Source organism: Cucumis melo, chromosome 5 (assembly GCF_025177605.1).
Source record: "Cucumis melo cultivar AY chromosome 5, USDA_Cmelo_AY_1.0, whole genome shotgun sequence".
Lineage (NCBI taxonomy): Eukaryota > Viridiplantae > Streptophyta > Magnoliopsida > Cucurbitales > Cucurbitaceae > Cucumis > Cucumis melo.
This window is the reverse complement of record NC_066861.1, coordinates 10,610,550-10,667,493: the sequence shown is the minus strand read 5'-3', so window position 1 is coordinate 10,667,493 and position 56,944 is coordinate 10,610,550. Positions and strand designations below refer to the sequence as shown.

General features: G+C 31.0%; 1 long non-coding RNA gene and 1 pseudogene across 1 annotated transcript; one reads left to right on the top strand and one right to left on the bottom strand.

Moving 5' to 3' along the window:
• Nucleotides 1-3,165: 3,165 nt before the first annotated feature.
• On the top strand, nt 3,166-26,268 carry LOC103496994 (peptidyl-prolyl cis-trans isomerase FKBP65-like; annotated as a pseudogene).
• Nucleotides 26,269-28,382: 2,114 nt separating this feature from the next.
• Nucleotides 28,383-29,844, bottom strand: LOC103496921 (uncharacterized). Its single transcript, XR_539278.2, has 2 exons — nt 29,081-29,844; nt 28,383-28,951 (listed from the first exon to the last, which is right to left on the bottom strand). It is a non-coding gene; the product is annotated as an uncharacterized LOC103496921 (long non-coding RNA).
• Between the last annotated feature and the right edge of the window lie 27,100 nt (nt 29,845-56,944).

The following is a 56,944-nucleotide window of genomic DNA, read 5'->3' as shown; positions in this document are numbered from 1 at the left end:
GTTTGTTGCACTTACACACTTGGTTGTCATTTTGGGTCTTGAAGTGCTTTTTTAACTCTTATTATAATTTTGGGTAGGTTATGAGTTACGAACTTATACTTAAGCAACTTAGGTCGTTTTGAAAGTTCAAGTGATAACTACACACATTTTGAACACTTTTTAGATTTGTTTGAAACTAAATTTATTGCACTTATACACCTTGTTGCCACTTTAGGTCATAAAGTACTTTTTCCACACTTTTTTTAACTATTTAGTAGGTTATTAGGTCGTTTGAAAGCTTAGACATGTTATGATTACTTTTTAAGTTTGTTTGAAGCCAAGTTTGTTGTACTTACACAATTGGTTGCCATTATGGATCTTCAAGTACTTTTTCGCACTTTTTTTATAGAAAAACTTTTTTTAGGTTACGAGTTGCGAACATACACTTAAGCTTTGCTAAATTTTTTTCAAAGTACAAATGCTACTTAGACTCAATTTCAACACTTTTTAGGTTGGTTTCAGACTAAGTTTGTTGCACTTACATACTTTGTTGCCATTTTGAGTCTTTAAGTGCTTTTTTCACACTTTTTAAATCTTTTGGTAGGTTATGAGTTACAAACTTATACTTAAGCATTGTTAGGTCGTTTTAAACACTTTTTAGGTTTGTTTGCAACTAAGTTTGTTGCACTTACACACATGGTTGACATGTTGGGTCTTCAAGTCCTTTTTTCACTCTTTTATATAAATTTAGGTAGGTTGTGAGTTACAACTTACACGTAAACATTGTTTGGTAGTTCGAATACATAGACGTGTTTTGATCAATTTTTTAGTTGGTTTGAGACTACATTTGGCGCACTTACACACTTGGTTGGCGGTATAGGTCTTGAAGTGCTTTTTTCAGCACTTTTTGAACTTTTTAGTAGGTTATAAGTTAAAAACTTACATACTTTGTTGTCATTTTGGGTCTTGAAGTAGTTGTTTTTCATACTTTTTAAACTTTTTGGTAGGTTATGAGTTACAAACTTATACTTAAGCATGGTTGGGTCTTTTTAAACAGTTTTTAGGTTTGTTTGAAACTAAATTTGTTGCTTTTACACTCTTGGTTGACATTTTTGGTCTTCAAGTGCTTTTTTCACACTTGTTTAAATTTTGGTAGGTTGTGAATTACAACTTACACGTAAGTATTGTTTGGTCGTTAAAGCTTAGACATGTTTTGATTGATTTTTTGGTTTGTTTGAAACTACGTTTGTCGTACTTATACACTTGTTTGAACGTTTTGGTAGATATTAAATCATTAAAGTTATTATAAATTTTAAAAAAATCATTATTAATAATTAAATATATAAAGTAAGTTATTTGTCATAAGTAAGAGTAACTTACCACTTTTATATTTGGTTGTATTTTTTAAATCTAAAACATTACAAAATAAATAGTTTATTATTTAGAGAAATGAGATTGAATGATTAAATAAAAACGATATATTTTAACTAATACAAAACACAAAAGAGAAGGATTACGTGGTCTTGAAGAAAGTGACATTTCTATAATTAATTAAAAATGAAAACAATAAAATTGTCAAAAAAAAAAAAAAAAAAAAAAAAACAAACATCCTAGCTCTTTAATTTGAATGAAAATTGTTTACTATAACTATTATTTTAATTACGATTCAAATTTTAGTTTCTTCAATATTTTAATAACTATTGTATAAGATATCTATATTGTATGTGTGTGTGTTTTTTTTTTTTCAATTTACTTCTTATTTTTGTAAAAAATTGTTTCGATTTAGTTCTTGAATTTTAAATATTTCTCAATCTAGCATCTCTTATAGTGAATGTCAAAAATATCTCATATCAAATTTACGTGACATATTATTTAATACATGAATGATAGAACATTACCTTTTTTTATCAATATTGTAAAAATAATAATAGAGAAAAAATTTAAAATTCTACGAATTTCAAACTTCTTATAAAAGAAGGATGTAAATATATAACAATACATTTTGTTGGAATTGTATTTTTTTTAATCATCGATACACAGTATTTTAATATTTAAAAAAGTTTATTCTAAAATGTATACACAGTATTTTAATATGTAAAAAAGTTTATTCTAAAATGTTGATGTGACTGCTAAGAAGAAAAAAAGTTGTGTAAAATGTTATTTAACCTAACGATTTGTTTATTAACAAATTTTTTTACAATTAAATTCAACCTATTTTTTATATTTTTTTAGTTGTTTCTGTTTAGTTAATTAAAGTTTACGTTTTTTTATATTTCATTTTTTGAATTAATTCTTGCTCTAGGTTATACATGTTCATCTTCAACTTTGTCTATTATTGTTTTTTATCTTTCTTTGATTCTTTTTTTTTTTTTCACCCTCGATTGCCTTCTTCATTTTCAGACTTTACTTCAAAATCGTCAACTTTGCAAAAATTTCTTTAGATTAGTTTATATAATATAGACTAGCTTATTAATTTAAGTTTATAGTATAGTCATATAATAAGGAAATAATCTTTAACTTATAGTAGAAAGAAAGGATACATTTTGCTTTTGTTTTAATTCTTCATAATTAGTTTCACTTGTGGATTGAAATTGTTTGGTCAATGATAAAAAAATTGCTAGAAAATTCCATTCCCACTTTAATTGATTGAGTGAACTATTTTATCTTTTGTATACTAAAATTCATAAAATCCTCATAAATATTTAATTTCTTTATTCCTCATCTAAATTTCCTTGGGATTCGACATCCTTACTTTACTTTACTATTTTTTTTGTTAGCATATTGAATGATAAAGTTTGGGTTACAAGTTATCTTTTGTTGGTTGTGATTCGAGAGATCTTTATTCCTTTTGATTCAAGCTCGTAGGAAAGATCCTTATGGTGGTCCTAAGTGAATTCATGATCAATTACAACAACTGATTTAAGATGAATTTGAGCTATATATAAGGTGTTTGTACAAAACTATGTTTTTTACACCTTGTTAAAGCATATTTAATCCTTCAATTTGATGTTATTAGAATAATATCTTATCCAATTGCTTTCGCTACGTGATCGTACACTATATATTTCAGAAGAATCAACCTTTGTCTTTCTTATGTTAGATAAATCTACGAGTTCGATGCAAAATTATCTACAACTTCTTGAAAGCGTTGCCAAATTAACTGCTCAAGGAATACCTTGATTTGTCATGACTTCTAAAAGATTGACACTCGTCAAATATCATTTTCATGTAGGAATCAAGTTGATGTTGTCTCCTAGCCATGCTAAATTGGATTTGTTGAAGGCAACAAAATCATTTCGTGGAGAAGTTTGTGCTACAATGCCTAACATTCTATCAGGTTGGGTTGTAGATTAATCTATAGACGACAATTCTACCAAGAATTTGTACGGTTGTGTTGTAGAAATAAGTGGTGGTTTCTTGTTTTCCACCTAGTGAATGGGGAAAAGGGTGAGAGAGTTATTAGTTTGAAAAGTTTGGTTGCCTTTATCCTCACCTGGGACATGAGTAAATAGAGGCTGGGACGAGCATTGATTCAGTCATTTCCTTGGTACAATTGTCTCTAGCTTCACATAGTCTGGTCAACCTGTGTAATAAATAAGCTAGTTAGAAAATTTCATTGTTGAGTGAAAAAACTCTTTGTTTACAAATAAGGCTCCCAATATATTGAGACCAACCACGTAACAAATAACAACCAAACCAACTATCGAATAGCCAAATGCAAAACAAAATTGTTTACTTAGAGGTTAATTGATCTGTTCACATTTAGTGTGTCTGGAGTAACTTAGGCAAAAAATGCTTTTAAAATAAAATTGATTTTCTTGGAGTACCTTTGACAAATTTAATAATTTAAAGTGTATAATATTTCTTTGTTTTCACGAATTGCAAAAGAAAATTGCTTTGTGCACAATATCTAAAAACAACAGTGATTTTTGTTTGTTTGATATTGATCTAATCTCAAATTACAATTTATTCCATTTAAAAAAAATCAGTTTTTTTTTAATTTCAAATTTCAAAATTTTAAAGCCCTAGAAAAAAAAGCAACAAAAACGCATCTCAAATTTTTACTTTCTTAAACATCATTATCGAGAGCTCGATTTTGAAGGTTAGTGAAGAGAAGGAGATTGGGAAGAATGGGTTGAAGAAGAAACTTGTTAAAGAAGGTGAAGGATGGGAAACTCTCGACACTAGTGATGAGGTTGAAGGTAAACTCATTGTTTTTAGATTTATTTCTTGTAGGTCTTTGAACTTATGGGGATTTTTGTGTTGAACGTCACTGATTCAAGATATTTGTTTGTTTTTGTGTAGTGGACCAGATGGGAACCCTTCTTGATGGCACTCAATTCGATTCGAGCCATGATCAAGGAACATCTTTCAAGTTCAAGCTCGTGGAAGGTAATTTCGTTTGTAATTTGATGTTATCTGATGATTGTAAATGTATCGTAATTTTCTTTCTACGTCACAATCATGTGTTGGAGTATTAGTTTTACATTATGGTTAGTTGAACTCAGATACAAAGATTGATCCAACGTTATATTTATTGGACTTTTGTTGATCTTCCGTAGTCCATGGTCCATTTCTAGTTGTTCTTCCATTTTGCATTTTTTTTATATGTACCGGTCTTTTAGCTAGTAATTTAGTGGTCATTTAGCTCATATCATGTTACCTATTTCCATCAATGCAGGTGATGAAAAGGATGGGATGAAGGTATCAAAACAATGAAAAAGGGTGAAAATGCAGTTTTCACGATACGCCCAGAATTGGCATATGGAGAGTTCAACCCTCCTTCAACAATTCCACTGAATGTTACTCTTCAATTTGACGTTGAGCTACTTTCATGGCATAACGTCAAAGACATCTATCAATATGGAGGAATCTTGAAAAACATCCTTGTTAAAGGAGATGGTTGGGAAAAACCAAAGGATCTAAACGAAGTTCTGGGTGGGTTATCCATTTCAGTATAATTTTTGTGCCTTCTAGTATGGATAGAACTTTTTAAGTATTTTCAAACTAACTATGTGATCTTTATAGTCTATTATGAGGCTCGTCGTGAAAATGGTACACTAATCTCAAAGTTTGATGGGTCGAATTTATTGTTGAAAAGGGTAGGTTATCCAGTTCACTTGAAATATTGTTGTCTTAAATTCGAGGGGCATATGAATTTCTTACTCGACTTGTGTCGGGTACTTTTGTCCAGCCTTGACAATAGCTGCAAAGACGATTAAAAAGTGGGAGAAAGCTTTGTTGGCCATGAGACCACAATATGAGTGAAGCTTCACATTCTCTTCTCTCAAGTTCTTTTGTGCCCTGAATCCCATGGATGTGCTGATTCTTAGTTATTATTTTATCATTTAATAGATGGATTTGGGGAATCTAGTAGGCCTGTAGCTAGAGAATAAGGTGTTGTGCCTCTAAATGGTACACTTCAAATAACCCTTCAATTGGATTCTTGGAAAATTGTTACAGAGATCACTAGGGATAAGAAGGTGTTGAAGAAGACCCAGAACGAGGGAGAAGGATATGGACAGCTAAACGATGGAGCAGTGGTGCAAGATGATGTAATCATACTTCAGTTGTTCGATAACTACTAATGATTTAAATTGTAATCTGACTTAGTAGCTAACTACATTGAGCTTCTATTCTTGCCAATGAAACTTATCAGTAAACTGGCTTATGAGAAAATTTTTACTAAGAAGGGTGATGATGAGAGACTGTTTGAGTTCAAAATTGATGAAGGTATGTTGATCTTGGTGATGTTCCTTGACCATGGAAGCATTCATATCATTATGATTTTACTAACTGAGCTGTAATTCAGAATATGGAATAAAACAAGTCATTAAAGGACTCGATTTGCTGTGAGAAAGATGGAGAAGGGAGAAATTAACTTGGTGACGATCCATCCACAATATCTTTTGGATCTTTTGATTCATCACAAGATCTAGTTGTGGTTCCTGCAAACTCAATTCCATATTACGAAGTTGAGCTGGTTTCATTTGTCAAGGTATGTTTGAAATATCCATTTGTTGCCAGGTTTCTCACAAGAGAACATTCCATTAAACTAATACCAACTTTTGTAGTTACATGAAAAAAAAACTTGGACCTGAACAAAGTAGAAGAGAAAATAGAAGTAGCAAGAAAAGAAGGAAGAAGGAAACGTTTTGGAGGGAAGATTGTTAAAGGAGGGAAGATTGTAACACCCAAAAAATCAAGATAATGTTGTGGTTAATTATCTTAGATTTATATAATTATATTTAATTTATTGAACGTTATTTTAAATTCATTTAATGAGAATTTTTTGATTTTATGAAAATTTGTAATTAATTAAATATTGGGGTCTTTCCCAAAATATAAAAAAGCGGCAAAATATTTACACTCTATAGAACAATTCCAAAAACGGAAACAGCCCAGAGGACCACCGTGTAAAATACCAAAAGTGCCTCGTCAACCATGCCGTCAATAATGCGCACGTAATATATTTGCGATCGTTTAAATATGGCTACAATTTATACGTGTTTGTTTAAATATGGCTACAATTTATCTTTTCAATTCCATCGTTTAATTTTGTTACACGATCGTTTAATTTTATTACACGATCGTTTAGATTTTTGATCGTTTTAGGGACCTAAATCTAAATGATTTTTTTTTTTCAAATTTTGATACACGATTTTTTTAATTCTTTTGGTACCCGATTGTTTAGATCTCTTTACACGATCGTTTACTTTTTTTACACGATTGTTTACTTTTTTTTACACGATCGTTTACATTTGGCTACTCCAATCCAAATGATTTATTTTTCAAAATTCTTTATACACGATCTTTTATTTTTTTTACACGATCATTTACTTTTGGCTACTCCAATCTAAATGATTTTTTTTTTCAAAATTCTTTATACACAATCTTTTATTTTTTTTACACGATCGTTTACTTTTTTTACACGATCGTTTATATTTGCTACTCTAATCTAAATGATTTTTTTTCAAGATTCTTTATACACGATCTTTTATTTTATTTTTACACGATTGTTTACTTTTTTACATGATAGTTTACATCTGCCTACTTCAATCTAAATGATCTTTTTTCAAAATTCTTTATACATGATCATTTAGATTTTGCTATTTTTTGTACACGACGTAAAAGAAAAAAAAAAGAAAAAAGAAAATGGAAAGAAACTGCAGCGAAAAAATAAGAGGAAAAGTAAAAAGACGATGGAAAAGTGAAAAAAAAAAAAAACGATGGAAAGATTAAACGACATAAATAAAGAATTGAAAAATAAGAAAGATGATGGAAAGAAATTACAGAAAAAAATAGGAAAAAAGAAAGACGAAATCGCAGGAGGAAGACGATGAAAGAAATAGCTGGAGGAAGACGAATCGCAAAAGAAAGATGGTAGCGCAAACCAGGAATATTTAAAAAATGGCTAACTTTATGAGCTTTGTTATACGAGTTGTAAATAGTTTGATGTTTTGTTACATTTATGTAAGTTTCCTTTAAATATTTGTTGGATGAATATTTAATTAATTAGAGGTTTTGGCTTGTGATGTTTGTTGAGAATTTAATTAAATTGTATGTTAAGAGGTTTAAGTAAAGTTGTAGATTTTTTTATATTGTTGAAATTGAATTAAAGTAAATAATTTTTTATGTTATTAAATCCTAGAGTGGAATTTTTTCTGAAGATTTGATATATATATATACATATATATATATATATATATAATTATTTAAGGAAAAGATAATTGTATTTTGGAGAAAAAATATTTATTAATAGAGAAAAAAAAGAAAATAATTATACTGTGGAAAAATATAATTATTTGTAAAAGAATAATTATTTTGAGAAAAGAATAAAGGTTAATTATTGTGGAAGATAATTCATGTTGGAATTTATGATATTTTAAAATAACTGATTTGGTTGATTAAAAGAATTAAGAATTTAAGTTAATTTGGGATCTTGAAGGGAAAAGTTAGCTTTGGTAGAACTGGATTTAATTGACTATATATATATAGATATATATTTAATTAATAATTTGGATGTTTGGTGGAATATGATATTAATTATTTGGTTTTGTATAAATAATTAGTATGAAAAAGTAAAGTTAATTATATGATAAAATATAATTATAATTTGTCCTTCCATCTTTCTTCTCTTCCTCGCGATGAAATCGTCTCTCCTGCGATTTCTTTCATCGTCTTTTTTCTTTTTTTTTTTGTGATTTCTTTTCATAATATTTCTTATTTTTCAATTGTTTTCTAACATCGTTAAATATTTTCATCGTCTTTCTTCCTTTCCTCTTTTTTTCTTCCTATGATTTCTTTGTATCGTCTTTCTGCTTTTCTAATTTTGCGATTTCTTTTAATCATTTTTCTTCTTTTTTGATTCTTTTTCACGTCGTTTAATATTTTCATCGTCTTTCTTCTTTTCCTTTTTTATGTGATTTCTTTCTATTACCTTTCTTCTTTTCCTCTTCTTTTTTTACGTCATTTAAATTTATTTAACCAAATCTAAACAAACGTGTACAAAAAAATAGCAAAATTTCGCGTATAAAAAATCTTGAAAAAAATCATTTAGATTGGAGTAGCCAAATGTAAACGATTGTGTAAAAAAAATAAATCATTGGTTAACAAATCTAAATGATCATGTAGCAAAAGAATTAAAAAAAATCGTTTAGCCAAATCTAAACGATCGTGTAGCAAAAGAATTTAAAACAATCGTTTAGCCAAATCTAAATGATCATGTACCAAGTTTTGATTGGAGTAGCCAAATGTAAATGATCGTGTAAAAAAATTAATCATCTGTAGACAAATCTAAACGATCATATAAAAAAATAAACGATCGTGTAGCAAAAGAATTTAAAAAAATCGTTTAGCCAAATCTAAATAATCATGTACCAAGTTTTGAAAAAAAAAAATCATTTAGAATCTAAACGATCGTGTAACCAAATTTAGACGTAAACAAATTAAACGATCGTGTAACAAAATTAAATTATAGAACTAAAAAAATTAAATTATAGTCATATCTAAACGATCGTGTACCAAACAATAGCCGAATTTAAACGATCGTGTACCAACAATAGCCAAATCTAAACGTTTTATATCAATTAAACTATATTTTATAGTTTTATTTAATATATTTTGTTGCCGATCGTAATAAAATAAGTAATAATTCTTTGCAATTTTTCTTTTTATAAATTACTTATTGCAATTAGTAACATAATTAGCCGTTAAAAGCATGTAATACTTACTCTCTACTAGATGATATAAATTGTTAGAAGATGGGTTGCCACAATATGATTTGTAGTTTTACATTTTTGAATATATATAAAAGAAACTTGTAAAACACTGTCATAGCTTTATTCAATTATAATCTTCCTTTATAAATAGTTGTAAATTTGAATGTTTATTGTTACGAATGATAAAATATTATTTTTGAAAAATAAAATAAACTTGAAACACTTATTGAAGTATTATTAACCTGCCTTACTTTAGATATCCTAATTGGGCCACTTTATTATATCTACTTGAGCTTCGGTAAGTCATGGGCCTGACGAGAAAGCCCAGGGAGCAAGGTTCCAAGGAATCTTTTGAAAGAGGGAGACAGGAGAAAAAAATAAATTATGTTATTTTGTAGAAAAAGAGGATGAATATATGATTCAACTTTTTATTTATTTACGTATTTTAAACACCTATATTATTTCGATACTAATGTCTTTCAAATTATATTACTTGTTCAACTATGTTAATAAAATAATTCTATAACTCACACAATTAACTTCTATAATTCTATAATTCGTCTAACATATTTATAATGTATTTGTTCTGATGTCACTTATTTAAACCATTGCTTTGAAAACAAATTATGCATGGTCATGGTGCGAATCGTTCTTGCTAATTGCTCTCCAAGGTTAACATAACACCTACTTTCAAACGTACACTCGTTAGACAATGGGTTGAAATCAAAACCAAAGAAAATAGCTCAAAATCACGACAAAAAAAGTAAGTGTGATGAAGAAGATGAAAGATCAAATAGGTTTTGAAATTAAATTCAGATTTGGAAAAATAATATTGCATTAAAACCTAAAACATTTTTTTTATAAAGCAATTGTGTTTCAACATTCAAGATTTTGCAAAAAAAAGAACATTAAAGCAAAAAAAAAATGAAACGATTATTTTTGCATGAGTGTAGTTACTCGAGCCTAAGCCTACCTACCTATCTGACGCACATATGGAAAAATTCCCTCTACTACCCCTCTATCCACTTTTACAAGTCCTTAGAAGCGGTCTCATATGTTTACTCTCTATCCACTCCTTAAATTTTCAATGCGTGACAAATGGAAAGCATCAACTGCATGTATCAAGAAAAAAAACTACAAAAGGAAGGAAGAGATTTTGAGCAATGAAATGTTAGTAAACTTAAGCACCAATGTCCTGCGATTAAAAGTGAGTTATCTCTTGAACTTTTGTAAATTCTAGTTAAGACCTCCACAACACGTTTCAATCCTTTTGATTTCTCTCTACATTCCATGGTAAATTCATGCATCAAATGCTATTTGAGCTATTCACACACGTGAAAGTTCTAGAGAGAAACCCTCAAACTCTCTCATGGAAGGTAACCCACACTCTTCCTTTCACATTAGATGCTTCATCAAGTTTATCGCAATAGACCATTCAAACTGAGTTATGAAGACTTTACAAGTTATCTATCAAGTCTATCACAATAGACCATCCAAAATAAAGAGTTATGGATCACTCACAAATTATCCATCAAGCCTATCATCACAATAGACCACCCAAAATAAAAGGGTTATGAATCACATTAAGGGTTTAAGTCCCATATTAGTTAAAGATTCTAGGATTACACTCCTTGTTAGGCCATTAGTGAGAGGATTTGTTAAAGTCCTCTCAGACATCACATATTTCAAGGAGATAATTGCTTCATTCTACAATTTTTTAAAAGCTCTATGCCTTGGTTGAACTATGCCTCCTTTTTCCATTATACACACTTTTCTTGGTAATACCTACGACATCTTGTGAATCACAATATAAGAATAATGGTACAAAAGCCCCACACAGTGGCACGTCTCTTAGTAAACTCTTTAGCCACTCTGCTTGGTGTCCAGCTAGCTCTAATGCAATAAACTCTAACTCCATGGTAGATCGTGCTCTACAGGTTAGTTTCGTTGATTTCATAAAATAGCTTTTCCCCTAATGTTTCGTTGAACTTAATTTTTCACTATCTATTCCCCAATTTGCATCACAATATATTCCTTCCAACATTGTAGGAAAATTGTTGAAATTTTGACAAAAATCCATTAAACCACATCCTACTAGAGAGGTTCCTCTGTGATACCATTTGTAAAGCCTCAAGCTCAAAATTTGGAATCCAATCTAGTAGCTAATGACCTTGGCACTCCCCTGCATCCTGACAACGTCATCATTACTTATTTTGAATGCTTCTAAGAGTAAAAGTTGTCTCTACAAATCAACATAAGTCCTTTCACTCAACACAAAATTGCTCTAAATTAAGCTTATTTCACCATGAAATGTCTATGATTGAGTCATCGAAAAGGAAGGTGCAACTTGTTAATATAAGTATTGACTTTCAATTTTTTTAAGTCTTTATTAACCATACTTCTATGTCTTCATGATCCTTCTCGTTCAAATCTGATCTTAGTTCTGTAAAGATGAAAAACCCTCTAATACATGGAAAGAAAACAAGACCAATTTCAAAATTAATTAAGCATTTTGAAATACCAATGGTTGCACTGGTAAATTATTCATAATAAATTTTAATTCTAAAATTACCTAATTCAACCTCCTGTATAAAATTAGCCTAAGTATGCTTTAAAAATTTGCCCAGTTACTTACACTTGTTGACGACTCTTAATCTACACAACTTTTTTAGAATGGAATTATGAACACAACACATTGCTACCTTTCTATTATGTAAGAAATGAGGTTGTGGTATGGGGAGAAACTAATATCAAGAGAGAAATTAATTTTCTTTTCTTTAGAGAGAATTTTTCACTAAAGGAACACATACTGATATGAACGAGAACGCTCTTGTATTATTTTGCGACCAATCACTCATTACAGAGTCAAGAAACTACAGTTAGCATTGAATTTTCACATTTAAGAAGAAGTGCATTCAATTGAGGATATTCGAGCAACAATAATTCATCGAAAGATTTATAATTAGAGTCAGTTGACGCTGCATGATGGAACCAATTGGGCTTTGTAATTTATTTTATTTTGCAAAACCGTACCTTGTTTTTGGGTTTTTATTATTGGACCCATATATGTTTTTCTGAATTTTAGTTCTTTTGAGTTAGGGGTAGAGATTAGAGTACCTTTTATGTCCTTTTTAGTGCAATAGCTAGGGTGAGTTTTGAAATAGGGAAACCAAATACCATTTGTATTAGTTTGATAATCACTTACAATACGAATATCGATCACATGGTGAGAGCCCTCCGTAACAATATTTACACAAAATTTTTCCTAATATTGTGGATGCATGAATGTTTTCATTTGATTAAAAGAACAAAGTTACAAATGGATTGAATAGGATTTATTTTGCTTGTAACCACTAAATCCAAGGAATATAATAGGTTTGAAAATTGAATAGGTGTGTTTTATTAGCATCTACTAATTATATGTGAGCTAGGAATACGTACCAATATAACTAACAACAACAAGGGTTATAATAGTCATTTTGTTAAAAATGAGGTGCAAAATAGGAAGTTAAGATTCTTCCCCATTTAGCCTCTTTTATTATATACTAGAAATTTTTAACGAGCGTTGCACGTGAGTACCTTGTTAATATATATTTTTTGTTTAGATGAATGAATAGTATGTAGTGGTAAATTTTAAAAATAACAATGTTAAAGACATATAATAAAGCTTACATTTCCAACATTTGAATTTTTTTAAAATATTTTCCTTTCTCTATAATATTATAGAACTTTTTGATCAAGACTAATTTGAACTTTTGTTACCTAAAAAAGAAAACATATTACATTTTATATATTAAGTAAATTGTTGTAGAAATATAATTTTAAATAATAAATGTGAGGATAAGACAATGTGAGAAGAAAATAAATAGTTAATATTTATTTTATTTTATTTTTATATTGATCAAATAATAAATCATTTTAACATTTATGTGCAATAAGTATTTTAAAAAAAAGTTTCATTGAGTACGTGGGTGGTGGGTTCTTTTTTTCTTCTTCTAATTATCAACACATAAAAAAAAAAAACTTTATTATTTAGGTCTAAAACCAAATGATAATAGTAAAGTTTAAGATTTTAACGAATGGATAAAATAGTTTTTAAAAAATGATTTTCTCCTCTTAACAAATTTCATAGATAAAATTGTGTATTTTTTCCGAAGAAATGAGCAAATATAATCATGTAGAACAAATTAAAATCTAAAATTACAAAATTCAAAACTTTATGGACCGGACTTCACAATTGACAATATATTGTTTTCTTACTCTCTTACATACAAAAATCAATGGTTGTAATCATGTACTACAAATAAAAAATAATAAATAAATAAATAAAAGAGAATTAAAAGTATTATTTGACTTGATTTCACAAAATTGATATTGCATCTTTTTTTTTTTTTTTTTTGCTCCACTACATGCATATCTTTGTGTCTTCCCTAACATTAAAAACATTAACAATACTGCAACATAAATGCAAGGTTAGAATGATGTTAATTTACACAATCACAGACGTTATAAGGCTAAGTGTGAGTAATAAGAAGAAAATTAAAGAAAGCCTAACAGAAATGAATAATAAAATGTTTACAAGAAAAATGGTCAAAGAGAACTGTTTATATTGTTGACAAAAATAGAAGTTATAAAATCTTCTAAACTTATATCAATTATTCTAGAAATTTGATAATAAATAGATAGATTTTTCATGTTTTAACCTCTTTATCTCTTAAAATCTTTATAGGTCAAGAAAAGTTGCGAGAATGTAATTAAAAGATAATAAATAGTTAATATTTTTATTTTATTTTTAATAATAATAGTAATTAAATTATTTTAACTTTAATGTGTTTTAATTTAACGATTAATAATAATTAAATCATTTTAACCTTAAATATCTATATATATATATATATATATCATGAGTAATGTTTTTTTATTTGTTTAAAAACAAGACTCATTCCATTGTGTCCGTAAGTGATTTGTTATTTTAAATTACTAACCTACTTTGAAATGCTCAATAACAACAATTTTTATGTTTAAAAACAAATGCTACTATTGTAAATTTAAGACTATATGTTTTAAGAAATATATTATTAATTAATTCTAAAACTTCTTATTCAATAAGAATATAAAATATTAACATAGACAAGAATAAAGTAAAGAACATAATTGAAATTAGAGAATTATCATTTGGACAAAATGGTTTAAAAATGATTCTTCATGTGAAACAGTAAGATAGAATAGGATAAGATAAGATAAATTGGTATAGAAATAATACTAAAATGCACGTATTTTGTAATAATTTCCTTTACAAATAAAAACTTTTTTACAAAACCCCTCTTTGTAGAATTGGATCAGATTTGTATATTGGGCTTTTTCCAATTTCTATCATAACTCCAATACTTTGGTTATTAATTTAACAATATATCAAATGAAAAATAAATTAATATTTTCTCTTTTTATTATAACTATTTAAAATAAATTTCCAAATATAAAATACTTCACTTCACTTTAATAATTTGTTGATTTTAAAATCACTTTTAAATTGATTTTATACTGAATTTTTTTTTCTAAAATTACTACCCAACTATCATTTCAAAAAAATACATGCATTGAATACTTTAAACACATGCAAAATATTCTACTATTAATTAAAATAATAATCTAACAAGCATTTTAAAGGTTTTTTTAAGAATAACTTAAAAAACTACTAAATATTAATTTACTCACCTTTTTTTTTTTTTTTTTTGTTTTACCATTGACACATTTAAATTAAAGTTTAAGCAGACCAGATAGACAGATAGGAAATAGATACAAATAGGAACGTGGTCAAGTTTTTTCCTAATTCATAATTGAAATTTGAATAAGAGTGAAAATGGTAAAACATAAGGGATCAAAATATTTTTAAAATTATTTAATAGAGGAGTGAAGCCTTTTGAAATTTCACACTCCTTCGCTCACCCTTTTGTTGTGTTTTCTGATGGGGTTCTTTGTTGCATTGGTTGTTGTAAATAAATCAACGCCTAAACCTAATCCTAAACCTAAACCTACAAATAAAAATGTGCATTACTTTTGTTCCTTTGAATCACCAAAAAGTTTCATCATTCAATGTCTTTTTCTCTTTTTTCTTTTTTCTTTTTTTGGAACAGAAAAACACACATAGAAGACGGAAAGTTGCAAAATAGATCCTGAGATCATCCATACACTTTTTTAAAAAGATACGGTTACACCATTTACCCTTTTACACATATTTGATTTTTTTTTTTTTAATTTTATTTAAAAAAAATAATGCCAAAAATAGGATAAACAAAAAACTATCGATAAAAATAGGGTAACTAAGTTGTATCCCCAGTCCAACTTTGTTAAGTCGTGAACCAGGTACACGTCTCTATTCCGGAGTCGTGGACCAGGTCCACGACTCGACATTGAAGTCATACACGTGTTATACGACTCGACTCTTGTGTCTGTCCTGTGTGACAGTCAATGTTACCATGTCTAGAATGTGCAGGTAGTCGTGGACTGAGTACACAATTCCGTCCATCTTACACCCCTAATCATAGTCCATTCCACCTCCATTCTTGTTTCAAAGAAATAAAACTCCTCTCCCTCTCCTTGTTTGCGACTTCCGTCGTCCCCCTTTCGTCGCCGCCATCGCTCCATTGTTCATCATCCATTGAGTATTAGAAGTTCTAAGGTAGGTTTATTTTCTCTTCTTTACATATATTTATGTGAATATAATTGTATGATTTTGTTAAATTTATAGAATTTGGTTTTTACAGTGGGAATAATTTTCTCTTTTTTATTTATATTTTTGTTTAAATAGCGTGAATATATATATTTGTATGATTTTGTTGAACTTAACCTAGTTACTCAAACTCTAATTCTTGAAATCATAGTCTATTGATACCTAAATTTTAGGGTTTCATGTATTGATTTCAATTTTATATATTTTTAAAACAAAAATAGAATTTACGCATATTTTAGAATGAAAAATTAGATTTTTTTAAATTTGGAGTTTTTAATGTAGAAGTATTTTAAATGTAATTGGAGATTATACACTACAAGAAAATGGGGATCCCCCTATGCACAAAAGCGCTTGGAGATATACAAAAGCGCGTCGAGAAAGGATCTCCTAACGCATAAATTCCCGTCGGGATCGGCATCGAGTCAAATGTGTCGGGAGAGGATCTCCCAATGCACAACAATGTAGCATCGGGAGATCATAGACAATATTGTAATCTCTCCAACACCAATCATAAGGTATCGAGAGTTCTCTATGATCTCCCAACGCTACGATGTTGTGCGTCGGGAGATCTTTATTAAAAAAAATACCTGTCATTATTAAATGGAAGGTTTATATATCCACTTGATACTTTACATGGAAATATATATATATCAATACTAGGTTTTAATTCAGCAAACTACTAATAAACATAGAATAAGAAAAGAAAATAGTCCTTTACATAGCTTACTTAAATTGCATACATAACCATAGAATAATTTGGTGGAGTTGAAAGGAAAGTATCTTTTAGAGTTTATGAATTCTCATTGAAATAAAACATACCTTTGTAGTCTTCTAGGTTAAAGATGACATAAAACTCATTGTTTTGGCTTTGAAAATTAATGATGGAAAACTAATTACTAATTCAAAATCAAGTATATATGACATAAAGCAAGTATAAGAAAACATGGGCCAAAGAAGGTCACAAAAAGGAGACGACCTATAAGAATTGGCTCTAGTGAAACCAAACGAATAGTAACAAAAAAAAATTAAACAATGGAATGTGGACGTAGCTACATATAGGTTCCACCACACATAATTTTTTTATGTTATTGTATTGTTACTACATATAAAAAAAAAAAAAAAAAGATACAAAATTTATAACCATAGAGGAACTTCAAGGTGGTAGTTCCAAACTTTAAAACAATGAAACGCTTTGATGAAAAGCATTGTGTAACCCAATTTAGGGGCTAAAACGGCATTTTTTGGGACGAAGGGATGGACAAGTTGCCTTCGAGCAAGTTGCCAGAAAGATACTTAGAATAAAAAAAAATTCGCACAATTCGAACACCTATGCTCGAAGTTATGGTTTTCCAAAGTTTCAACATATAGTTTTATGTAATTTTGAAGGGAATTCAATGTCAAGATACGTTAATAAAAATTCTTAGTTTAATGACAATGATGCAAAAATCATGAAAAACGTATAAAATCAAGTGGTCATATGCATAAAATGAGTTAGTATTGAAGGAGATATGAAGCTTGAAAGATAAATGATATGCAGAAACGAAAAGCGAGATAACCTTTGACAAGAGTTTAGGGTCCAAATATAGATAAGAACACAAAAACAACTAAAAAGCTTATAACTTGGGAAGTTTATTACTAAACAAAACTAATAACTTAGGAAGTTTATAATATTCTTTGATCTACAAATATTGATAAAAGAGATGATCGATTTTTCATATTGCCAAGCAACATGTGATAACTTGACTGAGAAACAATAATTGTGCATTGCAACTCAACAATTTATAGCCTTCATAGTAAGAGGTAAGGTGCCCCTAGTAATTCCTACCAAATACATGCAAAGACAAGTTCAAATAATGCATACCTTCGAAGACAGATAATGCATACCAACTATTTTATTCTCCACGAAGCATTGCAATGCAATTACTAATCAATAGTCAAATTGAAGAAGTTTCAACAGGGCACATCAAAACATGTTATTTCAAAGACAAAGATCCCAGTACCTTAACGCCATTCTTAGTTTTTGATTAACCTTAAACCCTAAAAACCACACCAAAAATAATTATATAAACTGCTCCAATTACATTCGTTGAAAAGAAGGCATTACAAAACAAAGTAAAAATTATACACTACACCAAGAAGTTCAAAAATTAAAAGTAGTAAAAGTAGTAAAAAATACTAAAAAATTTAGGGATGAAAGCACTTTGAACCAATAGCATAAGCATCCAACAAATGATATTGCTTTTATATCCTTCAAGGAGCACTTTGAACCACGAAGCTATATTATTTTCACAATGTTTGAACCAACAAATGATATTGCTTTTATATTTTTACCATCACAAATGTCAAATGTTTTGCTTAGTTTTCATCCTTCAAGTTCTTAACAGCAAATTCGAAGTTCTTAACAACTTATGGCAAAATTATAACTAGGATTTAGGATTTTAGGCAAAAATCTAACTTAAATAATTACTTACTAGAAGAGTTAGGGGCAACGACAATGGTGGCATCGGAAGAGACGAGGAAGGCGATAAAGAAGGCGGCGGCGCCAGAAGAGACGATGGCATGGTGAGTGAACTTCCTTCGTACTCTTCATCTCTTCATCTCTGTAGATCTGTGAAATGAAGATTGCGGGAGATTTTAAAGGCTAACTCCCGACATAGCCCGACATGCATCAAGAGTTCCCCTTCACTACCGACACTGAAAATAAGGCGTCAGTAGTTACACACCAACTCCCGATGTCATGCTAGTATCATCGGGAGTTTGAGGACATCTCTTGATGCCTTGTTGTTAGACGTCAAGAGAAGGTAGAAAATTGTCGACGCAACAATTTCAGCGTTGGGAGATGTCTTATCTCTCGACGCCATTTCTTCTGACATAGTAAAGTGCATTGGGGGATCCATAATTTCTTGTAGTGATATTTGGATTTTGACTAATTAGGCTTTATAGAGTTTAAATGTAATTTGAGCATATGTAGAGTTTGCATTTGAGTATTGAACTACTAGGGTTTGTTTAATTAGAATAATGTTGATCTCTTATGGTTGTTCTGATATTTTTCAAAATTTAATAATTGATTAAATATGTCGATGCGATATGAAGATCTAGCTATTCTTGAACCTAGTAATGATGGGAAATAGTGATATAGAAGTAGAAGTTGATGAATTATTTGGAAACAATGAAAATATAGAACCTAAAAACGAAATGGTATACCATCTGAGATATTTACATAAATAGATTGGGACATTACTGATTCTGTTTATGAACAAAGTGATAGAGATTAAACGAGCAGGATGGAAGAAATACCAAAATTCTACCCTAATTGCAATTAATTAACAAAAAAAACCTAAACCGAAAAAAGGTTAAAAATAGGGATTTTTTAGGAAAAACTTACGTTTGAAGCTCCGATTGATGCTTGAACCACCACTATGGTTGACCTACTATCCTCAGAACTCAGAATCGGGTTGTGGGACCCGTTGGATGAAGGAAATCGAGAGAGAGAAAGAAGATGGAAAATAAAAATGGATAAATAAGGGTTGGGTTTTTATTTTTTTTTTTAATTTTTACAAAAATAGCAACAGCCCAATCTTTTCTTTAGAAAAAATGCCAAGCCCCAACCTTAAGACCCCAAGATCCCATTTTATAGAGAATTCACATGCAAGGTTGCATGTGTATGCAATTACATGGGCCAACAACACATAACCCACTAACCATTAGTGGGCTTAATGTATTCATAGTTTGCTAACACCTAGCCCACTATAGTTAGTGGGTTTATCCAACAAAATGTTGGATTTTTCCACTAACTTTGGTCAAAGGGTAAAATTATCATTTGGCCAAAGTCAAACTTTGACTTTTCAAACCAAAAAGTCAACATTTTGACTTTTAACAATTTTGTCTGTCTTGATTAATTTTGACCTTCCGAGCATGAATCCACATTTATTTTCTCAAGATTCAAATTACATTTGAATATATTGTCGGTCAAAGTTTAACTTTTCAAAGTCAAAAGTCAACATTTTGACTTTTTACAACTTTGACTATTTCCATCTTTTTTGAGCTTCTGAGTATGAATCCTCATTGATATCTTTAATATTTAAATCTCATTTAAGCATAAAGCTCTATTAGTAATCTAAAAACCGAAAGTTATATCACATATACTTGTTGGTTTCTCTCTCCTCTCCAAAATCGAATAATTCAACTCATTCCATCATGTTGTTCTAAGTTTATTCCATATGAGCTAGTAGGGGAACCTAATGGACCTATATATCATGGGCTCCAACATCCGAGATTAACTAGCTAAACTCTTTTATATCGAGCTAATCAACATTCGTTAATTAACATATCATTTCACTAAAGTCCCGTAGTTGCACTCCTCTCACTATAGATATATTTGTGTCCATTTGATATAATCATGATTAGTAAGTTAATCCTTCACAAGTTGTTCGTAAGCTTAGCTGGGTCGAAAAGTACTGTTTTACCCCTAAGACTACATCTTTCTCCTTAAGTCCCACTGATCCACTATTGAACAACTGGTTTTAAGAATCAACCTACAACTGAATCCCTCTCGAGCCAATGAGAGGGTAGGCCCCTTTGTTCAAAACTTGGATTCAGTCCTTAAGAGAACAACCTATCTACTAACCATAAAACAGGAATGAGTGAATTTCGTCTTGCACCCTATGTTCCCAACTATCCACCTGATCTTACTCTTGAAAAGCGAGGCTTATTGGACAAATGCTAATGAGTTGTCCTCACCTATACAGATTTAAGAATAATCTCGTGTGAACAAGAGTTCACAGTTAGCTCAAGATTAAGATTAAGTTATCTAGGTCATCAATAATTGAGATAGTCAATTTTAAATAGTAAAAGGCGTTATAACGTAAAAGTGACTATTTCATGGTTCTGTCTTATGTAAACCTTTTACATAGGATGCCCCCACTTTCATGGCTATACATGAACGATTTAGGATTACATCATTTATATTAACTACAAAGCGGGCCGCATCCATAGTATCTCTAAATAAGGCGTTCAACCTTATAGACTATTTAGGCTATTTACTCAAACTTAATCCATATTTATGTCTCTACATAAAGTTCAAGTTTACTTAAAATAGCCTTGGGATCTTAGTTTATTGGATTTAAGATTATAGTATTCAATTTCTCAATAACGACTTTATTAAATAGAATACGATTACAAACTACGAGTTTTAGGACATAAATTTCAACACAAAGGTCAACATTGCGAGATAAGAATATACCTGTAGACAATTATTGTTTAATTCAAAAGGAAATATTATTTTGTTGTAAAGAATATCTTCAATTGGTCATTAAAAAGTATTGTGTAACGGAACACTATAAGATTGTTGTAGTAGAATCAAACCAAAATATTTGGTATTTCAAGTATAAACTGGTATGGCAAGCAAAGAGAAAAGCAATTATTGTTGCTTTTGGTGATTAGGAGAAATCATATAACAAGTTTCCATACTGGTTGAGTGCGGCTATACATTACAATCCTGAAACCCGAGTCGATTGGTATTTTTTTTCATCTGACGTATCTGGTACAATTATTTTTTTAGGAGTTTTTTGGTCATTTGGTTCTACAATAGAAGAGTTTAAATATTGCAGGCCATTAATTCAGATTGATGGAACCTATTTGTATGGAAAGTATAAGGGAAAAATGTTGACTGTTTGATCCATTGATGTGAATGGTCATATATTTCCTTTTGCTTTTGCTATTTTTGAAGACAAAAACGCCTCTAGTTAGTCATGGTTTCTGCGACCATTATGTGAATATGTTACTGATCGATATGGTCTTTGCTTGATCTCTGATAGGCACAAAGTCATTCTCTCTGCAATTAACAATGAAAAGGTAGGGTTGGAGTAAACCTCAAGCATATCATCAATATTGTCTTCGCCATGTTGCTAGAAACTTCTATACAAAATATAAATCAAAACAACTGAAAGATTTGGTGTTCGAGGTAGGTAATTAACACCAAAGGCGGAAGTTCATTCAATCCATGAAAGAATTGAAACAACTGAACCATGACTGTCTTGAGTATTTTAAAAATATTGACTTGGAAAAATAGACTCAGTCACATGATAATGGGCATCGATTGGATGGATGACAAGCAATGCAGCTGAATGCATAAATGGTGTTTCAAAGGAGCTATAGTGTTACTCCATAACTTCTTTGGTTAAATCGACATTTTATAGTACAATCGACCTGTATATTTCTAACGTCGAAGAGATAAGATAAGTGAAGCACTCAACTGGGGAGATGTGTATACAAAATATGTGATGAGAAAGTTTAAGAGGTGTAAGAAACGAGCTTTTGCACATTCTGTGACATCCATCGATAGAGAAACTAAAAAACTTGAAGTACATATAGGAATAAGTATAATTTCTCTATACAAAGGCCAACACATGCAAGTAGTAAGTTTGAAGGAAGGGACGTGTTCTTGTAACAAGTTTACAATCATTTAAGATTCATGCTCACATGCATTTGATGCATATACCTTATATTGATGAATGTTACCTACTATCCAACTTCAACTATTGTTATGAAGGTTGATTCTATCCAATCCAACATCCAGATTACTAGCCTGAGTTATCATTCACTAAAGTTCGCTCAAATAATGCGCACTAACTTAGATAGCCTAGTTGACCAAAAACTACCTGGATTTGTAATGAAATGGATTGAAGAAAGTCTAGTCAATCAGTGAGATGCACAACCTATAAGGAAGGACATAAAAAGCATACTTGTCGTCAACGGGTGCTTCCTCTTCAGGGCATTAATATGTAATAGGGTAGTCAATACTAGTAATTTTGTCCATTCCTTTGTTCGTAATGAAATTCATTCTACTTTATGTTGTATGTAAAATTAGTAATTTCAATTGTAAAATATTTTTATGTTAGTAATGAAATTCATTCTATCTTATGGCATTGCCGTAAAATTAGTAAAATTCTATTTTATGTGTAATAGACATTAATGTGTTTAACTGTTCTTTATTTTAATTTTTTTAGTGAATTTGCAAATGGATTCTAGGCATGTTAATCCAATTCTGAATTGTATCAACAATTGTCTCATGGCTCACAATCTTATATGGGATACTTTATTTTACTGTGATATTGAGTTGTCGGAGGAAAGAGGCAGCATTCCAGCGCACTATCCCTTTTGACCATCGTATATTGCATCATGAAATCGGATTTGCACTTAATTATTACTTTGGTGGAGCATTGGAGATCAAAGGACCCACACATTTCATATGTCTTGTAGGGAATGCACCATCACGTTGTAGGACATTGCTATCTAGTTAGGGCTACCAGTGGACCGAGAGCCTGTTGTAGGATCTTTAACGTATAACTAGAAACAAGTATGTGAAGATTTATTGGGAATTCTACCTACCTGACATGAAATGTCAAAGGTTGAGTCTTCCATGTCGGTTGAACAGTTCGCAGAATTGGCACCCGATGTCAATAATGTGGGTATCTAAAGATATGCTTATGGTATATTATACAACTCGTTGAATGTTTTTTGTTTGCCTATAAGTCAAATACACTGGTAAATTGTATGTTTCTTTCACTTTTAGGCGATTTCGATCAGCCTGGTACCTTCTCTTGGGGGGTTGTATTCCTTGCATGGCTTCACAGGGAATTATGTTGAGCCAACAATGCTCAATCCTTGGAAATAGTTGGGCTATTAATGCTATTGTAAGTATATATGATAGATTTCCTATTATAACACCACAAGTTGCATTACAGACTCCAATTGCTTGACCACTGATTTACAGGTATTATTCTTTTTACTCATGTTTGTTTTTTAATAATATCCGGTAATTAGATATTTACACTTTTTATAACTTATTGTTATTATTTTTTATTTTTTACACATTAGATGGAGTAGTGTCATATCTGCATTTGAACAATCAACAAATATGTTATTAACATATAGACAGATATTTGACCGACTAGGTAGTAAAGAATTATTCGAATTAATACTACTTATTTTTTATTGTCTACTTTTGTTTGTTTTTTTTAACAGATTAATTGGACATCATACACTTGATATTATGGTATTGTTGCTTGATCGATGTTATAATAAAGAACAAATCTTGACTTACTTGGGTTATCTTATATGCTTTCATATCATAGAGATCGCATTTACCGTATCGTGTGTTGCGACAGTTTGATGTGCTGCAAATCGCACCATTATTGTACTTTACAGACCCGACACTACACCAAATTGATTTAAGTGGCAAACATAATCATTATTGGCATAAGATTCATGAGGAGTATATCACAATGTTGCATTCATAGGGTGATTTTCGTGTACAAGGAGAAGTAACGCACGAGCAAACTGTATCAAATAGCTAATTTTCTTGGTACACGTCAATTACAAGACAATTTATCACACTCAATGACACTTACTATTATTGTAGGATAAGAATTTTAATATGACTTGTTTTATAATTGTAACACCCCAAAATTTAAGGTAATTTTTATTTTAATTATCTTAAGTTTAATTTTTGTAATTTTGGGTGTTATTTGGTTGTATTTGAGAAAATTGGATTAGCTATATAGTTGATTATATAATTAATTTAAATGTTGAAGGTAAGATAATTATATTTAAGTGGATAATAAAATTAAGTGGGGGTACTTTATTTTTTGAAAGATAAAGATGATTTGTTGGAGAGAGAGAAATTTAAGTTTAAAGGAAAGATTTGGTGGGATTTAAATGAAGAGAGAGTGTGTGAAGATTTTTGAGGAAGAGAAAAAGAGAAAAAGAGAAAAATAAAAATAAAAGGAATTATTTTTATTAAATAGGCCTTGGGATGTGTGACCATGCATCATCTTCCTCATCAAACCAAAAAGAAAAACCCTAATTTCTTCTTTTCAAACCCTAGCCACTGCCGCCGTCCTCCTCCAAGCGTCGTTTAATTTTTCTCACTAAGTCGATCTTAGTTTTGCAGCCAGTCCCCGCACCGCCCCCATCCGCTCGTCTGCGTCTCTACCACCTCCGCCTCGGTCCGTCTCCGCCTCCGTCACTCGCGAAGCTATGTCGCTGTCGTCGGTCTGTCCATCGATCGTCGAACGGCAGCTGAGCCACACAAGCCCTTACCGTTCGTTCGTCGCCGCCATCAGCCGTAAACCCGAGTCGACCCGATAGCAAGGCGTCTCCCAACCACCCAAGTCGCCCCCTAGTTTTCGAGTCGTGCGTGCGCGAGCCACGTGTTTCAGCCACTCGAGCCGCCTTAGTCGAGTCGCGCCTCCCCTTTACGAGCCGCGTCTGCCTTCGAGCCAAGCCGCCAAGCTTTTTGTGAGCCACAAGCCTGTTTTTGGGTCCTTTTCTCCTGTTTTGGTAAGTTTTAATTGGGTTTTTGGTATGTCCAACTAAGTTTTGTGTTTGGACCTAAATAATTTAGTTTTGGATTAAATTAAATTATTATTTATCCTAAAAGACCGGTTGGACCAATTGGAGTTTGGGCTGTGGAATCCCTTCTAGTTAAAGGAAATTGTTGCAACCTTGATATTGGGTAAGCTGATTCAACTGGAGTTTTTGGACCTTAATTCCTTGGGGGTCAAGTTATTAATTGGTGTTTTCTAACTATTTAGGTCTTCGCTGCTTAGAAAGCGTATTTTGCTGTTAAAATTCAACCGAGCTAATCTCCATGTAAGAGATTCTACTACTAGACCCTCGAGCTTTAATTAAGGAGACTACATGTATGTATGGTTATGTACCGATGATGGATAGATACATAATTTGAGATTATAGACGGAGACTGACATTGTGTTTATGACTGCTGGTTGACTTTGTGGCTAGAGTTGATAGTATGATGATGTTATCACCTATGTTTTTTATATAATATGACATGTTATGATATGATGATGATATGTTATATGCATGCTCTATGGATAGGGTGTATGCTAGCTTTACCTATTAGAGTCGTACCCATATGAGTGTCCCTCGGGATCACCACCTTTTTATGATTGTGTAGTCCAACGGGATTACCAGTCCATAATGACATTGACATTGACATAGACATCATTTGAGTGATTCGATGGGATCACTCACAGTCCGATCGTCTTAGGTGTTCTTTTGGGTTCACCAAAGACCAACTTGTTCCTACGGGATCACATATTGCACGTGTTCAGGAACGTGCCAGTTCAGGGGTACCACTCTTCGAGACTCTAATAGGAAGTTAACAAGCACCTAGCGGGACTAGTAGTGGGTCCCTTACTGAGTATACTTTTGTACTCACTCTTTCCATTTCTATTTTTCTAGGCAGAGGCAGAAGCAAAGGTAAGAGCAAAGGCAAGCTGGCGAATGACCAGAAGTGACTGTGGCAAGCCATAGGGACACGTTTGCTTCCGCTTACGTTATGTGTCAGATTTCAGTGTTGATGTTTCCTTTCATTCCATTTCTGTTTTACTTATTTTCTTGTTTTCCTCTTTATAACTAGTAGGGCCCAAGATAAGATTTTGTTTTAATTTATTCCCATACACTCTATTTATGAGTTTATTAACAAATTGCAATTTTGTTTTATTTTCTATTTAATTTAAATAAACTTTATCTCTTTTCTTTTAAAGTAAAGTCCTCTACTTAGTGTGAGAGGTTGGGTCTTTACAATAATTTTATAATTGCACGTTATTTAATGGAAAATTTTTATACATATAACAAACTACTAAAATATTTACGGCCCGTGTAACAAAACTCATAAAGTTAACCATGTTTTAAATATTCCAGGTTTTACCTTCCATCTTTCTTCTCCTATCTGTGATTTTTTTATCGTCTTTCTGCGATTTCTTTCCATCTTTGTTCTTTTTCTCTTTTTTTTTTCCCTGCGTGCATCATCTTTCTTCTTTTCCTCTCTTTTTTACGTCGCTTAGATTTAGTTAACCAAATCTGATTTCTTTCTATCGTCTTTCTTCTTTTTCTCTTTTTTTTTTTCGTTCGCTGTGTGCATCATCTTTCTTCCTTTCCTGCTCTTTTTTACATTGTTTAGATTATGGTAACCAAATCTAAAAGATCGTGTATAAAAAATCTTGAAAAAAATCGTTTAGCCAAATTCAAACTATCATGTACTAAATTTTGAAAAAAAAAAAGCCATTTAGATTTGGGGTAGATCAACCAAATCTAAACGATCGTGTAACCCAATTAATTAACGACCGTGTAACAAATTAAATGATAGAATTTAAAAAAATAAATCGTTTAGATAGCCAAATATATTACACACGTTGTCGATGGGATTTTTTGGTATTTTCCATGGGGGCCTATGGGCTTTTTTCGTTTTTAGAATGGTTCTATAAAGTGCAAATATTTTGTCGTTTTGTTATATATTTTAAAAGATCCCTGATTTAATTATATTATTTGTAACCGTTTAGAATAATTTTGTTCAATACATGTACAGTTACTCGATAGAACAAAATTTATAAAATTTGTGTTCGATGTGAAATCAAACCTTAAAAAATATAGAAAATGTTATTCAACAAACAAGACAACTCAATATTGTAAACACGAATCGAAGATGCATTCGACAAGACGATCGAAGACGCATTCGACGAGACGATGACAACAAAGAATGATTTTGCATGTAGAATTATATGAGCAACTTCACTTTTAAATGTAGAATTATACGAAAATGCAATCTTATGAATAGAATTATACGAAAATGCAATTTTATTTGCACCAAAATCAGGTCATATTACAAACTTAAAAGCTTAAAGAGAAAAGAAGTCACCTAAAGATGTATAAACTTTTTTCCAAAATTTATTGAACTCAAGTAGCTTAAAATGAACAAACAGGTATCATAAACAAAATTTTCCGAATTTAAAAGTACTTACCACCACATGGCTGAACACTGGGTACATAATTTCTTCCTTCCAAAAATAAACTACTCCATTTTTTTTAGAATAGTTTGTATATCAACCCCATTTGTATATTTCCTTTTCTAACTATTTTGCAACGACTTTTAAAGAAACATTATTCCTCAAATTTCACCCACATATTCTTATAAATGTATCTGTTAAACCAACAAAAAGTTTTATAAATGTACTATTTAATTTACCTTGAATATATTCAGTTTTTTATTTTAAAAAATACTAACCAAAAATAACCAACAAGAAAATTGGTGGGAATTGTTATAAATGGTAAAATATTGAAAATATATGTAAATAGCAAAAAATAAAATAAGCTACAAAGAGTTGAAGGATTTTGCTATTTTTAAAAAATGTCCCAAAAATTTTTCATAATCAATAAATTTCAATAACTAAAGAAATTACAAACAAAATAAAAACAAAAATCTTAAAATAAGTCTATACTTTCTTGAATTAATCTTTTTTTTCTTTTTCTCTTCAAATTGGGGGGAAAAAACCCTAAACCACAGGTCTTAATGCATCGAACTGCGAAGCGGCTATCTGATAAGTAAATAAATATAACGAAATAAAATAATCACTATTTGCAATGATGTATTCAGTCAAAAATTATCCCCAAAGCTATAATTCGTAAAATTTTCAACAGAATTTCCATGGCAGATCATCAATTTCTTTTCCACAGATTTTACTAATCACAGTAATATGAATATCTCCATAAACCCAAAAGAAAAAAAAAAAAAAAGAAAGAAAAAAAAAGTAGGATGATTGAAGCAGAACAGAACCAGAACAGTTCTGTATAGTGTGTCTGCCAATCCAATCTTCTTCTTCTTCACATGAAGAGATTTCAAATATTTTCTCAATTCTTCATTCCACTCAGTCTCAGTCTCTTTTCCTCTCTCATTTGATTTTCTCTTTTCTTACTCTCCCCGAAAATTTCTAGGGTTCTGTTTTCACCCTAATTTTTTTTCCTTTTTCCTCAAAATTCCTTCGTCCAACTTTAGGCCACTGCAACTGTATCCGTTCGTACATTCTTCTTACTAGACGTCTTCGTTTTATCTGCCGAAGACGAGGACGAGGACGACGAGATTCTCCAGCTCTTCTCTTGCGCTTCATCGAACTCAATCTGTTCCTGCCGGCATTCTTTGCTACAGAACGGCGTGTTTCCTCTGAAATCCAATCCAATCCAATCTCTCAATATCGAAGCCACACAAAAGAAAGAAAAAGAAGAAAAAAAAAAAAGACCTAGAAACTGAAATCGAAATGAGATTAATCGGATTTGAATCTAAGTCACTCACTTGTACATGAAAATGTCTCGGTTGAATCCGAGCGGCCTCCGGCAGAGAAAACAAGCTTCGAGAAAATGAGACTCCCGCCGGTGATCCTCACTACCGGTGTGGTACCGCATTCCGGTCCTCATAGAGAAATGAAATTACAATTCAAAGGTCGATCGATTAGGGTGAAAAAGGAGCGAGGGCGCCGAGTGTGAGAGAAAGATCGGAAATCTTGGAGTGTTTTTATAGTCGCCTGAATCGGTGAGGAAGGGTCCAGTGCACCGCAGTCACACGGGAGCTCCGTGAGCAAGATATAAATAAAGAAATATTTTCTGACGTGGTGGTAGTTTATTGGTTTATGAAACCTAAACCATCGTAAGGTGCGATGTAGTGGAATATATAAATATTGTAATTAAAAAGGTTATTTGTACTTGATTAAAATCCAAGTGGCGCTTATCTAGATTCCATTAGAGTTAATCTAGTGGCATAGTGCATGTATCTATTTTCTTAAAATGTTTAAGGGCACATGAAATTTCATTTTTGGTCCTTCCTTTGTCTACTAATTTCTAATCTACCACACTCTTTTTCTTTCCTTTTCGTTATTTACCTGTTAAACAGACCCTTTTGAACCAATCTTTGCAACCACCACCATCTTAGAACATAAGAATACAAAAGAGAATTCTAAGTCTAATGGAATTATGATGGTTTCTTCAAAAGAAACCCAAAAAAAAAAAAAAAAAAAAAGGACAGATAAAGATGAAGTTTAGATAACACAAAGAAAAAGAAAAGTGTATGTAGTCTTCTTGAAGAAGATATTGATAAAGAAAAGATAACAAGTTGCAATCACGTTGTGTATAAATGTGACACTTAATATGATGAGTCGAAATTGAAAATTATGTTATTAAAATGGTGGATCCTACGAGAATGAAAGAATTATTAGAAGAAATAGATACAATGTGAATGACAATTTTACACAAACAAAGAACGGATATTATTAAATTATTATTATTATTAGTTGGGAGTGACATCTCCAAATACTGTGGAGTAGTTGAGGTGAAAATAGGGAATGGGTAAAATGGGAGGGCCTCTTTGTGAAAAATAAAAAGAAACAAATAAGCAGTATAAAATCTAGGCTGCTGTTGTGTGACTGTCAGTTCATACGGATACAGTGGAAGAGAAACAGGAGGGTACATCGGTGATTGAAGAAAATGTAGGAGGGCAAAAAGGAGAATTAGGTGAAGGCATCATAATTTCTCTGGAAGCTGGGGGGGTCCCAGCGAGGGGAAGAATTTAATATTCGGAATATATTGATATTTGTTTTTAGAAAAAGCGAAGAAATGATTATTCTGGCTGACTAGACTATGGGCCTCATGGTCCAATCAGAAGCCGACAGTAACAACGAAGCATGGAACTGTTGGCGCAACATACGAGGTCCTTGTCTACTCGGCCCCACTCATCTGCCCTTCTCTCTCGGGCAGACTTCCCACGGTTGCCCGTCACACGTGCGCGTGAAACCGCAGCACGACATACCACGGCCGACCTACGTGGCGCCACTTTTCCATACCATTAAATAAACTGATTTTAAAAATTCGTTTTTGCTTTCTACGGTGGTTGAGCTTTTGGTGTATTCTTTTCCAATAAACTTTCTATATCTATTCAATTTTTTATTTTCTTATGTTTGTATACTTTGGTCTAGATTTTGGAATTTGCAAACTAGTCCATTCCAATCTCAATTCTTGTGGACTCTTATTATGTACTGAACTATATTTGAATATTCTGTTTATTTCTCTCTTTTTTTCAAAGTTCATATTTTCTCTTCAAATTTTGGAATTACTTAACACCCAAAACATTTAAATTTGAATCTTCAACACTTTTAACAAAGATATATGTCTTAACCGATTAATCATTTATGAAATTGACAAACTTACTTAAGTTGTTATTGTATCTTTATCGCACAAATGTATGACGTATGAACCTAATGGGTGTTGAATAAACAAATATTAGTTGGTAATTAAACTAAAGCCAACCATTTATCAAACTAAGAATGAAAAAAAGAACCAAACTATAAAATTTGAAACCTTGGGAATTCTTAGAAGAAATCCTTTACCTAAAGTAGATATTTCAAGTTAATCTAAGCAACCAAGCTAAAAGATTCAAGGTGTGTTTAGACTTCATTTTCATACGATTAAAATTAAAAATAAGTTGGGTTTAGAAACCACCTAAAATGAATTTCTAAATAATATATTTATAAAATGACGTGATTTAAGATAAATATTTAAAACCAACTTTAGAAAAACGAAAGTTTAAAATTTTTTAAATATTTAAAAATATATTACTTTTTAAAAAGTTAAATATGAGTATATCAAAATAATTTTTTTTTTCAATTTTTGTTTTCTAAATTTATATAACAATTTTTTAAAATTTAAATATGAATATATCAAAATCTATTATTTTTTAAAAAGATATATATTATTTTAAAAAGATGTTGTACTTCAAGTCTGATATGGAGAGATTTGAACTTAGAACCTCTTATTCTCAACTAATTGAACTTGTGTTGGCAAAAAATATATATATATATATATTCTCTATCCATATATATCAAAATCTATTAATCATTTTTTTTTTAATCATTCCCTCTTACATGACATGGTAAATAATAGGAAAAAAAACGAGAACCCTCTTCATTTTTCATTTTTAATGTGATATTACATTGAATGATCCAATAACCATTTACTAAAAGAGGGGAATGGAAAAAAAAAAAAACGAATGCTTCTCCTTCGTAACCTCTTTTAGATAGTATAGATAAATTTTTTAATGTTTAATTGTTAATCTTCCTAATTTGTATTAAACACTTCATCCAATATGGTTAACCATGGGTCACATTTTTTTTGCTATTATTTTTCGTCCAACTTCATTGATCATTTTTCGAATAACACTTGTTGGCCAACTACTAACTATCGTTTTTTGAGATCGTTGTCGACCAACATTCATCGGCCATTGTTCGGTGACTATAGTCAACCAACTTTCATTGATCATTGTCGAATCATTTTCATTGAATGTGTTTTGGAGACCATTGCCTGTCAACTTTCATCGACCATTTTTTGACAACACTTGTTGACCAACTACTGACAACCATTATTCATTAGTTGTTTTGTTGACTATTTTTCGCTGAACATTGTTGGCCAACTTTTGTTGCATGCTTTTCGGTGACCATTGCCGACTTACTTTTGTTAACGTTTTTGTATGATCATTTTGCCAACTAACTTTAGTCTATTGTTTTTCGATGATCATTACCAGCTAACTACCAACCATTTTTCGATGACCACCATCGACTGACTTTCAATAGGTACTATTGCCAACCTCTAGTTATTGTTTTACAGTGATTGCCGACCACCTCCAACCACCATCCCTAATGATTATTAGGTCACTCCTACAAAACCTCCATAGAAAAATTCTTTTATTATAATTGAAATTATAAAAAGACTTTTAGTATATAACAAACGTATATGTACTAATAACTAGAGGTTGGCGATAGTGGTTGTCGAAAGTCAGTCAATTGATGGTCATCAAAAAACGATAGTGGTAGTAATTGGCTAGTAACAATCATCGGAAAACAATAGAGACTAAAGTTAGTTGGTAGCAATCATTGAATAACGGTCGAACAAAAGCAAGTGACAATAGTCACCGAAAAGATGTTTAAATGAAAATACATTTTTGTAAACTCATTTTTTTCTTAAGTCATTCCAAATAGACTCTATAATCTTCGATATTCTAAGCGAAAAAATATTTCAAATATTGTTTTATTTTACGAATTTTAATTTTTTAAATTGAAATCTCTTTTGATAACCATTTCATTTTATATTTTGAAAATTAATTATATTTCCTTTAACAAAATTTTTACGGTTTGCATATTTAAAATAGTTAAATTCTTAACCAAATTAAAAAAAAATCAAACACAAATTCTTAAGAGGGAAACTTACATACATGTAACAAAATACCAAACTATTTACAGTCCGTGCAACAAAGTCCATAAAATTAGTCATTTTTTAAATATTCCAGGTTTGCCCTTCCATCTTTTTCTCTTCCTCGCGATGAAATCGTCTTCTTCCTTTTACAATTTCTTTCATATTCTTCCTTCTTTGATTTCTTTCATCAGCTTTCTTCTTTTCCTCTCTTTTTTTCCTGCGATTTTTTTTCATAATCTTTCTTATTTTTATTGTTAAATCTTTCCATCGTCTTTATTCTTTTATTCTTTTTTTTGCTGCGATTTCTTTTCATCATCTTTCTTCTTTTCTGATTTTGCGATTTCTTTCAATGTCTTTTCTTCTTTTTTGATTCATTTTTACATCGTTTAATAATATTTTCTTCGTCTTTCTTCTTTTCTGATTCTTTTTTACGTCATTTAATCTTTCTTTTGTCTTTTTTCTTTTTTTTTTCGCTGTGGTTTCTTCCATTATCTTTATTCTTTTTCTCTTCTTTTTTTACGTCGTTTGAATTTGGATAACCAAATCTAAACGACCGTGTACAAAAAATCTTGAAAAAAATCATTCAGGAGTAGCTAAATGTAAACGATCGTGTAAAAAAAGTAAATCATCGGTAGACAAATCTAAACGATCGTGTAAACAAATCTAAACAATTGTATAAAAAAAATGATCGTGTAGTAAAAGAATTTAAAAAAAATCGTTTAGTCAAACCTAAACGATCGTGTAAACAAATCTAAACGATCGTGTAGTAAAAGAATTTGAAAAATCGTTTAGCCAAATCTAAACGATCATGTACCAGGTTTTGAAAAAAGAATGTTTAGATTTAGGTTCTCAAATCTAACGATTAAATCCAAACAATCGTGTAATCAAATTTAAACGTAACCAAATTAAACGATTGTGTAACAAAATTAAACGATAGAACTGAAAAATAAATTGTAGCTATATCTAAACGATCGTGTACCAAACAATAGCCAAATCTAAACGATCGCAAATATATTATGCGTTGTTGACGACGTAGTTGACAAGACATTTTTGGTATTTTACACAGTGGGTCTCTGGACTTTTTCTATTTTTGAAATTGTTCTGTAAATATTTGCCGCTTTTTTATATTTTTGAAAAGATCCATTTTTAAAAGGGCTTTCTTTACAAATAAAAAATAAAAAAAAACTATTTACATTCCATAAAAAGATCTACTAAAAACAAAATCGATTACGCCGGAATAATATTTGTGTAACTTTTCTATTCTAAACTATCCCTCTTTTCTTCTTGTATATGTTTTATCTCAAATTTCGTTGTAAAATACGTGCCCACGATGAACATAACAAACAATATTTTTTGAAGTATTTGAGATTTGAAAAAGTATATACGTACCCATGATGAACGTAACAAAGTTGATTCACAACAAATAAATTTTTTAAAAGTATTTTCATTACCGAAGGAAAAACAATATTTGTTTGGATGTGTTTTCAACGCTTTTGTCTACCTAGAAAAAATTAATATTTTTTAAAATTAAAATTAAGAGGATATATAATCAAATCATCTCCATAAAATAAATAAAGGGGAAATATCATTTAAAGTTTGAAATTAAATACAATCACACCTATCAAATCAAGATTTAAAGTATTTTAAACTACAGTTAGATTATCATGAAATAAAATAATGATTAAATTAAATTTTGAAATTATTAAAAATTATAAAGAAAAGAGTTTTTTGACCAAAAAGATGGTTATCATAACATTTCAAGAAAATCGAAAAACTGTTTTATTATAAATTAATGTGTAAAATTGAGAGGTAATAAATCATTAAAATGAAAGTATTTCAAAATAGAATTAAACAAAGGGAGGATTTCATCGTTAAATTTAAAAAAAAAAAAAAAAAAGACCAATAGTTTTATTTAAATTACTGTTTGAGAGTGAGAAAATAGTCAAATGATTCGAATCTGAATTAAAAGAAAAAGATATTTTTTAATAGAGATCATTATCCTCAAATTTTAAAAAATGATAATAAAATATTTTAGTTTAAATTAGGAGGTTTTGAAAAAATAAAAAACTATTTAATCGTCCATAAAATATACTAAATAAATTTTATTATATGCGAGCGATAAACATCTTGTTAATTTTTTTAAATTAATAATTTTTCTTAAATTATAGTTTAAAACTAGGAGAATATAAATAAGAAAATTATAAAAAAATGATAAATTTGAAGAAATAGTTAAACTTCATACTAAAATTCTACCATGAAATTTAAATATTGTGTATTTATTACTCCTCACGCATATTATATAGATAAGATTATTACAAAAAAGAATTTAAAAAATATTTAAATTAAAATAGTAAAATAATAGAGAGGTAATAAATCATCCAAATAAAAGAAAAATCTTTTCAACTAAAAGAGATGTCACACAATTTTAGAATAATTCAAGAAGAGGTTATCATTTATATCCATAGATTAAAAGTAGGTTCTAAAGTAAATTCTCCAAATATACCTGGAATTAACTTTTGTTTTTTTTTTTGTTTTTTATAATCTTGAATAATCATAAAATTTCTAAATTTTAATTCATTAATAGATGGTTGTGATTGATTCAATAAGTTTACTTGATTTTTTGTAAATATTATAATGCATTTGAAACAACTTATATTTTATTATCATATCCAAAATTTTCTGAAAAAATAAAGTTATTAATGATCTTACCTAATTAGTTGGGATGTATGACTCCAATAGATAAATAAAATACAAATTAAATATGTAAAGTATAAGAGTACCAGTATCAAAAAGCATAAAATTTTATTTCTATAAAAAAATCCAAAAATTCCACTATGCAAATTCAATGTTTTTATGAACTCTAAAGTCAGTAATCAACATAATTAACATAAATTTTACATTTTAAACAAAATGAATTAACCAATAGATCTTCTCGATATAGTAAAAGATTAATTTTCTTTTAGATTCTTCTTATATTTATTTTATTTAACATTAGATAATATAAAAATAGTTACAAATACATTAATTAGATTCAAAATAATTAAGTATACAACAACAATTTAAAAAAATTGTTTATGACGATTGAATTGCTAGTTATCACTTTGCAAATCTACGCTCCATCTGCTCCCTACGTTTCTACATGAGTAAGGTTTCTATATCACTACAAGAAGTGGAGAGACTCCTGACGCACGAAAACGTCGACGGAAGTGGTAAAGACATCGAAAAACGAATTTTCGATGCAGAAAAGGAACATCGGGAAGACTGTCGGAAGAAACGAGTCGGGAGATCGATTTCTGATGTGTCACCAATAAAGCCTCGAGAATAATCTTCTCCCGACGTCTTCTTTACCAACGTCTTTAATGCATCGGCCATAGGTAATCCCCAACGTCCATAGTTCTGACGTCATTTGTGCGTCGAGAATAACTACTCTCGACGTGTTTATATCCGACGTCGTACATGCGTCAAGAATAACTATCCTCGACGTGATGTTTGCAGCATATTCCTGACGTTTTATTTTGGAAAATATTTTTAATACGTTTTTTATATTTTAAATATGTAATTTTTATTTTTTTTTCTGAAATATTTTTCTGTAATGTTTTCAATCGACTCTCTATTTTCTGAAATATTCACATTCATTTTTGATTAAATTAAAGAAAATTCAAAATAAATTAGTAAATTAAGAAATACAAACACAAATTCAACAAAAATTCAACAAAAACCCTAAACCCTAAACCCTAAATCCAACAAAAAGAATTTAATGTTCATGTACAAAGAAGTTCAAAAAATGTAATAGCGTTTATAATACAAAAAATTTAATATTCATAATACAAAAAAGCGCGAAGAAAGTCGTACCCTAACAAGCCTCGCACGCCATTCTACACCGCAGGTCCTACAATGATACAAAAGTGGCTAAGTTTAGTACATATTATCACTGTATACTGTTATTTCAAAGACTTAAGAATAATGGAAACATATATAAGTACTGCAAAGCTAGGGATCATGTGGTGGTTCTTGTTGTGCCCGAGTCAAGTCTTCTATCACCTTTTGCATTTATTCCACTCTTGAAATTAACGCTTCGTGATTTCTTGTCTGCTCTTTAATCCGTTGAATAGTTTGATCAAGCTTAGCCTGTAATTGAAACTCTACTGTGGATTGTGGACATAACGTCGTGGAACTGCTCGTACTTGTCGTCTAGCGGGCCTTTGGCTTGTGTCCCCAACCAAGGCCTTTTGAGTAGCTCAGTAGCCTACCCAACACCGTCTCACATATCTCATCCCCAGAGAGTGGCTGACTACCATCTAAGGTAGGCTGGGACTGAAGTTCTAGCATTTGATGCTACAATAAATTTAGAAACTATCTTAGTAAATAAAAAATATATTATATATTAAAGAAGACAAATAAAAGAAGAAGTGTTGGTTGGATAACTTAAATACGCATCCTCTGCAGCCTAGGAGACGAACATCCCATCTAGAATGTGTATTTACTGAAATAACTCCACACAGCCGACCGACTTCCCACTTTGCTCAGCGAGCTCGTGCTGTCATTGTAGAAACGACTTTGACCTACTACTTTGATTATAGGGTTGCTTTTGTCTAGCAGCCTTGTTTGTCCATGATTGCTCCTGCCTGAAAACAATTATATTGTTTATTTCTTAGACATATTAAAAGTTGAAATCATAATTAACCATGAAAAAGGGTTTAGTTGCTCACCTGAAATGCACGGCTCATGTAGTGATCACAAAGGAAGTGTTAATCGACGAAAATGAACTAGGAATAATACTACTCCATGCGTGAATGGACTTGTATCCCAATCCCAAGTCACGAAGTTTTCGTTTGGCTTCATAAAATGAACTAGGGATAGTACTACCACACATTAGAAGCGTTGCTCTTAAGAGTTCTAACAACATGTCGAATGACTTGTTATTCCAACCATTTAGAACCTTCACATGCATCAACTTAACCAAAAAATTCAATGATGAAAATTCAGAACAACCAAGTAAACTCATTACGTGCTTCATTCAATAAGTCCTGAAATATGTTTGTTCTATCTTCATCTATATCTACCACAATAATATTCCTCAGCATTTCATCTTCCAAACGACGTTCCTCTGTTTCCTCTTCCTGTTCAATCGGGCTCGTAAATCATTCAGCATACCAAATATATCATCTTCTTCACTAAACTGCCTACTACTAGTTCCTTCATTAAAAGGGTTACTACTAGTTCCTTCCTCAAAGTTTTTTGTATCTTTAAAGCTTAATGACTCTCCATGATATACCCATTATGTGTAGTGGGGGGATATTCCAATAGTCAATAGATGTCGTTCCACACCCTCTAGTGAGTTTCAATTTAAGTTCATACATCTCTTGCATAGATACCTTATTCGTCTGTAGGCATCAACGTGAAACTTGGCAAATTCTAAAAATTGGGTCACTCCCTCTCTATACTCAAGAGAAAACTTATTCCTAAGTTTCATACAACCCTTGTTCGTCGTTTAAGTTCCTAAAACATAAATAGATTTGATTAGGAACATATTTCTCTCCTCTCATATCCTAAACTTACTCCCCTGAATATACAATCTCTCAAAATTTTCGCTAAAACTAACTCCAAACTACAAAGACTACCATAATTATTAACCACAAACAACTTCAATCTTCCCATCCTACCCACCCCTTCCAACAACGTTACCTTACACGCTATCCTACTACCACCCCTTCAAACCCTCAGAAATACAAACAAATTCAAAACAAAAAAGACTACAATAACTGTAGGATAGTCATCCCAAATCAACAACAAAGTTATTCAAAACTACTAAAAAATAAACTATTAGGATTGAACTAAAGGCTACCATAACTGCAGGATAGCCAAAGGAGATCTTAACACATATTTTAGAATTTTTAACACAATAATAACCATTGCTCCCCTCCTCACTTAAATTTTCAATACTAATCCCTCAAATTTTCAATTCAAACCCCCACCCCCTTCAAAATTTCAATTCAACGACCCCCCTCAAAATTTCAATTCAACCCGTCCTCCCCTTCAAAATTGCAATTCAACCCTTCATCTTCAAATTTTCAATTCAACCTCCCCTCCCCTCTAATTTTCAACCCACCCCATTCAAATATTCAATTAAACCCCTCTCCACCTCTTCAAATTCAACCCACACATTCAAAATTTCAATTCTCCAAATCAATTTCTCAAATACCCCCCCCCCCCCCTTCAAACCACATTCAAAATTCTCATTTCAATAAACAAAATCTATTCCTAAACAATATCCTACAACTAATTCATCATTAAAATTCTAAAACTAATTTTAAAAAACAAAAACCTAAACTATTTCAATAAATCTAACCTAAAACTAACATTTTTTTTAAGATTTAGGATTTTAAACTTACCTCAACTAGGAATTTGCGGTGGCAGACGGCGGGAGAGGGACGACGACAGGCTCACGGTGGTGACGACTGGGAACCTCTTCTCTTCGATCGTTGGCTGAATCATTCTCTCATCTTATCTCTCTTTTGTTTCAATTTTGTGTTTCACAGAACTAAAACATCAATTTTATAGGGGAACTCCCGACATAACACGAAAAAGTCAGGAGATCCCCTTACTCCCGACGCCGTTCCCTAAGAATAACTAATGGCGTTAGGGATCTCGCATTACTCTCGACACTCTTCTCGATGCACAAAAATAGCATTTGAAGATTTTCTTACTCCCAACGAAGTCCCCAACGCCATGTAGATGTGTTGGGAATATCTATCTGACACACTTAATGTTCGATAACTTCCAACTGATAGTTCCCGACGCTTGCATGCCACGTCGGGATAAGGTATTATTCCCAACGTATTTTTCGACGTCTATATCACAGTGTTGAGAAAAGGACATTCGCATGATGTGTTAAAATTGGCATCGGGATAATGTGTCTTTCCTGACGTTTGTTCTTTCGACGCCTTTTGTTGTACCGGAAGAATCTCGATTTCTTGTGATGTATAATGTGGATCGACTAATTCATTTGGATTGATAGGAAAAGTTTGAAGGAGCTTAGTTTGATACAATATCACACAACAGAGTTAATGTGGTGTTTTTTAGTTTCTCATTCTTCGATGTTTAGCAGACTTTTTGAAAGTCGAATGTTGATTTGGTCCAATATTTGTTCTTGAAAGTCTTCATTTCCATGTCGAAGCAAACTCTTCAAGGACCTCTTTAAGAACACTAATGGAACACAATCTCACTTTTTCACAGACCTCTACCACATAATGAAGACTAACTACACTACAGGGTCATAAACTAAGATAGCCACACCTTCATGCCCAAAGGTAAATCTTGACACATCGAACTTGTTACTATTATCATATCATATTGCATTAATAAAATATTTTGAAAGTTTGGAAAATAAAATTAAACCAATATTTCAAAAGCTTAAAAAAGAAATAATCTTTTGACAATTATAAAATCAAATAAAAAGGAGAATTTCAAATATGGTAAATAACTAGAAAAGTATAAATTTAGGAAAATTTTAAAATTCCAAGAAAGTAAGGTACAAAAACGTAAAAAATCAATGATGGAATAGATGGCTAAAGAATGCAACAAATAAAAAGTTTAGGAAGTAATAAAATAGAAAAAACAATAAAAGTTAGAGATTAAAATAAAAATTTTAAAACTAAAAGAAATAGGATTAATGTAAGAGCAGGCGCCGGTGTGGAAGGGAGTGACGCGAGTGAGCCACGTAAAGCAAGATAGGTGGGCCCTAGGACCGTTTTTTGTTGTTTAGTTTAACCTTTGGGATGACGTGGAATGAAGGGAGTGGTGGAGGAATCTAACTCGTGAGGCGACACATCAAAAAATAATGGCAATTTGTCGTCTTTCTTATATTTAAAGATGCTCTTCCATAATTATTTCCTTTTATTCTAAGTCAATAAATTTTGTTTTATTTTTTTCAATTAAATTTACCCATTATCTTTATTTTATGATGGAAAACAAAAAGAAAAATAGTTGTGGTGTTAGTAAACTGGTCCCACACCTCATCCACACACACACACACACAACACACCTATATATATTTTTAAATACTATAATTATAATTTAATCCACTAAATAAAATAAAATATATGTTTTTAAAGCATGGAAGTTTAGATTCAAAAAAAGAAAAGAAAAATGCAGTCTTATTTATAAGTATGAAATGCTCTGTGTATTGACTTTCTAAAAAAAGGTTTGTATAATACAACCATTTATATTATGCCACATGACCCACTTGAGTTATTGCTTTATTACTTAGTTCTAAAATTCATTTTAATTATGGATGCTATGATTGAATATGGGCACAATTATAATATCAAATTTCTCTAGCTATACTATTATTATATTCATCATCATATTCAGTTTTATAAAATATCTTATTACAATTTTCTATTATTTTTCTCGAGGCTTTAATTTGTAAACTTCTCACTTTAACGAAGTTAGAGAAAGTATTCAAGACAACATGGGAAATTCATAGAATATTTAACGCAATATCTCCTGCTTAAATTAAATTTTTTCTTCTATTTTCTTTCACCTCAAATTTCATATCCTCGTCGGACTCCAATATTGTTGGAGTTGTAGTTTTGTTACATTTTCCTATAATTTTATTGACGTTTTCACATATGTATGAACAATACTTTTAGTCCCTCTATTTTAAATTGTATTTCACACGATTACTCAAATAACTTTTCATAGAACTGCAATCTAGACTTAGAGTTAATTTTCACAGGAAGAAGTTTAAACCTCATCCAATCATGTCAAGGACTGAACTTCAACAACACAACTCGAAACATATGGTGAAGGTTCTTCATAATTTGATATACAAATTTAGACAAGTTTGTCCTTTGTAGATTTTGTTTGGTAGCTACCTTAGTTTCTCCAGGTTGTAGCTATAGGTAGCCTTGTTGGCTAGTCATATGCCTTAGTTTTCATGATAGAGGTCTAATTTGTTCTTATCTTTATGTAACCATAAAACACAAAAGTAGAGATGGACTGTGCAATTGGATAATGGGAGGCTTTCAATTAGTAGGCCAAACCCCCCTTTTTTTTCTTCAACTTTTTTCTTATCTGATGATTGATAGACAATATATGAAGTTTTAACTTTTTTCTTTTGTGGCACTTCATTGACATAAAGAGATGGTGATCTAAAATGATTGATGGAAATTTTTTTATACCACTATTTTTTTTTTTTTTGGATTTTAAAATTTTACATAGAGTTTATGTCACCCTATCGTTTTATGAAATGAGAGGTTTTCTAGACAATAATTTGTAAAATGCAAAAGTAAAGTGACGATTGATTTTAGTTTTGTTAATAGAACAGAATTTTGTTAAAAGATTCTCTCAATCAAAAGAATTGGGCATAGGAATGGTTAAATTGTACTTCTATCACTGAATTCAACACAACAGAAATTTCATACAATCCACAACCAATTAGCTGGACATTAATCATTCAATTAACCTCTTTTTAATGAAACAAGGTTCACTCTTAATCCATATTCTAAAATCTTTTAAGGGTATTTTTTTTTTTATTTTTAGCGGTTTATGTCACTAGAATAAATTTGGCCTTTAATGTCGGGTGAGAAAAAAGAAAAAGGAGCTTCAATGTCGCTTTCCAAAAGGCGGGTATTTAATGTCGGTATAAGATAAATCTCTTAAACCCTGATAATAAATATTTGATTGTTGTGTCATGATCCCTTCTTTTGGTGTAAATTTTTCTTAACTTTTAACTTGACAAGGCAGATGTGTGTTTATAGGCAGATCTTTGCTGATCCGTATAAAATGAGGTTTGTGATATTAATAATGTAGGAAGGAAGTTGCATTACGTCAGAGGTATTTATAGTGCAAATGTGTAAGATTTATATTCGTGAACATAGGGAAGGTTAGCTCTAACCATTGAAATATTTAGTACATTGAAGTTGCTAGGATGCCACATTTTTTTCCAAAGCTAGTTAGAATTCTAAAGATTAAATGGTTTATTTTGATATATTTGCTTGTAGAATGATTGAAGTCATATCAGGTTGAAAGCTAAGCGATTGTGTAGATAGCCAGACGATTATTGAAGGTTAAAGACTGAGAAGACTTTTAGGACTTCTTATTTGAGTCTTGTATTAGGATATTGTTTCATGTACTATTGTAGATAAACACAATATTAAGATTTCATTTTGTGTATACAAATGTAAAAGACAAATATTATAATTTCTAAAATAATATTAATTTTATTGATTTGTTGAAGTGAGAAAAAAATATTTATCTACATGGACCCAATGAAGGTTTATAAAAAATGGACAATAATGCAACAATTAAATAAAAATAAATTTATAAAAATGGATAAAAAAAACAAGGCTTCAATGTCGGTTTTAAACTAATATTATTGGGGATCTATAATGTTGGTTATAAACCGACACTGTTGTCCTCTTTAATGTCAGTTTTAAAACGACATCAAAGTCTAACCGAAATTAAAGGGCTTCAATAACACTATCAAAGATGTGGGTTGAAAACCGACATTAAAGACATTAAAGAGGCCTTTAATGTCGGTTTCAAATTTCTTCTAGTACGTGTCAATTCAAATTGGCATTAAACTTTTAGGATTCATTTGTTGTGAATATCTAAGGATTGATTAGCCCAAGATCATGAAAAAAGTCTCTAACCTAAAAAAAAAATTCTTAAATAAAAAATTGACCCAAAAGCTTAAGCTAGTGGGTGAAGATAGCTTTAAGGACCAACTAACACTACAAGAAAATACAAATTTCCTGAAGCATGAAATCATAAAAAATTGTTCAAAAATGCGTTGGGAGTTTGGTCGGAATATATCCTCGTTGGAAGACCATTTCCCAACGCTTAAATATCAATTTAACTTCCAACGCCTACATACAATCAAATGAATTGTATCTCCCGTTGGGTGTAGAATTGTCAGGAGTTCTATGGATCTCCCGATGATGCCAAAGGCCATTGGAAGTTATATAATCTTTTCTTAAATACCATCCAATATTACTTTTTTTTTAATCTTTAGAACCTAAAAATTTTGAATTCAAATCAATAACAACTAACACTACAAGAAATCAAAGTTTTCCCGATGTCGAGGAAGACGTCAGCAGAAAAATCGTCGGGAATAGCTCGTTCTTCTGATGCCTCATGTTAGATGTCGGGAAAAAGGACCTTTTTCGATGCCGTCATGGTGCATTAGGAAAGCCTCGTCGTAATTTACAATAAATTAATTACGGCGGGCATGTATCCCCGACGCTTACCTTATGCGTCGGAGACGGCGTCGGGAATTAGGACCTTTCCCATGGCCGTCATGGTGCGTCGGGAAAGCCTTGTCTTAATTTATAACGAATTAATTACGACGGACATGTATCCTTGACACTTTGCCTTATGTGTCTGGGACGGTGTTGGGAATTAAGGACCTTTTCCGACGCACCATGACGACGTCAGAAAAGGTCCTTAATTTCCAACGCCATAAGTGGGATCTTCCGATGTTTTCGTGATGCGTCGGGAGATCTCCTTTAAATTCATTTCAGTTCTGTGGATCCCCTTTGTAAGAGGGGGGTGTTATGTTTGAATTGAAATTTGAAGGGGGGGGGGGGTTTGAATTGAAAATGTAATATGTGTTAATATTTGTTTTTGCTATTCTGCAGTTATGGTAGCCTGTTTGTGTTGAATAACTTTGTTGTTAATTTAGGATGGCTATCCTACAGTTATGGTAGCCTTTTTTGTTTTGATTTTTTTTTATTTGGGATGACTAGCTTGCAGTTATGGTAGCCTTTTTTTGTTTTGAATTTGTTTATGTTTGGGATGGTTTTAAGGGGTATGATAGTAGGATAGCTTGTTAAGGCGTAGCATTGTTGGAAGGGGTGGGTAGGATGTGAAGATACAATATATTTTTTTTATTAATAATTACGTTGTGTTGATTATCCTGCAGTTATGGTAGCCTTTGTAGTTTGAAGTTAGTTATAGTGAAAATTCAGGGGAGTAAGTTATAGATGTGAGAGAGGGAGAGAGATATGTTTATAATCAAACCTATTTATATTTTAGGGACTTAAATGATGGACAAGGATTGGATGAAAATTAGAAATAAATTCTCCCTTGAGTATAGACAGGGAGTGACCTAATTTTTAGAATTTGTTAAGTTTCACGTTGATGCTTAAGGACGATTAAGGTGTCCGTGCAAGAGATGTTTGAATTCAAATTGGAGCTCATTAGAGGGTGTGAAATGACATTTATTGACTATTGGAATATCCCCCTACTACACAGAATGGGTATATCATAGAGAGTCATTAAGCTTTAGAGGTACAGAAAACTTTGAGGAAGGAACTAGTAGTAATAATCCTTTTGATGAAGGAACTAGTAGTAGACAATTTAATGAAGAAGATGATATATTTGGTATGCTAAATGATTTACAAACCCCGATTGAACAGGAAGAGGAATTAGAGGAACGTCGTTTGGAAGATGAAATGTCAATGAATGTTGGGGTAGATATAGATGAAGATAGAACAAACATATTTCAGGACTTATTGAATGAAGCACGTAATGAATTGTACTTGGTTGTTCTGAATTTTCGTCATTGAAATTTTTGGTTAAGTTGATGCATGTGAAGGTTCTAAATGGTTGGAGTAACAAGTTGTTCGACATGTTGTTAAAACTCTTAAGAGCAACGTTTCCAATGTGTAGTAGTACTATCCCTAGTTTATTTTATGAAGCAAAACGAAAACTTTGTGACTTGGGCTTGGGATACGAGACTATTCACGCGTGCAAGTATGATTGTGTATTGTATTGGAAAGAGTTTGCTGATTTGCAACATTGTCCTACATGTGGCGAGACTCGATACAAGGTTAATCATAATAGAGAATTTTTTTTTTGCATAAGGTATTGCGCCACTTTCCTTTGGTACCAAGATTATAACGCTTGTTTGTAACACAGGAAGGGTCTGTTGACATGAGATGACATAGGTTGTACGTCATGTCACTGACGACTTTATCGACAATGTGGATAAACACTTGTCACATTGTAAGTGACGACGACAAATTATAGTGACAACCCACGTACCCACATATTTATGTATTTTATATATTTGATTGTAGTTGTGTGTTCGTATTTGCTTATTGAATGTTTGTTTTCTGTGTTCACAGGCATTATGTCATACGGACGTAATAATTTTCTGGAGACAGACGCTATGTTCCTCGAGTTTGAGGACGATTTAGATAACCTTGTAGGAGGGTCATCGTCTATGGGTGACAATGCGAGTGAGTCTAAGAATTTCCTTCATTTTAACTTAGGATTATTTCATATTTTTTCTCTAACAATATTTATTGAGCAGGGTCGTCTTTTCAACCACCTGCGACTCCGACTCCTAGGAGACGTGCGCAGTCTCAATTCTTAGAGTTGGAATCATTTACCATGTTTATCCACAGTTAACTAATGCGTATACGTTCTAAAATCTTCAATTGCAACCATGAAGATATAGATAAGTTCCTTCAATGAAAACTTTTGCTACCTATCTTCATGAAAAGCATAGAATTAAAGTTATACCAAGTTTAAAGAAGACTCAAAAGACTTGAATCAAAGAAAACATGGATAAAGAACCATGAAAGATCGGGAACAAGACTATAAGGAAAATAAACTAATGAAGAACTCACAAGTCTAATAAAATTCTCCTAAAATAGAGGTAACAAAAAAGCAATATAATATAAAGTAGTGACCACTATCAGAATTTTCTCTCGCAAATTCCCGACCAAATACCGCAATAGCTCTAATGAACTCTCAAAACCAACTGATTTCAACCACTTTTGAGTTTTTTTTTTTTTTTTTTTTTATGTCTTTTGATAGGTAGGTTTCATACTCAAGCAAAAAACCAACAACCACCCATATCGATCAAAACCAACACGATGGTCAGCATATATAATTGAATCAAGTGGGTGAATTCATTATAAGGATAAAGAAATAAAATAACATACACGGTAAATGAATGGTATTCCTTTTGGCAATTTAGCATATTTAATACACTATTCTTACTGCTATTTCTTTTGCTCTACAAAAAAGAGCCATGTTTAAGAATACAGAGTGATATTTTACGGATTGGCCATTATTCCATTTCAGGCTTATCCTTGAATTTCGTTTGATTTAGCGTTCATGTTCGAATTAACTTCATATTTGTAATTGAAAAAGTTGAGTGAAGGGAAACGATAGATAAAAATACCTTAGTTCCGAAATCTATCACATACACATTTGTGAAGAGATTAGCAGGATATGGCAATATATTTTCTTAAAACATTGCACAAGCAACAACTATTATTCATATATATTAATCTACCTCTCATATACGCAAAAATGTTTCCTAGAGATTGACTCATAAATGAATGTACTCCATAAATTAGGGCATACAGCACCCACCAACCATGGAACATTAAGAACAAGACTATAGATAAAATAAATTAATGAATAACTCGTAAGTCTAATAAAATTTTCCTAAAACATAGGTAACAAAAAAGCAATTTAATACAAAGTTTTGACCACACTATCAACATTTATATACATATTTTCTTCAAAAGAGCTGGGTTTTCTTAGAGCATTTCATTGCATATTATTTAGGAAGAACATATACATTTTTCATAACAAGCAAATTCTCAATAAGGATACATTTTCTAATTTTTCAAAAAATTTAATAATCCTCACAGCTAAAAAATGATTTTTTTATAAATATAATAAATCAGTCAAATATTTACGACTCGCGTGATAAAATGAAAAAGACCATGAAGATAACCATTTTTTAAAAAATATTTCAGGTTTGTCATTTCTTTTCATCGTCTTTCTCCTCTTCCTCTTTTGTAATTTTTTCTTTCCAAAATATTTCCATCGTCTTTAGTTTCTTCTCTTCCTCTTTTCTTTTTTTTTGAAACTGTTATTTGGTTCAAAATTGTGTACAGAATATAAATGATCTATTTTTTTTATTTTTTTTCAAACTGTAATCTTGGAAAAAACGTTTAGCCTAATCAAAATGATCGTATATAATAAAAAAATAAACAACCGTGTAGTCAAATGATCATGTACAAAATTTTTTTAAAAAAATTGTTTAGCCAAACCTAAATGATCATATACTAAAGAATCTTGAAAAAAAAATCATTTAGATTTTGGAAATCTAAATGATCAAGTTTAAATGATTATATATCAAATCTAAACAACTAGCGTAACTAAATTTAACGATTGTGTATAAAGAATCTTGAAAAAAATTGTTTAGATTTGGATGGCCAAATCTAAACGATCATATACCAAATAGATTAAACATGTTGTTAACGGGACCATCTTTGGTATCTTTTATTGTAGGTCCGTAGATTTTTTTCATTTTCGAAATAATTGTATGTAGTGTAAGTATTTTGTTACTTTGTTATATTTTTAACGATGGAAAAATATATTTTTTTTTTCTAAAGTTTATATATGAACATCTTATAGCCTTCATATGTCAATATCTTAGCTATGTAGTCTCTTCCTTGATCTAAATATGAAAGGCGGTGATGTAAGAAGGTATACCAATAACACGTGTATCGATAACACCATTCGTCAAAGAGTTCTTTTTGGTGTAAGTCAAGCTAAACCCATTTCTATACAATTCTTTTTTTCCAATTATAAAAGGAAAAAAGTTGTTAAAGAGTTATGATTTCTTTTCTTCTTTCTCACCTTTAGTTTCAAATTTCCATTTAATGCTTTTAAGTTATTGTTTAATTAATTTTTCTATTTTTGCTTTTAAGTTTTTAATTCTTAGTTACCAAGTTTAAACTCTTTTAACATGTAATTATTTTGTAAGTTATTAAATTTACACTTTGTTGCTATAAAAGGGTAACGTCTTATGTAAAATACGAATGTACCACATTTTTTGTATCATAATTTTAGTGGCACATTTCTTATTCAACATTTTGTGCATCACAAAATTTTCCCTTCTCCAATAAGAACATTTAATTCCATTTTCATTTTCTTTTTTCTTCTATTTGCTAAACAAACATTAAGAAATTGGTTTGGTTTTGCAAAAGTATATATGTATTTTTTTACTTCATTGTTCTCAACAATAGTATCAAAGTTACTTTGACTTTTTCAAGAAGTTTAAAGGTCGGTGACTTTGTTTGAGACTGATTTCTTTTTATTTTGTATTTGAAAATTTGTCTTCCAATTTTGGTGTTTTCTCATCTCCATATTTTGACAGTGAAAACTACCTGTTTTAGGTTGCTAAAATGCAATCCTATCTCAAGGCACTTGATCAGAAATATGTCGCAACTGATGTTGATCCTCAACCATTAGAAGAAAATTCGACATTTGAATTAGATCAAACTAAATGAAGAGGAGAAATAATTAAAGAAGCCAAATACTTTGTTTGTGAATCATGCTGCTTTATCTGATCTTTATATTTTACAGGACTACTGATTATAAAACGACAAAATAAGCTTGAGATAAATTACAGGGCATTAGGTTGAAAGTTGTCAAATTCTTTACTCTCAAGAGAGAGTTTTAGATGCTTAAAATGAAAGGTTTCGATTCTTTGAAGGACTACACAACAAAAGTGATGATCATTGTAAACTAGATAAAACTAGTTGGTGAAGATTTTCTTGACCAAAGAGTTGTGGAAAAAATAATGGTTAGTGTTCCTGATAGTACTACAAGAAAAGGGGATCTCTCAACGTACAAAAGCATAAGAAGATATACGAATGCGTCAGGAAAGGATCTCCCGACGTATAAAGGCCTGTCGGGATTGAGGTCAGGTAAAATGTGTTGGGAGAGGATCTCCTGATGCACAACATTATGCGTTGGAAGTTCTCCATGATGCATTGGGAGATCCTCTATTTTTTTTTAAAATACCTTCCATTAAATGGAAGGTATATATATCACTTACCCTACAACACATGTTTTATTGCTACAACTTCATTTGTTTGCAAACACTTGGCCTATAACAATGTACATGTGAAATAAAATACATAACTGTTGCTAATAAGAAATGTGTATGCTCATTAAGTAGTCCACAAAAGAAAGAGAAGAGGTTTAAAATATCTATTAACCAGCATCAAATGTGAATGAAAGCAACAAATCTCTAGCGTGGAATTTACAAAGATAGTCTAAGTTCCCTAAATGGATAAGGCACCTTGTTATTTTCCTTGAAAGTTCTCTTCTTTTTGGTTGTAAGTTCATATGTACAGTGACGGTTAAGAACACAGGAATAATATCAAGGTCACAAAAATGAACTCCACAATCTACGATAGGACACAAAATTCATTTAGGTTTAAAAATAGATATATAATAATAAGTAGTAGTAAACATACACCAAAACACACAAGAATAATATCAAGATCTAAAACAAAATTCTATGATACCTAACATCTAGCAGAGAGCCATATAGTCACATAGCTTACATATAAATTTATACAACACAAATTCAGTAACTACCTTTAAATGATGTTTTCCATTCATGGCACTGAGAGTGAAATGAAATAATAAAAGAAACATCTTTCATTTAATGCAACGATATTTCTTCCAGCTAAGGCATCAAGAAAACATATGGTGTAAACATCTACAATAGAAGAACTTTCTCGATGAAGGTTACGAACACAATCTCACATTATCAAATTTTCCAACCATATGAAATATCATCCTTGACAATCAAAAAAATGTACACTCAAGCCTAGTTTAAAAAGGTGAAAGTTAATAAGATTAAATTAAGATTTCCCAACGAATATACAATCAAGCCTACTTTCTCAAGCACTCTAGCATGAACAAGCTCAATAGATAATGTCCTCACTCACTGATTTGATAACGTTTTCTTATCATATGTATATAATATGTATTTCTTAGTTTTTGTTTTATAAAACATTAACTTAACGAAAATGTTTTTTTTTCCAAATGAAGGACTTATTAAATATAAAACTAAAGAAATACCCCATTATAATATTTATAAATAAGTTTTTAAATAATATTTTCAAGGGAAATTTGCAACTTTTTATAGTATACTAACATAGAAACAAGAAATTCAAAGCAACACTTACTTTTTCTACGTAACGAAGGAGAGAAAAAACAAAGTGAAGAAAGATAAGAAGTAGTTGCCAACACACAGATTTTTCTTTCTTCAGCACATAATGAAACAAGATACACATAAACTTAAAAGGTAGATGAATCATTAATCAAACCACCCCCTCCCCATTGACGACCTCACCAACACCGCTCGGTAGGGAACCAAAACTCTCCACTCTTTCAGCTGCACCATGAACACAGTAAAATCAAACTAAAAAACTAACCTCAACCCAATTCACAACAAAGATTACAGAGTCCATTGGATATAAGAAAGTTTAATTACAAATATATTATATATATACTTGCATGAGGAGCAGAAGGGGAGTAACTGGGAACATGATGAAGGAGTAAGTGGCACCGAAAGAGATGAGGCAAACGACGAGGACGGCGGTGGTACGTTTTTGAGCCGCCGTGGAGCGCTTTTGTGGGCAGTGTTCTCCTTCGCGGCTTCTTCTCTCGAAAAGTTCTTCTCCTTTTTCTGATCTGTGAAATACAGATCTAGGGTTTTTAAAGGAGAACTCCCAACGCCTATAGGAATGAATCGAGAGTTCCCTGTTCCTGATGCCGCCATTAAAGCGTTGGGAGGATTTCCCTTATATCTCTCAATGCGTACATCCACAACGTCGGAAAAGATCAACTAAAGGCCGACGCATGTTTTATGCATTGGGAGATGTGGTATCTCCCGACGCTCCTCCAAAAGCTTAAACCTGTGTCGGGAGAGCCCAAATTTCTTGTAGTGTAAACTTGAGTTAAAGATCTCAGCCATAGAGGAGTCTTCTAATCTAACAACTCTCACTGTTGTCAAATTAATAAGCAAATTACAACCCATGAACAAGGGGTAAAATTTGTAATGAGGAGAAAGTTGAGAGTTCATTTTATACCATGTTTGAAGACAAGAAGCTTGTTATAGAAGTTGATGGACAAAACAACTAAAGATCGATAGAGCATGAAAAAAGGAGCGTTGAGAAAAGAGAATAAATTTTTCCTCCATGTTGTATTTGTAAAAAGACTAACCATGGTGAAAATAATTGTTGGTTAAAAAACATACAAGTCTGCCATTGTGATCGTTGTAAGAAGGACGGTCATACAGAGAAGTTTTATTTTAGCAAACAAAACTAAATCCAAAAATTTCCTAATCCCAAGCAAATTGCACAGATGACAATGAGAAACAAAATTTCTATTTGTGGCATCTCATATTGATGAGAAAGTGTCGAACTCATCGCTTGTTGACATTGGATGAACTTCACATATGACTACATATATATAACTATTTTATAGCCAAATTAACAGATCTACATAGTCTAAGGTGGTTGTTGGAAATGGTGAGAATGTACATATGCATGTGTGTGTATGTATATATATAAGATACATAATATATATATATATATATGGTGAAGAAAGAAGAGTCGGCAAAATGCGGACCCATCTTTGGCATGAAGAAGGTTGAGCCTCACGAGTCAGCAAGAGCTTTAAGGGGTTGACATTCTGCTGATCCCACTAAGTTATAGATGGTAATGGGCTTTTAGCCCATATTTGAAGCGTGAGTTACATGGCCAATGTTATGGGTCATGCTTACATGTTTTATATAGGAATAACAAGGGATATAGCAACACTTTCGGGGTCAGTTTGAAAAAATGGCAAAACCACTTTTTCTTTGGACTTTTAGCAAACTGCAATTATTTCATCCCTACAATGTAACTAAAAATTGTCTTGTACGTTTAGGAGTCTTTAATGTTGACGTGGTAGAGATAGATCAATTCCTATAATAATTTATTCCCTAATTTGGTGGGACTCAACTAATTGATTCACCATTTTAACAATCTTATTAATTTCGAAATAATCAAATTATAATTTTTATTTTGGAGAATCTCAACCATACATTTTTCAATCAAAATAACCAGCTGTCCTGTTTTCTTTATATTAAACTGTTTCACTTTCTAATTGCCATATATATTTTGTTATTTTATTAATGTCATTTTTCTTTAAAAGTTTTTGTTTGTGGAAATTTCTTTTTGCTAAAGGAATTGGAATTTTCGTTCTCTTGTGAAAAAGAAATTATGACATGAACCAATGCATCGTATTTGAATATAAAATATAATAAATGAACCAATGCATCATATTTGAATATAAAATATGATGATGATGATGATGAAAAAAGCCTAAAAGCCCACCGTGTAAAATATCAAAAATATCTCGTCAACCACACCGTTTAGATTTAGTTATTGTTTGATACGCGATCGTTTAGATATGACTACAATTTATCTTTTCAATTGCATCGTTTAATTTTGTTACATGATCATTTAATTTGGTTACATTGAATTTGTTTACATTTAAATTTGGTTACGTGATCGTTTAGATTTGAGGAATCAAAATCTAATTGATTTTTTTTTTTCAAAATTTGGTACACGAATTTTTTAATTCTTTTGGTGTACACGATCTTTACTTTTTTTACACGATCGTTTACATTTGGCTACTCCAATCCAAATGATTTTTTTAAGATTCTTTATACACGATCTTTTAATTTTTTTATACGATCGTTTACTTTTTTTTAAACGATCGTTTACGTTTGACTACTTCAATCTAAATGATTTTTTTTCCAGATTCTTTATACACAATTTTTTTTACACGATCATATACATTTGCTACTCCAATCTAAACGATTTTTTTTCAATATTTTTTATACACGATCTTTTATTTTTTTTTATACGATTGTTTACTTTTTTACACGATAGTTTACATTTGGCTACTTCAATCTAAATGATTCTTTTTCAAGATTCTTTATACACGATATTTGAGATTTTGCTATTTTTTGTACACGACGTAAAAAAAAGAAAAAAAGAAAGACAATGGAAAAGCGAAAAAATAGCTAATTTATGGACTTTTTTATACTGGTCGTAAATAATTTGATGTTTGGTTACATTTATATAAGTTTTGCTTATTATTATTATTAAAAAATATTAAAATAATTTAAAAAGAAATTGAGAAATAATTACTTAGCGCTTTGAAAAATAAATTGGTATTTTAAGGCCCGTTGATTGCAATTCCCATCGAGAAACATTCAATTAGGTTTAGGGTTTATTTTTTGAATTTGGGAGTTTCCTAAAATAGATTATCCATTAACTTATCGTAAAATTCAATTAGGTTGAAGGTTGCCAAAATTAGTCTGCGCTGCTCAAAACTCAATCGAACCAATGCTGCTCGAACGAAATAAACCCTTTCCAATTGTTTTTGTAATTAGGTCGAAGGTTGCCGAAATTTGTCTGCGCTCAAAACTCCGCCGATCAGACAAAGTAAACTGCGTGCCGTTGTTTTGCCAATTCGAACGAAGGTCTGCTGATCGAAGCTTCGTTCACCTTGTGCCGTCGTCCTCGAAGCTCTTCGTTCATCAAGGTGCCATTGTCACCGTGTACTTTCTCCGTATTGTAGAAAAATATCCGCTGGAAAATTGATCCTTTCATATCCATCAATGTCCAATATGCATTTGGGATATAACAATTTCATTTCTCTTTTTCATCGAAGTTCTAATAACTTTTATGATTATATAGTTTATCCTATTTATTGTGCTTATCGTAAAAGAAATCAATTGTTTCAAGATCTTTCTATAACCCTCTATACATACTTAAGCCCACAAAGGCAGTCAAAGACTGTTGGATCGTTATCAATATGCCTACAAGGAGATGAGCAGTAAAATACTATTTTAGTACAGTAATAACTTTCATGGAAACTTTTTTAGACAATTATTTTACGGAACCAAACTTCACGAAGCAAATAATTACACACAAATTTTGGATTCTAGCGACCAGCTAAGTGGCAGTTTTCACTGCACAATTAAATTTATTACTATTAGTTTTTTTAATGAGATAGTTAAAGCTATGTGGCATTTTGATAAGTATCTGTGTGTAATTTGATGAGTGATGTTGGAGATGACTCTTGATATATATGTAGAGATAGAAAATGGAGATTATAGTTCGTGAAGGCCGGGGTGAGAAACAATAAAAGGGTAGATAAAATGGAAGAGTAGAATAAGTTGAAGTTGGAATTTTACTCGTGAGTAGTTGTTAGAAGAAATTATGTGAGTTTGCCTCTGATTTTAATTTTTATACTTCTAATAAATCTTAAATCTATTATCAATGTTAGTTTATCGCGTTCATCTTTTAAATGTTTATCTATAACATTTTTACAATAAATTTTGAAAACATATTCACATATTTTATTTTATTGAGTGTTTCGTTCTTCTTATTGGCAATGTGTATACTATATGTGCTTTTTGAAAATTTTGTTTTTTCTTTGAATGTTTTACAATGTCTTTCATTTGGATTATTAAGAATTGAAACAGTTAATTGCTCACTAAAGTCCTTAGTGATCTTTGCGTTAGGTTTAGACAATATCTTTCAAAGGATTAAAATGTATTTTACTGACCTCGCATCTCCCAAACCAATAACCATTCCACAAATAATATTTTTTGCTTTGAATAGCATGAGCGTATTGTGATGCTTACTTTGGTGATGCATCAAATGACTATCCTGCAATTATAATATATCCTATAGTGATGCATTAGATATAAGTTTAGAGTAAGTCAAGGGTTTTACACATTTTATTTCACCTTTTTTTATTTGTAAGTTGTACCGTTAGTATAATATGTTTTGTCTCATTGCTTTATTTGCTTAGAGTATGTTTCGTCTTATTGTTCTATTTGCTTGGAGTAGCTTGAATGTATCATGATGCTTACTTTGGTGATGCATTGAATGACTATCTGCAGTTATAGTAGTCACCTATATATAAGTTTAGTGTAAGTTAAGGATTTTACACATACTACTTTATATTCTTTTATTTGTAAGTTATCTCATTAGTATGAGATTTTTTTTGGTATAGATTCAATGTAAATGTGATGAAAGACAACATTAAACAACTTTGTCTATGGAGGAATTAACCCTTCCAGTGATCTTAAGTTAATTATATGATGTAAGTGCAACTTCATAAATTTATTTTTATTATTTTTAGATGCATATTTCTAATCCTATAAGTTAGTTTTTTTTTTTTTATGTTCTTTCGTTTTCAGGTGACGAGACAAGCACATTACACTCAATCTGAATTGAATGTGGTAAGAGTTGATTACTGTGACTTTCTAGGCACTACATATGATACATGTTTATTATTGTAACAAACCGATGGTTTTTATATTTATAGGTTTAGGTATATTGTGATACAATGTCAATTTATGTAGGGTTATGTCTTATATGTATCTATTTGTTAAATACTATTTTTTTTGTAGAAACATTGATTTACAGTTGATTAATGAAAATTGATTAGTTTATTCGATGAATGTCTACTAAGTTTATGAAATATATGTTAATTGCATTTCAATTATATGGTTTGATGGTATGGATTTTATATTTGTGATTGTTGATATTTTGCACGAGTTGTTTAATTAAGTTGTGAAGTTAGAAGTTTCAAGTTGTTGGAGTTCTGTAGTTTTGAAGTTGTGGTAGAGTTGTGCATGTAATGTAGTTGAAAAGAATTTGCAGGAGTTGTTTATCGTTGTATGTAATGGATTTTGCATATTTTGACGTTTTGATATTTACATGCTTCTTGAGCTTGTTTGTGAGGTCGATTACAGGTCCCATATATGGGAGGGTCGTAATGACCCATATTTTTTATTTTTCTAAAGTTGTTATAGTTGACATGCACAAAACGTCAAGAATAATTTTTTGTTGACGGACAAAACTCGTCAATAGAAGAGCTATCTTGATGGGCAAAACATGCGAATGAAAAAAGTTATCTTGATGGACTGATCCAATTTCTTGCTGGATTAATGAAAAAGTTTCCTTTCTTGATGGGCTTTTGATCAGTTTTCTTGATGGGCAAAAAACAT